We start from the raw sequence: 69,142 nt of genomic DNA on the forward strand, positions 1-69,142 counted from the left end.
CTGAGCCACTGCACCCAGCCACACAGTACCTGCTTTTAAGGAGTTCCCTGTCTAATCCAGCAAGCCAGAAATGCACACAGTAATACAGAGCAGAAATTGCAAAGGTCTGGGGATGGAGGTACTGGGGTCTGGTGGGAAAATGGCCTTTGTATCCTTTCCATTGCAAGTTGGAACACTGGGGTACTCATTTGTAAATCCCACCAAATTGCACATTTAAGGGTTGTGAGTTTTTTTGTATAAGGCTGAGAAGTGGTTGTGGGGGCGTGTGAGGAGTGGCAATTGGTTTCTGGTGGAGCTGTGTCTGATTCTCTGCCCTCCTCCCTGTTTTCCAGGACCTGGTGTACATGTTTGGGGATATGCTGAGCAACGTGGGAGCTGCTGAGAAAGTCTTTTCCTACCTGGACCGTCAGCCAAATCTGCCCTGCCCTGGGGAACTGGCCCCCACCACTCTGCAGGGGCTGGTGGAATTCCAGGATGTCTCCTTTGCATACCCCAACCGCCCTGACCAGCCTGTGCTCAAGGTGCCTGGAAGAGGCCACAGGGAGGGTCCTGGACCCCTTACTGTCTGATGCTTGTATGTGATCAGGCCACACAGCCTGTAGATCATTTGCCTTTCTTTCTTTTTTTTTTTTTTTTTTTGAGACAGAGTCTCAAGCTGTCACCCTGGGTAGAGTACTAGGTGTCATAGCTCACAGCAACCTCAAACTCTTGGGCTTAAGCAATTCTCTTGCCTCAGCCTCCCAAGTAGCTGGGACTACAGGCGCCTGCCACAACATCCGGCTATTTTTGTGTTGTAGTTGTCATTGTTGTTTGGCGGGCTTGGGCTGGATTTGAACCTGCCAGCTCTGGTCTATGTGGCTGGTGCCCTGGCTGCTTGAGCTACAGCCTCCGAGCCTCATTTGCCTTTCAGAAGCTGGTTTTGTTGCTGCAGGAGGCGAAAGGAATGGGTCCTGAGAAGAGGTGGGCCCCTAACTCTTCCCTGTTTTCTAGGGGCTGACATTCACCCTACCTCCTGGTGAGGTGACAGCTCTTGTGGGACCCAATGGGTCTGGGAAGAGCACGGTGGCTGCCCTGCTGCAGAATCTGTACCAGCCCACAGGGGGAAAGGTGCTGCTGGATGAGAAGCCCGTCTGGCAATATGAGCACAGCTACCTACACAGCCAGGTGGGTGGGGAGGAAGGAGAGGGGAACAGAGGAAGAGTAGGGGGAGGGGAGGGAGAGAGGAGCATGTGCAGAGAGAGAGCGGGGGGATAAGGGGGGAGAAGCACCAGGCACTTCCTGAGGGAGGCAGGCCAGGAAGGAAACAGGGTCCCTGTCACGGGGGTTTCCATACAGTCCTCTGCCACTGTCCCCTCTGCTCAGGTGGCTTCAGTTGGGCAGGAGCCTGTGTTGTTCTCTGGTTCTGTGAGGGACAACATTACTTATGGGCTGCAGAGCTGTGAGGATGATAAGGTGGTGGCCGCTGTCCAGGCTGCCCATGCAGATGACTTCATACAGGAAATGAAGGATGGAATATATACAGGTATCTTTTGCAAATAGGAAGCCTGCCCCCTCAGTACAGAGAGAAATGGAACTTATTCTTGGTGGTATGCGTGTGTCACTTCCTGTCCTCCCACCTGCCTTCCTTCAGCTTGTCTCATTCAGGAGTCCTTGTCCACACGAAGCAGTGCCACAGTAGCGCCCCCTCCAGGTGGGCGGCCCCGCTAGGTCCCGCCCTCTTAACACCCCCTACTGGCCCGTCCACCTTCCCGGATGGTCCCAGTGGAAATACCCGGTGTGCACTGGTGCTTCCTTGTGGGGGAGTTATCCTGGTCACAGGTCTGAGGAAGGAACTGCTCTGATTTCCTCAGACATAGGAGAGAGAGGGAGCCAGTTGGCCGCGGGGCAGAGACAACGTCTGGCCATTGCCCGGGCTCTCGTGCGGAACCCACGGGTGCTCATCCTGGACGAGGCCACCAGTGCCTTGGACGCGCAGTGTGAGCAGGCGGTGAGTGCCGCGGTGGGAGGGGCGGGGGCCGGTGGCCTGCGGGGTCACGAGTGGAGGCGCAGCTTGGGTAGAATGGGACAGGGCAGGACGAATGCCACTAGTGGAAGGACAGTCCGTGCCTTTCTGGGTTTGGGAAGTGGAGTGTGGAGTCCGGTGGCTTGGGGGCAGCCCCGGTCCCTCCCGTTCTGCCTTGCAGCCCTCCAGTTGCAGCAGTCTGACTGAGAGAGGACAGTGGGGACCGTCCTCTGCTGCCCTCTCCTACCTTCTCCTGAGTCACAAGAGAAGGTGCCTAGGGGGATGTGGTGTCCATCCCACTGTTCCCTCTCTGAGGCTCTGCGATCCTCCCCTTCAGCTGCAGGACTGGAACATTCTCGGGGACCGCACGGTGCTGCTGATCTCTCACCGGCGGGAGACTGTCCAGCGCGCCCACCGGATCCTGGTGCTCCATCAGGGCGAGCTGCGGGAGCTGGACCAGCTCAGGGAGGGGAAGGACCTCTATTCCCGCCTGGTGAGCCAGTGGCTGGAGGACTGAGGCCCCAGGACACTGGGCCTTCTGAGGGCCATCTCCAAGACCCAGAACAGCTCCTCCTTTCAGTCTCCCTGGGCTGAGCCCCTGGGTAGCTTCCTGAGCTGGAGGTGGAGATTTGGAGTACAAATGTCTCCTTTCCCCTCCTCTCCCCTTTCCTTCCCTTGTCGCACTCTGTCACTGTGGGTAGAGTGCCTGGTGTCATCATAGTTCACAGCAACCTCAAACCCTTGGGCTCAAGAGCTCCTCTTGCCTGAACTTCCCAACCTGTTGATTCTGCAGGCGCCCACCACAGCGCTTGGCTAGTTTTTCTATTTTTAGCAGAGACAGGTCTCATGCTTGCTCAGGCTGGTCTGGACCCCCTGAGCTCAGCCAATATACTTGCTTCTACCTCCCAGAGTGCTGTGGTTACAGGCAAGAGCCATGGCACTTGGTTCTACATATGTATGTGCTTCAGGTCTGGTGGAGTGGGGGATGCGGTGGATGCTGGGGGGAACCTTACTTCCTTGATGAATGAGTTTTGCCTGGCGCTGAACAGGCAAAGAACATGTCTTGTGGCATGATGAATGTATTTTAAATATTTTTCTTATAAACTCTGCATAGTCATATGAAAAATTTAGATGATGTAGAGAAGTAGAAAGAAGAAAAGTAAAACTATGCATTTTTTCATTTTCCAGAGATAACTGTACTTATTGTGTTGCTGGCTGTTCTCCCAGTCATTCATTCTTGGTGATACAGATTAACCAATATGACATAAATATTCATGAGGTTGCCTTTCTGTATCCTTCCCATTTGAACCAGTGTCTGATATTTTGGAGAAACTAGGTTATGGAGAGACAGAGAGCAGTTCCCTAATAAAAAAGTGTTTATATTAACATGATAATAGCTGGTATTTATAGAGTAATATGAGTGGGAGCTAAGCTAAGCATTTTTTTCTATTATCACTTTTAATCCTTATCTTTAATCCTATGAGGTTAGCTTTTATTATTATCCCCATTTAAGATGAGGAAACTGAGGCTCAAAGAGATTAAATGGCTTTCCCAAATTTGCACAGTGGTTGGAGTTTGAAACCAGGCCTGACTGCAGAGTTCACACTCTGAACCAATGAATTATATTGTATATTGTAATCTCTAATCCATAATCAGATAGAGCAAAGCTCTGTTGCTTCTAGCTCTGACTAGCTCCGAGTCAATTTTCTTCCCAAGTCCCATCATTACAGCCTTCATTCATAGTCTCAGATGATCTCATCTGCAGAGAAGTTTCTCTGCCATTAGTTCCCCTCTTCCAGCCATTTTTCACAAAGTCATTTTTCTTTCTGTAAGGCACATGGGATGAGGTGACTTCCACGGGACCCTTTGGGTGCTCTTACGCCCTTCTGCTGAGATCCTTTTCAGAGCAAAGGATGTCTTCCACCAGATCTGTGTAGCCCTTTCCTGTTGCATTTAGCTCCAGCCCCAGCAGACTTCCTGTCCTCCCCAGTACCTTTGTGTCTTTGCGTATGGTGTTTATCCATCCTCCTCTCCACCCTCCAAGAGTTCTCCCAAGATTTAAGTTGGGGTTCAAGTCTTCCAGGAAGCCTTCCTTATTTCCTCTGTCTGGAAAAAGTGCCCTTCCCATGTTCACCTATCACTCCGAGGGCTTACTTCTTTTGTAGCTTTTATTAAACTCTACCCCTTCTTTGTCCTTACTCTAGACCAGAGATTTTCATCTGGTGGACTGCAGCACACTGGTGTGTTGTGAGAAGATCTTAGGTGTGCTGTAACAATTTTTAAAAATCATTAATTAAATTACTTTTGAAAGAAGTTCAAAGCACAATAAGTGTACATTTCAACATTAAATCCTCTTTAAATTGATTATATGAGCATATCATTGTTATAATAAATAAACATTTTATTGTTATAATAAATAACACTGGCTTATTTCTAAAGTGGGTGGGGTATAGCCTTGAAAAATAAAGTTTTGCGCTATGTCCATAGATGGTGAGATTTGACAAGTATTTGCCAATGAACACTGGTACATGTGGAAATCATGGGAAGTGAACTAAGCCATATGACTCAGCAATCCCTGGTTGTGCCTGAAGTAGTAAGGAGGTGTAGATCATAATGAACGTGTTGTACAGCTCTGTCTAGATTTGAAATAGTTAAACACAATTACCTTACAAATCATAGTTTCGAAAAATGTTTAAGTCTGTTTAATTAATACCTGTATTTCTTTTTAAAAAGTACTGAGAGAGGAGACCCGGAAAAAGTAAGGTCAAAGAGAACAGAAGTATTTTCAAGGAGACCCCAAGAACATACTGGTGAGGTCCTCCCCGTGGTGACTCAGCTCTCAGGAATTTGTAAAAACTTAACTTTGTGGGAGTTGGAAGCTGATGCTTGCTTCAGCTTCTGTGAAAGCCTGTGATTCTGTAAAAGCTGGAGTGGGCTTCTCCAACTTGATTCAAACTGACCAATGAGAAAGGTACCCATGGGCCGGAGCTTTTTGACTAGGGATAAAAATGAGAAGATGGAGCCAGTTGGGGAGTATGGCCATTTTGAATTCTGTGCCTCGCTCTTCCAGCTGAAATAAAGCCCTTCCTCTTATAAACTCGGTGTTTGGGTGCTTGTTTTCTCTATTGGGCCTCGTCTTCTTGCAACAGTACAAGTTGTTTATTTACTTGCTTTTATTATTTTTATTTTTTATTTGGCATTTTAAAGACAAGGTTTTGGTAAAGAAACAAATTAGAAGACAATGCTAGTGGGCCAAATACTGCTTCATCCACTACATCGGCAATTAGATTAAAAACAATTAGTTGTCAATATAACAAAGATTATTTATCATTCAGTTTCATATGTAATAAAGGAAATCCACCATGTCCCACAGGCTTAATTTGTGGCAAAAACATTATCAAATGAAGCTATGGTTCCTAGCAAATTAAAGAAATATTTATGATATAGAAATTCCCACGTCTGAAAAGCTGGTGGGATATTCCAAATGGCTTGCACTCAGTAATTCTAAACAAGTAAAAATACGGACCAAATATGCAGTGATATCAGAGCACAAGAAGTGAGTCACTCAGTTGCAGAAATCATAGCTAGGAAAATGAAATCTCATACAATTTCAGAATCTGTTATTTTACCGCCTGTGGTGCAAGTGTAAAACCAATGTTTGGAGAAGAATATGAAAAGGAAATTTAAAAAATTCCACATTCAGATAATACAATTTCTCAGCATGTTAAGGATTTATCTGAAAATATAGAATTTTGAGTAATATCTCACCACCAAGAAGTAAACATGTTTGCAATTCATTTGGATGAATCTACTAATACCAATCGTAAACTCCAACTTTTAGCATTCAGTAGATTTGTCTATACAGATGAAATCATAGAACAATTTTTATTTTCTTTTTTTAAATTTTTTTTTTTTTTTTGTAGAGACAGAGTCTCACCTTACCGCCTTCAGGAGAGTGCCATGATGTACACAGGACTCACAGCAACCTCTAGCTCTTGGGCTTCGCGATTCTCCTGCCTCAGCTTCCCGAGCAGCTGGGATTACAGGCGCCTGCCACAACGCCCGGCTATTAATTTTTATTTTCTTGACCACTCCAAACAACAACAAAGGGCCAAGGCGTATTTTAGTTGATCGATAATTACTTTAATTCTAATAACTTGTCTTTAGTATGCCCTGGTGCTGGTAGTGGTGGGGTAAAGCATGCCTGTCCTTGGGCCCCAGTGCAGCATATGCTGTCACCATTGTTAACAGGTCCAGGCAGGCTGAATCTTGGGCCTCTAGGTGGCTTGCTTGGGTTTTTGGAGTGGCAGCAGGGCCAGGCAGGTGGGCAGGTTCACAAGTCCCTAGCTAGTGGATGATGTGGCATGAGTGATGACAGTAGCAATGGTGGGACAACCCTCTGGGATCGAAGCAGTCCCTTTGGTGTTGGCAATGGCTGCAGCAGGCTGGGTAGGCCAGTCTGTAGGTAGCATGTGTGGATGAGGGCCAGCTGTGTGGTGGCAGCAGGTTGAGTGGACCTGACCCCAGGACCCAGGAGCAGTTCTCAGGTGCCAACAGTTGGCACCTGGTTGGTGTGCTCTGGTACTGTGGGGGGAAGGGAGGAGCCAGCCTGGGCAGACCTGTCCTCAGGTTCCCTAGTGCCCAGTGTGTGTGGGCACTGGCAGTGGCAGTGGGGAGCAGGGTGATCCCCAGGCTGCTGGTGTAGTGCTCAGAAGGGGGCAGCAGTGGCTGCACTGTGGCCCAGGGACAAGGCAGGGTGGGTTTACTTTCAGTGAGAACAGCTGTAGTGCTGGGGGTCACACATTTTGCTCATACCTCAGCCTCATAGCAGCCTGCAGCAGCAATGGTTGAGAGCAGTGGAATTTGTCCTTGGGGTGTGTAAAAATATGTGACCACCCCTCTGTTGAAGGGGGCAGGGCCAACGTCCATGACTTCTGATTTCAGCCCCAGCAGTGAACGCTATGGGTGGGAAATGTAAGTGGGGCTCCAGGGATGTGGACATATAGAGGCTATTAAGCCCCAGCGCAGGACACAGCCCAGTGGAGGCCAGACTCTCAAAATGGCACTTCGCTTCTTAGGACTCAGGGGTATGGGGGACTAAGCATGAGTGCTTTCTCTGGGGCAAAGCCTTCCCATATCTCCAGGTGATCCTATGTTAGTCTCAGTGCCCATGAGGATTGAAGGGCTTTTCTGTGGCTAGGACTGTAGGAGTCTTGAACAGGTGTCCTCAAACTGCAGCCCGTGGGCCACATGAAGCGGTGTGAATTGTATTTGTTCCCATTTTGTTTTTTACTTCAAAATAAGATATGTGCAGTGTGCATAGGAATTTGTTCATAGTTTTTTATTTTAAACTATAGTCCGGCCCTCCAACGGTCTGAAGGACAGTGAATTGGCCCCCTGTTGAAAAAGTTTGAGGACGCCTGGTCTTGAAGGAGTGTGGGCCACTGGTGTTCTTTCACTTACCTTTCTCTGCATTAGGGAGCCTCTGCAGACTCCCAGCCAATTTCAACAGAACAGGCTGACTTGCTTCCCTCCTCTTCCTTACTCTTGGTGCTACTCATCATTTCTCTGTTGAATTCTAGTGTTCGATGTGTGATTATTTACTATTTTGATTCCATTCCATGGAAGAGGCAAGTACCAGATGCATCTAATTAATCACCTTATTTTTTAAAATATTTATTTATTTATTTATTTAGAGACAGAGTGTCACTCGGTTGCCCTGGTTAGAGTTTTGTGGCATCATAGGTCACAGCAACCTCAAACTCTTGGGGTCAAGAGATCCTTTTGTCTCAGCCTCCCAAGTAGCTGTGACTATAGGTACCACCATTAGCCACAATGCCTGGCTAATTTTTATTTTTTTAATATAGATGGGGTCTCACTTTTGCTCAGGTTGGTCTCGAACTCCTGAGCTCAAGCAATCCACCTGCCTCAGCCTCCCAAAGCTCTAGGTTTACAGGCATGATAGTTTAGCCATCTTAAAAAAGACTTGTAATTTTTTTTTATAAGTAGAAGGAATACACTCTAAAATAACAATAAACAGGCTTGTGGTGGCTTAAGCCTGTAGTTCTAGCACTTTGGGAGGTCAAGGCAGGAGGATCACTTGAGATTGAGACCAGCCTGGTCAACATAGTGAGAGCCTCCCAAATGGAAAACTTAGCCAGGTGTGGTGGCCCATGCCTATAGCCTCAGCTACTTAGGAGGGTAAGGCAGGAGTAGCACTTGAGTCTAGGAGACCAAGACTGCAGTGAGCTATAATGATGCCATTGCACTCTAGCTTGGGCTACAGAGTGAGAACTTGTCACTAAGAAAAAAAGAAAAAAGGTAAAGAACCCCCTAAACAGTATAGTATAGTAAATACATGAACCAGCAACCTAGTTGTTTGTTATCAAGTATTATGTAGTTTACAAAATTGTGTGAACTGTGTTTTCATATGACTGGCAGCACAGTAGGGTCTGCTTACACAAGCATCACTACAAACACCTGAGTAACCCATTGCACTACGACGTTATGACAGCTATGACATCACTGGGCAGTATGAAGTTTTTAGCTCCATTATAATCTCCTTCTCCTTTTCTTTCTCTTTCTTTTTTTGAGATAGAATCTTGTTCTATTGTCCCAGCTAGAGTGCAGTGGCATCATCATAGCTCATTGTAACCTGAAACTCCTGGGCTCAAGGGATCTTCCTTAGCCTCCTGAGTAGCTGGGACTAGAAGGATGTGCCATGCCTACCTCATTTTTAAATTTTTTGTAGAGATGGAGTCTCACTCTTGCTCAGGCTGGTCTTAACTCCTGATTTAAAGCAGTCCTTCTGCCTTGATCTTCCAAAGTGCTTATTACAGGCACGGGCCACTGGGCCCAGCCTCCATTACAATCCTATGGGACCACTATTGTGCTCAGGGACTGGGGGTGGGGATGATGTTGGGATGATTCAAGCACATTACATTTACCTCAGATCATCAGGCATTAGATCCCAAAAGGAGCACGCAGCCTCGATCCCTTGTATGTACAGTTTGCACTAGGGTTCTCTCTCCTGTGAGACTGTAATACAGCTGCTGATCTCACAGGAGGCAGAGTTGTGGCAGTGATGCCAGGGATGGGGAATGGCTGTTAATACAGATGAAGCTTCGCTGGCTTGCATGCCACTCACCTCCTGGTGTGTGGCCCAGTTCCTAATAGGCCACAGACTTGTACTGGTCTGCAGCTGTGGGGTTGGGGACTGCAGATACATGTGATCTGCAGCTCACTGCAACGTCGAATGTGGTGTCTGAGTGCCTAAAGAAATACACTGAAACGTGTTTATCTCATATCCTGTCAACTTGCTGAATTCCTTATTCTAGAAGTTTTTCTGTAGATTCCTTGTGATTTTCTGCATCAGTGGTTTTCAACCTTCCTAATGACACAGGCCTTTAATACAGTTCCTGTGGGTTGCAACCCATAGGTTGAGAACTGCTGTTCTACATAGACAATTATGTTATTGGCAAATGGAACAATTTGTTTCTTTCTTCACAATCTGTACGCCTTTCATTTCCTTTTTCATGCTTACTGTACTGACTAGAACTTCTAACACTAAGAATAAGAGTGGTAAAAATAATCCTTGTTCCTGATTTTAGGTGGGGTGTCTTTCACCACTAAGTCTAATGTTAGCCATACGATTTTGTAGATGTTCTTTGTGACACAGAGGAAGATTCCCTCTACAGGCAGTCCCCAAGTTACAAACATAAAACTTACATGTAACTTGCACTTATAAACGGAGGCTGTTACAGTAAGTCCTTGAGTTACAAATATGTGACTGACAAATGACTCACACTTTCAAAGGGAGTCTATTACAGGTAATAGGTAGACTTACCTGTTCCAACTTACACACAAATTCAGCTTAAGAACAGACCTGCAGAACTATCTCATTTGTAACATGGGCACTTCCTGTATTCCTATTTTTCTGCGATTAAAAAAATCATAAATTAGCATTAAATTAGGTCAAATGCTTTTTCTTCATCAATTTGTGTGAATGTGTGAATTTTCCTCTTTAGCCTATAATATGGTAACTCTCACTGGCATTGTGGCAGGTGCCTGTAGTCCCACCTACTTGGGAGGCCTAGGCAAGAGAATCGCTTAAGCCAAAGAATTTGAGGTTGCTGTAAGCTGTGATGCTAGGGCACTCTACTGAGGGCCACATAGTGAAACTCTGTTTCAAAACAAAACAAAATAAAACAAAGCCACAATGAGATACCATTCTACTCTAATCATAATGGCTCAAAAAACAATAGGGCTGGGCATGCAACTGCATGCCTGTCATCCCAGGTATTCAGGAGGCTAAAGCAGAAAGGTTTCTTGAAGCCAGGAGTTTGAGACTAGCCTGGGCAACAAAGTTAATTCCCACCTCATTTAAAAAAAAAACATAGACATTGGTGCAGATGTGGTGAAAAGGGAACACTTATATACTGTTGGTGGGAATGTAAATTAATAAACCTATAAGAACTAAAATATCTACCATTGAATCCAGCAATCCCATTACTGGGTACCTATCTAAAGGAAAATAAATACTTGCAAAAAGATACTTGCACTTGTATGTTTATTGTAGCACATTTCACAATTACAAGGATATAAAATCAACCAAAGTGCACAATTGACGACTAGATAAAAAAATGTGTACTATTCATTTATAAAAAAGAATGAAATAATGTCTTTTGCAGCAACTTGGATGGAATTGGAAGCCATTAATCTAAGTGAGGATGTGAGGAAGAGAAAAACCATTAAGTACTCTATGTTATAAGTGGGAGCTAAACTATAGCTATGCATAGTCATACCTAGTGACATAATGGACACAGAAAGGGGATGGTGGAAAGGGGATGAGGGATGAATAATTACCTATTGGATAAAACATACACTATTTGGATGACAGGTATGCCCAAAGCCCAGACTTCACTATTATACAACATATCCATGTAACACAATTCCACTTATACCAGCCAAACCTATTGTTATAAAAAAAAATTGGTGTTGGAATATTCACTCTACACTTGAAGAGGAAAGTGTTTTTTTCCCCCTTTATTGTAACCTGCCCAGATAGCAGAGGTTTCTTATCAGAATACTGTCACTCAATATCTTAATATTTTGTAGTGCTTTGTGCTAAGCACAACTGTGTATTATAACATAGTTGTCATGTTATTAAATTATGTTGAAACAAATAACAAAAACCTTTTGCTTCTGAGAGATTGCAAGTTTCTTATAATTACTATTATCTTTTCTATTTTAAAATGTCTTCTTGTCACTCTGGTTATTGAGCTACCAAAACTCAGGTACATGCACACTTATCCTAATTAAGTTACCAGTTTCTTCTGAAAAATCTTTTTTATTATTGCCTTTTTAAGCCCATGCCCTGAAAACAGATCACTAAAACAATTCAGTTATTTTTTTACATTCTAATGTTTGGTTTTTCTCACTGGGGAGCAACTACTCATTTTGCCACTAGGTGGCGCCAGAGGTTTAATCTTTTACCTTAAAAAAAATGAAGCTAGAAGTAATTATGTATATTTGGCATGCTTTATGCATTTCAAATTATTAATAACTGTACACCAGTAAAAGAACTATCTTGTGCAACAGTACCAGAATGTGGTAAAAGATGACAAATTTAAAAAGGAGCTCAACCTTTCCTACCTTAATTTTATACAGGTAAAGATATTAATATGTTTTACTGACTGCCTATGTTTCAGGTAAAAGCATACTCTTATTAATATTCCAAGTCTGGCATGGTACTGTTTTTATTTTTTTGCAGTTTCTGGCTGGGGCTGGGTTTGAACCCGCCACCTCCAGCATATGGGGCCAGCGCCCTACTCCTTTGAGCCACAGGCGCCACCCTGACATGGTACTGTTAACAGATTCATTTTTTAGAAGATTTTGTTTCTGGGTTTAAATACCTTTGTAAATTGGTAAGAATCCTTATACTTTATAGAATGCATAGGAAGACTATGCAAAGTGGTCAATGCTCTCACCGTCTAACATGTGCTCTTACTTCGGACTAATGAGTAACTCTTTGTGAAATAGTGAAATATGGAAGATTCTGCTTTTCTATTCTGATATTATTGGTTATGCTAGTAAATTAAATAGAGCCCTCTGGTCTTCGCTTTTCTTCCGCGTTGGGGAAAGACTCAGCTATAAGCCGATCATCAAAAAATTGAGTCTTTTGAGAGAAACAATAGTAAGGACAACTTAAGAGTCTCAGTAGAAATGATCCTAATAGATATCTTGGACTCTTGATATTCCAGAGAGTAGAATTCCAAGAATAAGTTTACCATTTCAAGCTCTGTTGCCACCCCTGGTCATATTGTACCAGGGGGCTTAAAAATTAAGGTTTACAGGGCTGTTCTAGCACAGAAGCAGATGAATTTATTAATGTAGTCTGATAGCCCAAGATCAATGGAACAAGAAATAAGACTGGATGGAATTGTGAACCAATATATAATTATGATTATTTATTTTGGAATATTGTAGATATTATTTTAAATGTTCTATTTTCTAATAGGCATATGAGAAAACCATTTTATTTTCTTCTTGATTTATCTATGACTCTCGATCTTAGCCTATGCTGTGGAAACTGGAACTAAACATTCTTTGAATGGTACAGTATTCCAGTGGAATCTCAGACTTCAGGGAAAATATCCTATAGTAAATCTTAATTACGAGCTATAAATACTTAGGAGAAATAAAGGATGGTGATGACTCTCTTAATTGGAATTCTGGCAAGTGCTTTTATAATATTTTAAGCTTAGAAACATCTCAACTATCCTTCGTTGAAGGACATTGAGTAAAATTTTGCTTTTTGTAACTCTCTTCCCTACATACATAATCAAATTATTTTTGTAGACAGATCACTGGTAGAATATGTGATAATTCTATAGAAAATTTGATATATATTTCTTTTCTACAAAGTAGGCAAGGTGTCTTTTATGGGTTGCTTTACATTTTTACAACAATGTAGTAATGTGCAATAGTTCAACAGTCCTTTTATTTACAAATTCGGAGTCATGATTATGCCAGAAATGTCACATCTAATGGAAAAATCTCATTTAATTGGGTATTAAATTATTAAAGAGACACAAGCATTGCAGTTCATCTGTGGAAACAAAGGTCTACGGTAGGACACTGTTTCATAGGTTATTGAGTCCCTACCTGACAGGCGGAAAACAATGTTACTACTGACAAGCAGGGATCACTGGAACTTTGGGAATCTCAGAGAAAGTGGGATTTCACCCACAGTTACAGGCACTGAAAGCAAAATTTTGAGGAGATGAGTCAAGGGAGAGTTCTCAGAATAAATGAATTGATGAATGTTCTTAGTTATGACAGAAGTGATTATAATGTGAACTCTCTAGCCTTAATATCATTAAGGCCTTTGTTTTGTTAAGTATACAACAAGGAGGTCTTTACATCTTAACTCTAAAACAAACTAAAAGAGACTGTCAAGTAAAACTAAATTAGAACATTTCTGAACAGTTTTACTTGGTCAGCTCTGTACCGAAGGTCAGGAATTGTGTAGGAAAAAATGTTTCCAAATTAGAAATAAGATAGAATTGTGCTTGCTTGATAATTTAATACCATACTTGACCATTTTTCAAAACACTGCCTGATCACAATCTGAGTATTTTGGAGATTGTAATTTGCCTAAAAACAACTCATCCAGCCTTGTGGATTAGAGGTTAATCTATAGAAAGCTGAAAAGATGAGAGGGCTTTTACTTTTTCTCTGGTAAAAAAGATAACAACAAGGTTATGATTTTATTGCCTGTAGTACATTAACCATTCTGAATCTCTACCTAGCAATTTTTCCTGTCAGAGACGTACATCTCTATTCTTCAAATATTCTTTGAATCGAGTCTCTTGTATTCTTCCTGCTTCCCTCATTAATAAGGGAAACAGATTTCTCCAGAATCAGCCTTTTAGAGTGGAAATACAAGAACCACAGAGGAGAGGCTCACGTCGTGTAAAGGCCCACACTACGCTGAGAACGGGTCTGCTAACACCTCACTGCTGCTGCCCCGCGGCTTCCAGACGCTGCTGTTTGTAGCGTTGTTAGGACCTGGACTTGGCTGCAGCCACCACCGAAGACCTCCTAAACCACTTCTGCTTCAGGGAGTTCGCTTTTTTTTTTTAACCACTGCTTCCCCAAAAGCCAGTTGCTTCTCCTTTACCAGAGAAATTAATACAGTACAAGGGAGAGCCCAGTGTCCTCCTGCTGCTTACTTTTGAACTGAAGTCTCAGCTGGATGAATTTGACTGGAGGGATTAGGTCTCGTATTTGTGCCTGAGCTTCCAAGAGGGCCAGGGGAAGTGAGTTTTCTGATTTCTGCTACAGGGAGGCAGGACTCACAAGGGAGGGGAAGTTTCACAATAGTGTACAGGTGCTCACTTCTGCCACGCAGCCGGAACACAGCCAATGTCCACACACTGGGCACCGCGAGGGGCTGTGGGAGCAGCTGCCGGGAACACGTGCTTTAGTTCATGGCTTTCTCCGTGCTTTTTAAAGCCCAGTTAACTCACAGACTGACAAAGATTAAAATAATAATAATTATTATTTTTGTTTGAAGTCATTGGAGGCAGACCACTGCACAGCAGTAGACAACTGAAACACGCAGTATGCACTTCCGTGAGTGTTCGGCTTCTCCACTCAATGTTGTTTGCGTGTGAGGTTCATCTTGTTGCATCATCAGTGGTTCATTAATCTTCACGGCTTCCATAGTGTTCTGATGTACGAATAGACTACATTTCATTTATTCATTTACTGTTGAACTGTTTTGTTAAAACATCTGAATGTAATCTGGGGACATGTCACTTCATCCCTAAATATTTTGCCATGTACTTTTTAAGCGCAAAGACCATGATACCATCATCACCCTCAAGACATTTAACAGATACAGTACTATCAAATAACAGTCTAGGCTCGGCACCTGCAGCTCAGTGGTTAGGGCAACGGCCACATACACTGGGGCTGGCAGGTTTGAACCTGGCGAGTTCATATTAAAATTGAATCTCCATGTATTTATTTTTTGAGACAGTCTTACTTTGTCACCCTCAGTAGAGTGCTGTGGCATCATAGCTCATAGCAACCTCAAACTCTTGGGCTCAAGAGATCCTCTTGCCTCAGCCTTCCAAGTAGGCGCCTGCAACAATGCCGGCTATTTTTTAGGGATGGGATCTCACTCAGGCTGTTCTCAAATTTGTGAGCTCAAGCAATCCACCCACCTTGGCCTCCCAGAGTGCTAGGATTACAGGTATGAGCCACCGTGCCGGCCTTGAATCTTCATATATTATCTCTTAGTTTTTGAATGCATAAATTCTGTATCACACATATTTAAATACTATACATGAAACTCCCTAATAAAGAGTGCTGGATACTATTGAATATTACTGAACCAATTTCCAATGCTTCAGAATAAGTTTAATGAAGTTAAAACATTTTTCCTCTTACACTGCATGCCCATAGCCAGCAGAGTTAAGAATTTTGTAAAGCGGACCAAAGATAATCCATATATCCTATTTGTTATATAAAATAGAACATGTTTATTAGATTCTAAGAGATTTGTAATAAAAATACCTGTTCATTGGGGAAAGAGGCTGCAAATTAGGGAGGAAGCTATGTATTATTCTTAATTTTTATCCTCCCTTTCTAAATCCTAATCTTCAATTGATGTCTTTAATTATATTTTTTATTTTGTAGAATGGAAAAAATGGGGAATTATCTAATACTCGTCATGGAAATATATAAGAAAAATTACTCTCAGAAATATGATTTTCTTTAAATCATTGACCTTTTTGTACCTCAAATACAAATGATGGAGTTAATGGTATTCTTCTGTGTGTGGTACAGGGTCATCGTTGGTCCAGTGCTATGTTACTACTAATTACGGTGGGCATTCTGGTCTTGTGTACCTGAGATTTTTCCATGAGGTATACTGCTAATTACACCTTTTGGAGAATAATCTATGCCAAAATAAAGTTTATGCCTTAACTGTTTTTCAAAAATCATAAATGGATCCACTTTATGAAATGTCTTTTATTAATCAATTGAGAAAAACAAATGACTTTTATTTTTTAGTTTGTGAATGTGGTAGATTATAGCAGTATTATTTTATTAGATTGAGCCATCCTTGAAATCCAAAGATTTCCCATTTGATCTTGATATATTATTATTTTTACTACTATTGAATTCAGTGCATAAATATTTAGTTTTTTCCATTTATGTTCATGGTGTAACGAATCTATCATTTACTTTCCTTGAGTTTCCCATATCTCAATTTAGGATCAAGATTATATTAGCGTGATAAAATTATCTAGGCTGCTTTAATCTCTTTTCTATTTTCTGGAAAAAGTACATAAGATAGGAGTTGCATGTTCCTTGAATGTTTAATGAAACTCATCTATGAAACTACCTAAACTTTTTTTTTAAAAAGTATTTTTATCAGAGGCCATTGACAATTTTTCTTTTCTTTTCTTCTTCTTTGAGACGGAGTCTCACTCTGTTGCCCAGGCTAGAGTGCTGTGGGGCATTATAGCTTGCTGCAACCTCAAACTCCTCAACTCAAGCGATGCTCCTGCCTCAGCCTTCTGAGTAGCTGGGATACAGGTGTGCATCACCATGCCTGGCTACTTTTCTGTTTTTTTGTAGAGACAGATCTCGATCTTGCTCAGGCTGGTCTTGAACTCCTGGCCTCAAGTGTTCCTTTGACTTGGCCTTCCAAAGTGTGAGGATTACAGGCATGAGCTACCACACAGGGCCTAGTTTTTTCACTCCAAGTTGTGTAGTTCTTCTTGTGCTAACTTAAATAGATTAAATTTTTCTAAGAATTTACCTATCTCATCTAGGTTTTGAAATTTATTAGCATGTTCTTGTTCATAATACTCTTTATTATGCTTTGTATCTCTGTTGTATCTGTAGCTATTTTCTGTTTTTCATTCTGTATTTGTTCATTTGTTTTTTCTCTCTTTAGCCAAGATCAGCCTTCTTCTAAAGGTGAACACATAAATATTTTTTAATAAGCGGCTTCTGGAATCAAAATTACTGTGAATCGTCACTAGCTAGTTTTTGTTCTCTGTTTCTGTTTCATTGCTTTCCATTCTTACCTTCCCAATTTCTTTTTTTTATTTCTTTAGGTCTGCTGAATTATTATTTTCTCAAATTTTTTGAGGAGAATTTTTATGTCATTTATTTTAACCTCTCTTATTCTCACAAATGTCTTTGAAGCCATAACATTCTTTCTAAGTACTGCTTTAGCCGAATCCCACAATATTTTATATGTAACCTTTTTAGCAACCTGGTTCTAAGTGACATAGTTTCTTTTGTGACTGCCTTTTAAATTCATGTTACTGATCAACATTTTGTTCATTTACAAACCATGAGAATTTCTGTATCCTCTGTAATTTTACTACAGTATGGGTGCAGTTTCTAAGATGTTGACACTTGGGAATTGCCTGGCATTTCCTTTACAGAGTAATGCATATTCTATCTCAGTAACTGTCCTGTGTAACTTGAACTACCATGTATATTTTTTGGGCTCTTTGAAGGCTTTTAAAAAAATGAATCTTGCAAATCCTGTACCTAATTTTATTTCCTTCTTTGCTTTCATTACCCTGTTAAACCAGATCTCTGGGGGAAAACCAAGAAGTTCTGATTTGTAGCATTGCTGATGTCTGTAGTATAAATGCCTCCATCATGGTCAATGTCAAGTTATCAGTAATTAACAACTGCCTAGCAAAATTCCTGAATATTTTACAATCTGCTTTTGCTAGCCAGTATAAAACAGTTCCAACACATTACCCTTCTTTTTTCTTTTTTTAAAGATATTCATGTTGTGTATTAGATTTATCCCCTTGACTTCACTTATATTCTTAATCTTACCTTCCCTTTGCTCTAATTTCTTCTTCTTTTAAAAATTATTTTAAAATTGTCTCTGTAAGCTGCTACAAACCTTTTGTTGGAATGACAAAGGCATAAGAATACAGTTATTTGGCCAATAAGGAAAGGCTAAGCCTTCTAATTTTAAAGAAGTTTAAATCTTCAGGAGGAACTTTGCTGTACTGCTTAGGGTGTGTCCCAGGCATGTGTACCTCTCTCTTTCAATATTTGCATTTTTCTTCTCCAGAACCCCCCTTCCCACGTTTACAGCATTGCTAGTTGTTGGCGTAACTGTGCCTTCTTTTTAGCTTCCAGATCTATTTATTAGAGTTTATTTTGCTCTCTACTAACCTAAGAACTTTTTCATTAACATAACCTTTACTAAAATGAATAATTAAAATATGGGAGTTTCTTCCAGTGACTAAGACTTTGAGGTTAATTCTTTTACTCTCTTAACATTTATACTTTTATACTTGCCAGATTGCAGACTTAGAATTAGGAAATCTCGTCTCGTGTTCATTTTGGAGATTCCCCTACACTCTCTACCCACAGGGGCCCCTTTTCTTGGTTCCTCTGCTAGAAAGCTAGTGTTTCTCTTGGAGACTTAGTGCTTGTGCTACTGTGTGGTCAGCTCTGCACCTGCGGCCTCACTTCAGGGCAAAGCTGGAAGAGCAAAGGGGAAACAAATAGAAAACTCACCCAAAGGAGGGTCTCTTCTCCAAATCCCAACTCTCTTTGCAATCCATTCACTTTTGTTTATTTCTTAGCTCTGTACTTGCTTTTTGTTTGTTTGTTGTTTTTGTTTTGAGACAGATCTCACTATGTTGTCCTTGGTAGAGTGCTGTGGCATCACAGCTCACAGCAACCTTAAAACTCTTGGGCTTAAGCGATTCTCTTGCCTTAGTCTCCCGGGTAGCTGGGACTACAGGCCCCCGCCACAATGCCTGGCTATTTTTTGTTTGCAGTTGTAGTTGTTGTTTAGAAGGCCCGGGCCAGGCTCAAACCCACCAGCATTGGTGTATGTGGCTGGTGGCGCCCTACTCACTGAGCTATGGGAGCCGAGCCTATATTTGCTTTTTGTATACCTCTCAGAGTTTCTAGTTGTGACCAGTGGGAGAAATGGACTCTTAAACTATTGCTTTAAAATTGAAAAGAAATGATCATGGCTAAAAAAATCATGGGCTCTCATAATTTTGCATTTTCTCCACATTCCCAGGGACTATGATTGCTTTAGAGTATTTTAAATCTGTGTATTTAGCCTGAGATCCTACTGCTAGTTCTGTTGCAAACGGCATTGACAGAGCTGTAAACTACCTTAGAAACCATTCAACGCTTTCTTTCTTTGTTTTTTTTTTTTTTTTTCATTCAACACTTTCCTTTGACAGAAAAGGAAATGAGGGCTCATGCAGGGGAGTAATTATTCCTGTCACTCAGGAAGTGCATGGAAAAGATAGGAGGGAGCTCAGCTTTGTTCAGTATGGTTCCTCAGGCATCTGGTAACAAATGCTTAAGTGCCACTGCACACACATCCTTGGCTGATTATTACAGATTTCAAGGAGAGGATATATATGGGGCTTGAGGGAATGGAAAGCTTTATTTAGTGGTAGAAGAAAGGCATATGATAAAACTAAATCCCAGACTCAGCTTCTGAACTTGCTGTGTGACCTTGATCAAGTGACTAGATCTTTCTAACACTTTATTTGTCACAGTAACTAAATACGTTTTTTTTTTGTTTGTTTGTTTGTTTGTTTTGTGTGTGGTTTGGATTCTAAGAGACATTTATAGAACATTTAGCCAATGCGTGGCTCCATAGATGTAGCTTTTTAAAGTTATTGTTATTATTCTCTGAAATTCAAAGTGCCCCCTCCAACATTTCAGCATTTTTCATGTATCCATCTTTAACGTGAATAAATGCATTATAATGGAATTCTTTTACGTGTGAGTTTGCCAATGCTCTCAGCTAATTCTTGTGTGCAGCTGTCAGTCTTAGCCTTAAATGGTGAGACCAACCCCTCACTTGCACCCTCATTCCTTGGACATCCGAATGAGTTTTTATTGTTTGTAAAACTTGCAATCACTCACTACATAATGACCTGCCATGTGTAGGGTCATTATATTCTAGAATATTCCCCTTCCGTTGTCTAGGAAAGACATTTTAGACCTGGGACAAAAGAATGAAAAGGATATGTTGACATCTGGGAAGGAAGAAGCCTTATCCCCTAAGCTCCTACATCTTCCTGAGTTCCCATGTCCCACTGACCATACCAGGTTCTGATCCTAGAACATTTATTATAAAATAAGAGAGGGACGTCTGAGGAAGATTCACTCATCATAGAATTTTGGCAGCTCATTGCCCAAGATGACTCGATGGTCCACACCAGCAGCTGTAATGGTGACCAGGTAGATGACACCTCCGCTAGAACCATCCCGGCTCATGGCCAGAGCAATAGCTGCAGAGGGTTTCAGGATAGAGAGAGAGAAAATGGCTTAGCTTCAAAACTCCTTTCCTCCACTACCTACTACCTACCAATTTCACCTCAAAACCTACCTATTAGGGAGGTATATTTAGTGGTGTGCTAGTAAACTGGCTTAAAAAAAAAAGCCTTCATATGTAGCACCTGCTGATGTCCATGGTATAAATAATTCCACTATGACCAATATTAAGTTACATATAACAAGCTGCTCACAAATACTTGGCTATTTAGCTCTCATGAGCTGGCCTCCATCAGCCCCAACACACTACTGTTCTTTTCTTATTTTATTTTATTTTTTTTTGAGACAGAGTCTCACTTCGTATACCCCTGGGCAGAGTGCCATCATGTCATAACTCACAGCAACCTCAAACTCCTGGGCTCAAGGGATTTTCTTGCTTCAGCCTCTTGAGTAGCTGGGACTACAAGCTCTGCCACAACACTCGGCTGTTTTTTTAGAGACAGGGTCTCGCTCTTGCTCAGGCTGGTCTCAAAGTCCTGAGCTCAGGCAATCCACCCACCTTAGCCTCTCAGAGTGCTAGGATTACAGGCACAAGCCACTGTTCTTATGGTGACTGTCTTTCCTAACTTGGTTTACTCAGAACAGTACTGACTTACCCCATTGCCCCAAAGTCCCATCCGGTTGTGCATTTGTCCTGCCTCTTTTCACTTTTAAGAGTATATCATTTTGGACATTCAATGAAAGGATCACCCATGCATTCCTCTTCCTGTTCCTCACAATCCACTTCATCCCCATGTTTAAAAACCCTCTGCAGATACCCTTCCGCTTGGTTAGTTACCGTCTGTAGTGAAGCGCCTGCACTCCTCAGGGGACATGCCTGGTTTATATGCTGCGTCCACATAACCGTAGATATAGGTGCTGCCGGAGCCACCAATGGCAAAGGGCTGTCGGGTCAGCATTCCTCCCAGGGTTCCATATACCTGAGGGAAGGCATCCTCAGGTCACACTAAAGAATCACGAAGCCTGTACTTCCCACTGAGACAAGCGGGTGGTCTCTGCACCTTACAATGAAGTCCCAGTATCTCATATCCCAACAGTTATGAGACCGTATTATGCTTTCAGAGGTAGTGTCTTTGGAACTCACTGCTAGAATGACATATGACCTCCATCTCCCTCTGTAGGGGAGTGGGGAACCTCAAAAGAGGAGGGAAGAGGTGTTTTGGGAGGCACTCACCTGGCCCCCTTCACGCTCGTCCCAGCCAGCTACCATGAGATGTGCAGACAAGTCTTCCCGGTATTTGTAGGTGATGTTTCTCACCACTGTTGCAGCAGCCAGAACAAGCGGGGCTTCTTCCAGTTCCAGCCTGAAGGAAATGTTAGGAATAAAGGTCAATATAGTTTTCTTAAGTCCCACTCTCCTAGGCCATTACCCTGGACCCTGCCAAGTGACACCTGAAACCTAGAGCTGCAATAGTTCAAACTCCAGCTTCCCTCCCATGTGTCAAGGGGAACAGAGTCCCACACCACCAACTGGCAAGAAGCTCTCAATTGTTCACCCTATTTTACTCAGCCCCATCCCCCCAACTCCCAGTGATATAACTCTCTTTTGGCTGTAAAGGCCCTGCCCTTATGATTAAAAGCTGATAAGTTTACTTCCCTCCCAATGACGTTGATTTCTCATATGGCCACTGCCTGATATTATGGTGAGCCACGTCATCATTTTCTTCCTGATTATTTGTATTAGGATGGTGATTTACAATTTTCAAACTGCTTTCACATATATCATTTGGTTGCCCAAATAGTTACCTGGTAAGGTACTATCACCTCCACTTTACAGGTGCAGAAATTGGCCTAGAGAGATTCAGGTGCTAGCAGGAGCTAAAGGGAGAATTTTTCATTTCCCAATGCCATGCTCTTAGACCAGGACGCTGTTTAGGGGTTCACAGGTTGGGGAAGCTTCAGGGGGTGTGGAGGCAGGACCCCAGCTCTTCATACCCATGGAGCTCCAGCTGGTAGGCGGCCATGTCGGCCACGGCTTGGGCATCAGCTGCTGAACCAGAGAGTGCACAGAAGATGCGCTGGTGGAGAGGGGACAGCTTGTCAAACACTCGGTTCACCACCGCCTCTCTGTCAGGAAGAAGTCAGTGTTGGAGTTTGGGAATTTTTGACGTTGATTATTCCGTGTTTCTCAAATTTACTCGACAAGAGAATAGCATGACATTTAACGTTTGGATTAAGCAGGATAGTCATCTCAGATAAACTCATCACTGTGAGCATTAAAGTCAAAGTTGGACTTATTAGGCTTGGATTTTATAGTGACACAAACATAATAAGTTACGAAAAATATGGCTCTCGTCAATTTATCTTTGCTATTAACAATCTTGACGGAATGTAATATAAATAATATTGATCTAATCTCATATATTCCTTTTGCATGTGAGGAAATTGGTTAGGAGGGGAGAAGAGAGAAAATATTTTAATACATGATAAATGAGAAACCAGGTATCTGCTTGACAGAACCATCCTTTTTCTCCCTAAGCATATGGAAGGAGGCCAGGCCCCTCAAAAATGTCTCTCCTTGGAGATGCCTGTGGCTCAAAGGAGTGGTGTGCTGGCCCCATATGCCGGAGGTGGCGGGTTCAAACCCAGCCCCTGCCGGATACTGCAAAAAAAAAAAAAAAAAAAAAGTCTCTCATGTGCCCCTGTCAGATCCTGTTCCTTTACTCTCATCTCTGTATACTACAGGAAGGGTCACAGAAGCATTCAGACCCCAGATCCTCCTCCATGAATTCAGAGACCCAAACACCCACCAAATGGCTCTGTTATAGTGTTTTTTTCAGGAAGGTCAACTCTACTTCTTCAAACTCCAGTCCACCAGTCCTTTCAAGAGTCCACCAGTCCTTTCAAACTCCAGTCCACCAGTCCTTTCAAGTGTATTTGCATAGCATTAGCTTCATTCCAAATGCATACACCCTCGCTTTACTCACCCTGCAGACACCCGGGAGTCAGAGCCCATCACTACACCTCCGTCAAACTCCACTGCCATGATGGTCGTCTGCAGACAGAGTATGGAATATCAGAGGGGTAGAGCCTTCATCCTCTCATGTTACGGAAGAGGAAGCATTCCCAGAGAAGGGACATGACTGGCTCAAGGTCATACAGTAAGTCAGGCCAGGGCTGACTCCCATACAAGTTCCCTCCACCCCATCTGCCCACTTTCTCTGTTGATCCATCTGGCTGCAGGGGATACACAGAAAGAACCATATCCTAAGCCCCAACATAAGTGGGATCCTTCCCACTTCTAAAGAGAGAACTGGGAATGGGCCTCTTAAAAGCAGAAGTGCTTCCTCTGAGGGGAGCACCACAAGCAGATCATCTCCATCGCACACGTGTGGACAGACCCAACACAGCACTGGACTGTGAACTGGGAAACAAGGGCGAGTATTTTGGGGTCCAGAATCCTCTCCCCCATTCCCACTTAACCAGAAACAAGCTCTGTCAGTTTACTGAACAATGGAAAACATCGAGGGGATAGTGGTTAGCATGGCCAGGGGTCAAGGCAGGAGGGGACCAGCAAGGAACACACAGATGGTTTAAAATAAGAAAGTTTTCCTTAAGGTATTTCTGATCAAGAAGTCAGTCAGTATCTCAGTAGCCAGGGAAAGCGACCTATACCAAGAGAGGATCTGAATGGGGAATTTAAGCTGACCTTTCCAGGTCAAGAAATGAATTAAGAAATGAGAGAGGATAAAACTACACTTTTTCTACAACTGTTTAGTTGAAAGGAGCCTTAAAGATCCTCCTTTCAAATGAAGGAACTGAGGCAGAGAAGAGACCAATGACTTACCCAAGGTCACACAGAATGTACAGCAGACCTGGGACTAAAACCCAGGTCTAACTCCTGGGTTTGACTTCTATTTCCTACTTGCCACTGCTCACTTGGCAATAGGAGGAGATTTTCCAATTTATAAAGTTTTACTGTTCCCTTTCTCACGGTGAGGTAAGTTACCCTGGCCCCTGGGACACTGCCCTGAGTATGCTTTCTGACATACTGCCCACCAGTAGAAGGCCAGAGAACAGAGGTAACACCATCCCAGAGGCTGTTCCTCTATAACAGAGCTGCCCTGGGGTCAAGGTGGTGGCAGCAGTCTGAGAGCAGAAGCCAGCCAGCCTTGGGCCTGCCATCCGCCCCAGGCGCCCATCCTGAGCAAAGTTCCCGGTGGGCCCTTGGGGGTGGGCAAGGAAGACACAGGAAGGGAGCGGGCAGCACCTGGGCCAAGGAGGAGCCTTCCTGGGTCAAGCTGGGGAAGGGGATCCCTGGAATCCATTATCAGTGTTTGGGCTGAGAGTTACCCAGGGCGATTTTATCAGAGGTCTGTGTGATGAGTTGGTCCTTCTCAATACGTGCCCGCATTCCCTTTTCTCAAGTACGGTCCTACTTCACGCCAGGCACCATTTCCTCATCTCTTTGCACAGTCCCCAACTCCCCCTTTTCATTTAACCAGCCCACACTGTCCAGACCAGAGTGAAAGCGAAAGCGCATTGGAGCCGCTTCCCCTTGACGCTTCCAACTGAGAGTCAAAGCACCCCCTTCTCCACCAGCTTCGCATGCCCGTCCCATCGCCGACCCCTCCACGACCCCCTTCAGAACAGAAATACCCTCTGGTCGGTGAGGGAGGGGGGACAATCACTGGCTGCTACAAGCTACCGTCCTACACTCCTGTTAGTCTCCGCATTCACTTTTCAATGCTTCCAGGGTCTCCTCACCTGCTGCTTCTCCCCCAACCCCCTGCCAACCCTCAAGCCCGGACCCATTACCCCGGTGTGGACTTCTGCCCAGGGTAAGTCCCCGGTTGGTGCTCCCGCCCGCAGCATCCCTGCCAGGCGATGCGCTTCTCGCTGCCTGCGGCTCTGGTTTCCGACCTGGGACAGCGCGCGGCGCGCAGCCTATAGCCCCGCCCCGTCACTACTCCCGCCAGGGGGCGCCGGAGTCTTCTCGGTGAGGTTCGCGCCTGGTGCCAACCCGTGCAGGGCACATCTGCCTGGAGACAGGTGACGAAAGAGCCCAGCCCTGAGGCCGGGAAGAGAAGATTCGCGCAAGTGGATCCAGAGGAGGCCGGGGGAGGAGGGAAGGGTGTGTGCGTGATGGAGAAAATGGGACACTAGGGCAGCGCCCCAGAATCTTAGATCCAACTTAACCTTCTACTCCCAGAATAGTCTGGGCGGGCCGCTGTAAGAAGTGGGCGGATCTAGGGAGCGGGCGGCAGCTTTCGATTTTCCTTTCCGGGAAACCACTGCGCTTCTCAGCAGGACCAGGACTGGCTGGTTCCCGGGACTTTCAAAGAGCCCCGCCCCCGCCCGCCCTACTCGGTCCCCCAGCTGCGCGTCCCTGCGGACTCGATTGCACCCAGAGACTCCCGCCCAGCGGGCGACAGCTGGGAGTTTCAGGCCAGGACAGGAACAGCCACACCCTCGAGCCAATGGCCAGTTCAGGGTCCCCCGCTCCTTGCGGGTGCCCCTGCCTCTTCCGAGCTTCTCTCCCGTGGTCCGGGACAATGCTGCTGCTTCTCGCCGACTGGGTGCTGCTGCGGCCCGCGCTGCCCCGCCTGTTCTCTCGGCTGGCGCCCGCGGCGCTGCCGCTGCTCCGGCTCTGGGCGGTGGGGCTGAGCCGCTGGGCCCTGCTGTGGCTGGGGGCGCGCGGGGTCCTCAAGGCAACGGCTGGCTCCATGTACGCAAGCGTAGGAGCCCAGGGCTGGCTGGCTGCTTTGGAGCCATTGGCAGCGGCGCTGGGCTTAGCCCTGCCGGGACTTGCCCTGTTCCGAGACCTGCGCTCGTGGGGAGTCCCCGGGGCCGCTGACAGCACCAGGCTACTTCACTGGGGAAGTCACCTCGACGCCTTCGTCCTCAGCTATGCAGCGGCACTGCCCGCAGCCGCCCTGTGGCACAAACTCGGGAGCCTCCGGGTGCCTCGCTCTGTGCGTCGGCTTCTAGGCTGCCTGAGCTCGGAGATAGGCCGATTCCCGCTGATTCTGGTCCTGCTGGTCCTCTCCTGTCTTGGTAAGAGGGACTCAGGGCGAGAGGGGAGGACACAGGGGGACTGTGCAGGAATGGTCAGTGTAGTGTGGGGTCTGGCAAATGCAGATCCTGAGGAGATCACGCAGTGTGGAGGAGAGAGCACTGCACTGGTGGGATCCTGGGCTCCAGCCCTGGGCCACGGTGGGCAGGTCCTTTCCGCCGCCCAGCCTCATCTCTAAGAGCAGGGCATTCTACTTCATACTTTCTAGCCTTCTTAATTAAACCGCTGAAAGGTCGGGGGTGCGGGGCAGCAGCAGGGTAGCCAGCTCCAGGACAGCCTATTCAGGTTCAGGATTGTGACCCCCTTTCTGCTGCTGCCCTCTGGGATAACGGTGAGGGACAGAGGGGCAGAGGGTGCGGTCTGATTGGAGCTGACCTGCTTAGATTTAGTATTTGTGACTGACTCTCCTCTCTCTTCCCAGGGGAAATGGCCATTCCATTCTTCACTGGACGCCTCACTGACTGGATTCTACAGGATGGGACAGCTGCTACCTTCACTCGAAACATAGCTCTCATGTCTGTTCTTACCATAGCCAGGTCTGTGGGCTGATAATGGGAAACCTGGAAAAGAGGGAGTTGGCAGTTAGGACTGCTGCCCAAAGTGCACTTCTGTGGGGATACCTGGGACCTCTGTGTCTCATGAACACACCAACCCTCCTTTTCCTGGTCTCTCTCTAGTGCAGTGCTGGAGTTCCTGGGTGATGGCGTCTACAACAGCACCATGGGCCGCGTGCACAGCTCCCTGCAGGGAGAGGTGTTCCAGGCGGTCATGCGCCAGGAGACAGAGTTTTTCCACCAGAACCAAACAGGTTTCTCATGAAATTCTTTCATTATACACTTGTGAACTGTTTATATCCCCATCTACCTGCTTTTACTTATAACCTTCATATCTCTCTCTCTCTCTCTCACACACACACACACACACTTTATTTCTTATTCCTGATATTCCTCAGGAGCAAAATATTGTGCTCTTTACCTTAAGAAAAACCTAAAATTTTCCTCTAGGATTTTTCCATAGATCTATCCCTATGTCTCTTTATAATTTCAAATTCAGTTAATGGAGTCCAACCACCTCATTTTACAGGGAAGGAAATGCTAAATGCTGAGGCCTAAATCCCAAATGCTGAAACTTGCACAGTCACACATGGCTGGAGATAAACTTGGGGTTAGAACCCCAGTCTCTGGGTTTCCAGCATGGTGCTCGTTAAACTCCAGCATGATTTCTAGCAGACCTCCCACTCTTGGTTCCCAGTGTCAAACTCCAGCGTGATTTCTAGCAGATCTCCCAGTCTTGGTTCCCAGTGTTAAACTCCAGCATGATTTCTAGCAACACCTCCTACACTTGGTTCCCAGTGTTAAACTCCAGCGTGATTTCTAGCAGACCTCCCAGTCTTGGTTCCCAGTGTTAAACTCCAGCGTGATTTCTAGCAGACCTCCCACACTTGGTTCCCAGTGTTAAACTCCAGCGTGATTTCTAGCAACACCTCCCACACTTGGTTCCCAGTGTTAAACTCCAGCGTGATTTCTAGCAGCACCTCCCTCTCCTCCACCTCTGCTATGGGACCAGGTTAAGCTCTTCCTGCCTGGGTGTATACTGTGGAATTTATGGGTCTTCAGGGAACTGAAAGCTTTCAGAGAAATGGACATTTATATGCACATCACTTTCTTTTTTTTTTTTTTGTAGAGACAGAGTCTCACTTTATGGCCCTCGGTAGAGTGCCGTGGCCTCACACGGCTCACAGCAACCTCCAACTCCTGGGCTTCAGCGATTCTCTTGCCTCAGCCTCCCGAGTAGCTGGGACTACAGGCGCCCGCCACAATGCCCGGCTATTTTTTGGTTGCAGTTCAGCTGGGGGCCGGGTTTGAACCCGCCACCCTCGGTATATGGGGCCAGCACCTTACCGACTGAGCCACAGGCGCCGCCCTGCACATCACTTTCTTTATAATTAAAGTGAAGGTCTAAACTCATTCTCCCTGCACTGAGATTCCAAGACCACCCAAACCCCTTAACCTGGCTTACTCCAGCCTCCTTAGAACCCCACCTTGGCCTCCTTAGAGCAACATGTAGACACTACTGCTGGCACCCTGGCTCATCATCAGTTGGAAACTCCTCGCCTGGAAACTGCTTCATTCACTTTACTTTCTTCTCCCCAACCTTGACAGGTGCCATCACATCTCGGGTAACAGAGGACACGTCCACCCTAAGTGAGTCTCTGAGTGAGAAGCTGAGCCTACTGCTGTGGTACCTGGTGCGAGGACTGTGTCTCCTGATGTTCATGCTCTGGGGGTCACTGTCCCTCACCATGGTTACCCTGGTCGCCCTGCCTCTGCTCTTCCTTCTACCTAAGAGGCTGGGAAAATGGTACCAGGTATGTCCAGGGAGTGGCTCAACCCATACAGACCCTCATTTCCCAGACTTGGCAGACTCCATTCCTCTCAGATTGTTCACAGAATCTTCACTGATTCTCCATTTTCATGGAACTAACTGCCCTGTGTTCCATGTTCCCAGATTGCTCAACACTGATTTTCATAGTCTCTGTGTCTTCTCTTCTAACGTTTGCCTACAATCTGTCTTTAAGAATATGATCCCCAACCCATTTTCCTCTTCTTTGTATTTCTTTAGAATCCAGTGGGCATAGCTGTTTCTCTATGGTAGTGGTTCTCAACCTGTGGGTTGCGATCCCTTTTAACTGTATTAAAGGGTTGTGGCATTAGGAAGGTTGAGAACCACTGCTCTTTGGTATTTCTGCCTCTTCTCACCCTTAATTTCAAACCAGGTAACTGGGGTACTGTCCCTTATGGTTTGCCAGCCCAGTGTGACATCTCTTGTCCATGTTTCCACAGTCACTGGCGGTGCAGGTGCAGCAATCTCTGGCAGAGTCCAGCCAGGTGGCCATTGAGGCTCTGTCAGCCATGCCCACAGTCCGGAGCTTTGCCAATGAGGAGGGCGAGGCCCAGAAGTTTAGGCAAAAGCTGCAAGAAGTAAAGATGCTCAACCAGAAGCAGGCCCTGGCCTATGCAGTCAATCTCTGGACCACCAGTGTGAGCACATTCCCTTGTCCCCAAGATGCTAAGACTCCATTCCCTTTCCTGTGATCTTGTTCCCACTCCTCCTCCAATAGGAAATGGTTGGTTCAGTGTTTTCATCCCAGCAACCTGAGGCTAATGACTCTAGTGTCCCTCTTAGTGTCCCTAACCCCCTCCCTCCTTTTAGGAATGCTACCTGGCTTCCTTTTGCTAAGATACACAAAATCCACACACCTTGGGGAGACATGCTATGTCTTCTAGTCCAAGGGCTTTCCTTTGTCTCTCATGGGAAGCTCAGGGAGCCTTAAATTCCCATATCTCGGTCTGCTTCATGCTGGTAGTATGTGGATGTGTTAGAGGGAACCATGGTACAGTGGATCCCAGGGATGAGGGGGATCCGTGATGCAATGGAAAGAGAACCAGAAACTGACCAGCAGTCAGATGTGCCTGGCTTGATACCCCCATTTACTAACTCTGTGACCATAGACAAGTACCTTTCTTTCACTGAGATCGTTTTCTCATTTTAAAAAATGGGAGTGAGTGATATAATCTTCCTTACAGGGCAGTTGATAGGAGTATTAGCCAACATTGCATTCATAACAGCCTTTTGCAAAGAGTAAAGTGCTCCCCAATCAAGGTGATAATGGAGGTGGTGATGAAGCTGATGATAACTTGGGGTCTTTGTGAGACCTTTCTACCTATTTAGCTTGCTGATGTTACCTGGGGGACAGGGACTTTGTATCTTTTTTTTTTTTTTTTTTTCTGTAGAGACAGAGTCTCACTTTACTGCCATGGCGTCATACGGCTCACAGCAACCTCCAGCTCTTGGGCTTATGTGATTCTCTTGCCTCAGCCTCCCGAGCAGCTGGGACTACAGGCGCCTGCCACAACGCCCGGCTATTTTTTTGTTGTTGCAGTTTGGCCGGGGCTGGGTTTGAACCCACCACCCTCGGCATATGGGGCCGGCGCCCTACTCACTGAGCCACAGGCGCCGCCCTGTATCTTTTATATTAATGACTTTGCTTCTTTGTGTCCCTTAAAAATTTCCCTGCCACAATCCATTTTTTATGTGGTCTCTCTATAGATTTCAGGGATGCTGCTGAAAGTGGGAATCCTATACATCGGTGGGCAGCTGGTGACCAGTGGGGCTGTAAGCAGTGGGAACCTTGTCACATTTGTTCTGTACCAGATCCAGTTCACCTCAGCTGTTGAGGTGAGGTCCCCTAGTGTCTCCCACTCCCTCTTCCCAGTCACTATTCCTTCCCCTGGCCCAGCACCATGTGTGTCTTTCTTCCCTTCTTTACGCTTCTCACCTAACATAATCCTGGCAAACAGATTAGGTCGCCCTACTTCCCTCTCACTATTCATACCTCCCTGCAGGCATTGCTCTCCACCTATCCCTATGTACAGAAGGCTGTGGGCTCCTCAGAGAAAATATTTGAATATCTAGACCGCACACCTCGCTGCCCACCTAGTGGTCTGTTGACTTCCTTAAACCTGGAGGGCCGTGTCCAGTTCCAAGATGTCTCCTTCGCTTACCATAATCGTCCAGATGTCTCAGTGCTGCAGGTATGTGCTATAACCTACCAATCCCTGTGTTCCATCAGCCCCAACTGCAATTCTGCTGTCCTAAGTTTTCTTCCTGCTTTCTGCCTGCTTGACACCAAGCACAGATCCTTCCTCACCCTTTAAAGGCAGTGATAGCATCATCTGTTCGATAAATCTTCCCCATACTCAAGAACCTATTTGGTCTTCCAAGAAGAATGAAGGAAGAGGTTTCAAATAGAAGACTCCCGTTCCAAGGAATTGTCACAGCAAAATCTGTGTCTTTAGCCTTCCATCTTTCCTTTTTCTTTCCATTTGTGATTTGGAATGTGATTTCTTTTCTGTTTCTTGGTGGTATCTGGTATCAAGTGTGTGGCATAGTGGTACTTGGTCTTTGCCCTTGCCTTTGTCTCATCTTCTGTCTCTACTCCTTGGGGAGGCATCTTCCAGAAATCTGTGCATGTGGGAGGGTAGGAGTTATTATATTTCCCATTTTTCTTCTGGGGTAAATCATACTATGTAGCATGACAATGATAGTCTTGAAGTTAGGGGCCTCTTAGGGTACTCAGTCCGTCTCTTATTGTGTGGACTCCAGGGGCTAACATTCACCCTACGTCCTGGTGAGGTGACAGCGCTGGTGGGACCCAATGGGTCTGGGAAGAGCACAGTGGCTGCCCTGCTGCAGAATCTGTACCAGCCCACAGGGGGAAAGGTGCTGCTGGATGAGAAGCCCGTCTGGCAATATGAGCACCGCTACCTACACAGCCAGGTGTGTAAGAAGGTGGCGTGAGGGAGGGCGGGGAGCATTACAAAGAAGAGTGTTCTCTCTGAGCACTCTGAAAGGAGGGTTAGGGAAGGATAAGAGACCGTGGGTGGAGATGGGAATGTGGTCAAGAGAGGGCATGTAATTTTGTGATATGCTCTTCTGAGAGCATATCAATGTCTAGGTAAACACACGCCTGTGTTCCTTGTTTCGTGATTCATCATATCTCATCTCAGGTGGCTGCAGTAGGACAAGAGCCACAGTTATTTGGAAGAAGTCTTCATGAAAATATTGCCTATGGCCTGACCCAGAAGCCAACTATGGAGGAAATCAAAGCTGCTGCAATGGAGTCTGGAGCCCATAGTTTCATCTCTAGGCTCCCTCAGGGCTATGACACCGGTACTCTGTCCACTCACCTCACCACCCCACACACCTTTGCCTTTATGAAACCCCAATAGTATTGCTTTTTTCTGCAGTGCCTCCTGCCCCACAGACACCAGTTTGAAGCTGCTATGATCTTGCTCCCCTGGCTTCTTTATTCTCACCTCCTCATAACTCCATTCATCTTCCCAGAATCTCCACTATCCAGCTGCATCTGCCAGTTCCTGGTGTGTGTGTGTGTGTGTGTCTGCACAGATGCATACATATGTGGCTGTCTAGTTCTCATCTTGGCTCTTGTCTTTGCAGAAGCAGGTGAGGCTGGGAGCCAACTGTCAGGAGGTCAGCGACAGGCTGTGGCCTTGGCCAGAGCGTTGATTCGGAAACCATGTGTACTTATCCTGGATGATGCTACCAGTGCCCTGGATGCAGACAGCCAGTTACGGGTGAGTCATCTTCTTAATGTCAATATCCCACCCAATCTTGCTTCCTTTATTCATCCCATATTAGTTCTACTAACATCGTAATTATACAATCCAGTCCTTGTAATTCTCAGTTCCCATTAGTGTCTCAAGACACTTTGAATCAGTTAAAGGAGACTATCTCCAGACTCTGAATCTCTAAAGCCAAACATAAAGAAAAGGCTGTGCTAATAATATTATGTAATTGTATTGTGTTAGATGTGCTACTAGGCCAGTTACATGTACTGTCTCATTTATTTATTGTGAATCCTTGGAGGCTAAGAGAGGCTGAATAACCTCATGTAGAGGTCATATAGATGTTGAGTAGCGTAGCCTGGATCCAAATTTAGGTCCTCCTGACTGGAATGTTCATTTTTTTTTTTTTTGAGATAGAGTCTTACTTTGTCCCCTTGGGAGAGTGCCGTGGCATTATAGCTCATAGCAACCTCAAACTCCTGGGCTCAACAGATTCTTCTGCCTCAGCCTCCCAAGTAGCCAGGACTACAGGTGCCTGTCACAATGCTAGCTAGGTTTTAGAGATGAGAGTCTCGCTCTTGCTCAGGCTGGTCTTAAACTTGTGAGCTCAAGCAGTCCACCTGCCTCAGCCTCCCAGAATGCTGGGATTACAGGTGTGAGCCACCACTCCTGGCTGATGTTCTTTACTACAACAGTGTATTTCCTTAACATCTAATACAAAAATTCCCAGTCCCTTGGTAGAGAGGAGAAGTCTGTTCAAAACCCTTTTTACTCTTCTCTCACAAGTTTCACCGTAGGACTCTGGCTTTTATCCCACTTTTGTGCCCTCAAGTAAAGAGTCCTTAAAAACAAAGGTTTGGTGCTTGCTTCAGCAGCACATATACTAAAATTGGAACCATACAGAGATTAGCATGGCCCCCTGCACAAGGATGACACGCAAATTCATGAAGCGTTCCATATTTAAAAAAAAAAAAAAGGTTTGGCAGAGAAGCACTCAAAACAGGCATCTTTGGTGTCCTTGGGGGTATAGGTAGAGTCAACAGTGATTCTGTGAGGTCTGTCCCAGCCCTGGAAGTACAGGTGTGTCCCTGAGCTGGGGCTGGCCCCTGCACTGACAGAGCCTATGTCTTTTCTCAGGTGGAGCAGCTCCTATATAAAAGTCCCAAGCGGGGTTTTCGCTCTGTGCTTCTCATCACCCAGAACCTCAGCCTGGTGGAGAAGGCTGCTCAGGTGCTCTTTCTGAAAGGAGGCACCATCTGTGAGGCCGGAACCCACCAGCAGCTCATGCAGAAAAGGGGACACTATTGGGACATGGTGCAGGCTCCTGCAGGTGCTCCAGAATGAAAAACTCTCAGACTCCGTCTCCCTCTTTTCTTCTCTATGGTGGAGGGTTTGGGAGCAAAGACCTTACCAGAACTGCAGAGCAGGTAGCTGCTTCTAGGAGGAGTTGGCGGAAATTTACATGAGCTTTACTTTCTCTCCACAGGATTTGCAACTCCTTAAGTGCTAAGGTTTAGAGCCAGGGTCAGTGCTTTGTGTGAATAGCACTCTGAAAATGAGGGGGAATATTCAGAACATACACAGAGAAGGGAAAACCAGCCACGTTCAATATGGCCAAAGGCATAAGCTGGTCCATAAATAGTCTGTGGATTCTTGATATTTATAATAAAATAGGTATTTTGTACTGTGGTTTCTTGTGTTTCTGGGACACGGAATGGCTCTTTTGCAGCACACTTTTCAACAGGCAAGTGTCTCCCCTTTAGCGTCTGCAAAGTCTTACAGCCCTAAGTGCACATCTTCACCTTTAAGTTTTCTATTTCCTATGATTTCCCCTCCACTTCCCCGTGCCCCCACGCTCGCCCCCAAGGATGAGCATGAACCCCGCCACAGACCCCAATAGGCACCGGCAGCTGCCGCTCAGAGCCAGGGCCTTCCTGAGGTGAAGATGGATGGCGGGCGCGGATAGAGCGAGTGTGAGTGCGTGAACCGAGGGGCTGAGAGCGCCACACACTAGGCCACCTCGGGTTTTTCCGGGCTCACCGGCTCGGCGGCTGCACCTGCGGGGGAAATCTCAGAACGGCGGGCGGGATTATCTAGTAAATCCCTCCCATTCGGGGAGGGCCAGCTGTGTGACGTTGACTGTTGCTGGGCAGATGAGGCCGACGCAGGTTGTAAGGAGAGGAGGGGTTTAGAGCAATAAAGGTTGCTCAGCGAAGCTAGGAACATTGCTGGCAGAGGGGTGTGGGCAGAAAGGACACGTCTTCGAGGTGGCTACGGGTTAGAGAGACCGTTGAACCGGAGGTGCCCTAGGAGGGACCACGTCGAAATATTCAGAGACTCCGCCCTCTCCTTGGCGACCCCTTCCACCACACGCCCGGGCGCATTCTGTGTGGCTGCCCAAGGACCTATTCTCAAGACTCGGTGGCCCTCGTACTCCTTCTAGCCAATGTTTTTATACAATTATGCTCATATGAACGCCCTTCCTCACCGTGAAACGGCTCCCAGCCTCTCGTTGACCTTGCCCTTCCTGGCTGAGGCTACGCCTTTAGATGATGCGCCCCTGCCCGCTCCTGTTTAACTGCCCGGGCCTCCGGGTGTCTCTCACTGTGATCCGTCGCCGTCGGGGCTTTCGAGGGCGCTCCCTCCCTTTCTTGCCTTCTTCTGACAGTTTTCCTGACCTCTGTAGAGGCAGAGCAGAGAAGCGGGTGCCCAGGGTGATACTCCTGGTTCAGACACTCATTGTCCTTTTCTTGGAAAGGGCAGGGGGATGTGGAAAAAATTCTGGTTCCCTCCCCCTTCGCGCTGTGGCTTTCGCTTTCACTTCCTCCTGGAGAGAAAGCCGAGACTTCTGCGAGTGGCGAGGCGGTCATGGCTCTACTGGATGTGTGCGGAGCCCCCAGAGGGCAGAGGCCCGACTGGGCTTTTCCAGCTGCTGGAAGCAGGCATTGCTCGGACCCAGGACACTACAGTTTCTCTATGCGATCTCCGGAGCTCGCCCTCCCTCGGGGAATGCAGGTCAGGCTGTAAGGGAATCCCGAGGGATGTGTGGAGGCGGCGCCTTGGCGTGGAGGGTCTGCGTGAGATGCCGGGAGGTAGGGGAACGCGGAGGGGGCGGCCTTCATTCCCGGAGGGCGCGGTCCGGGGAAGCGGCCACGTGGGGATGGAGCCCGAGGGGTGGGAAGTGCAGATTAGGGCCAAAGAGTTAGAGGCGAGATGCGTGCTCCCAACTGAAGACAGGTGAGTCTTCCTGCCCTTTGCTGACCACACACAAATCGTGCAGCCTTTTCTATGGGGTTATCATATGACATAGGGGCTGTGTAGTCGGAAAACCTACAACTTTGGCACCTAGCTTTACCTCAGCAACTTGTTGCTGAGGGACTTGGAGATCTCAAGCAAGCCCCTTTTCTGTAAAACGAAGATACTGTTAATAAAACGTGTTTTATGAGGGTTGAATAACCTATGAATGGAGAAAACCCTTAAAGTCACCCTTCATATTTTTAGTTATGACAACGGATTTGTTCTCTTTTCTATTGTGCTAGAAAATGGAAAAGGTTGATGTCCCATGCCTCTTCTTTTCCTTCTCCCAAGCCATTTCCTTCTAGAGCTCGGTTGTTAAGTGTCCCATTTTATTTATTTATTTATTTATGACAGAGTCTCACTCTGTCACCCTGGTTAGAGTGCCCTGGTGTCAGAACTCACAGCAACCTCAAACTCTTGGGCTCAAGCAGTTCTCTTGCCTCAGCCTCTCAAGTAGCAGGGACTACAGGCACTAACCACAATGCCTGCTGCTTTTTTAATTTTTAGTATAGACAGGTCTCACTCTTGCTCAAGCTGATCTGGAACTCCTAAGCTCAGGTGATCCACCCACCTCAGCCTCCAAGAGTGCTAGGATCATAGGCTTGAGCCACCTTCCCTGTCCTGTTACAGAAGTTTTTATTGCCCCTCTCTCTACATCTTCTCTCTCATTAGCCCACTGAATTCTTCCAGTCCCTGGGTGGGGACAGAGAAAGGAATGTTCAGATTGAGATGGCCCATGGCACCACCACATTGGCCTTCAAATTCCAGCATGGAGTGATTGTGGCAGTGGACTCTAGGGCCTCGGCTGGGAATTACATTGGTGAGTGTGTGTGCTTCAGCAGGCAGGATCTGGGGAGCTGAGCCCTCCTCTTCATAGCTTTGCACCAAAGCTGAAGGATGTGTTGATTTAGGACGCTCAAGGAGAACTGTACGTTTATCCTTTCTCTCTTAAAACTCCATCTTTTCCCAGCCACCCTGCGGGTGAACAAGGTGATTGAGATTAACCCTTACCTGCTTGGCACCATGTCTGGCTGTGCAGCGGACTGTCAGTACTGGGAGCGTCTACTGGCCAAGGAGTGCAGGTAAGAGAGGCCCTTCATCTCCTCCCTCCCTAGTGGCAGGAGGCCGCTCATCCTTCCCTTAGCCAGGGATTGTGGATCCCTTGATCTCTGAGATCACTGCTCCTTACCCCTTGCCCCATCTTAGTGCTGAGAGACTATTTCACAAAACAGCCTTTTTGTGATAAATACCTTCTCCCAAATCTTAGCCTATGCTCCTGCCCATGAGCCAATTTGTCAATTTAGCACTGACTCTGTCAACCCTGGTGGGATAGTATCATTTACTAGGTGCTCTTTATATATTAAAAATACTTACATTCAAAATCTTTCTCTGATTCTTAGATCCTGCAAAATAATTCCTTTCAAATTCTTACCTCTTCAGTCATTTCCTGCACCATCAAGTGGGAGAGAGCTAACCTGTCACCTCTAATTCCCTCCTCCTCCTCATGTCCTCACCCAGGCTGTACTATCTGCGGAATGGGGAGCGCATCTCCGTCTCAGCAGCCTCCAAGCTACTCTCCAACATGATGTGCCAGTACCGGGGCATGGGCCTCTCCATGGGCAGTATGATCTGTGGCTGGGACAAGAAGGTGGGTGCTGTCCAGCACACTGCTCCCCACCATGGATGAAAGCTCTGTTTTCCCACTGCATACTTCCTCTCCCTCCTCTACAAGATATATGACATATAGAGCACTCACCTGGTTATAAACCTGTTCCGGTATGTAGTGTTTCCTTTGTTTAGATATGGACCACTGTATATATTTTATAAGCTCCCTGTTTTGGTAAACTAGTTGATTTCAAGCTTGTTTTTCTTTTTGATTTCTGAAGTTCTATGATTTTACAGAAGTGCTATCCTAATTCACATGATCCTGTGGTAATATTCTTTTGTCCACTTTTTATGACTCTTACTCAAATCTTTGTTACCAGTGACTCCCTCTCCAATTCAACCTGGAACTGTCTTTTGTCTTATAGGGTCCTGGACTCTACTATGTAGATGAAAATGGAACTCGGCTCTCAGGAAATATGTTCTCCACTGGTAGTGGGAACACTTACGCCTATGGGGTCATGGACAGTGGCTATCGGCTCAATCTTACCCCCCAAGAGGCCTATGACCTTGGCCGCAGGGCTATTGCTCATGCCACCCACAGAGACAGCTATTCTGGAGGCGTTGTCAATAGTAAGAGACCAGTGCTACCACTACCACCATCACCACACTACCACCACCACCACTACCCACCCACCCATCATGACCATCACTACATCTGAGAGGGGACAGGGAGGATGATTTAAGATTGAGAGACTCAGGGGAGGCAGAGTGGCAGAGAGGAGGTTTTCAGAGTCAGCAAGGCATTGAAGTCTCAGTGGCTTGGGTTTTAAGCATGTGCCAGAGTGTCGTCGGTGTCTTTAACATAATACCATTAACAGAACTAACTAAGGTAAAAAGTAACTCCATACTCTTTTCCCATTGGCCCGCAGTGTACCACATGAAGGAAGACGGCTGGGTGAAAGTGGAAAGTACAGACGTCAGTGACCTGCTGCACCAGTACCGGGAGGCCAAGCAGTGATGGGGATGGTGGCTGGGCAGCCACCTCTGGGAGAGTCTGACCAACTCAAGGACCTGAGACAGAAGAAGCCCCTGGAGAATGAGAGCCTTAACCTGCACCAGAGATAGAGAATGGGCTTATTGGTCAGTAGGGCTAGAGGGATTCATCCTTTTGTACTGTTTCATGAGTATTTCTCTCAAAAAACTTCTGGGTCTCACTAAGTACAATAAAGGAAAACGGTTATAAATGTCTCTGTGTTGTGGCTGAATGGGGTTTGGACTGTGGTGGTTGGGGGAGGGGGCAGGAAAGAAAGAAGGGCTTTTCCAGGGGAAGAGTCTCTCCCCCACCTCACAAATCATTTCTTTCTGAGTTTTTCTTCTACACTCATCCCTCCAGTGTCTGTGGACACTTATTTGCAGTTTGGTTTAGGCTAGAGCCCTTTCTACAGATTCACACCTGGAGACTCCTGTGTGCTCCGTTGTTAATGGTTTGGGTGACTGGGACTAGGCCACCTAGGACAACTGTTTTGAACTCTGTAGAGTGAGAAGGAAAAGCTCCACCTCACCCGGATGTGGCAGTTGCAGACACCACACCATTCACCCCAAATAACACTCAGAGATACTGGATATTGAATGTCAAAACAGACATTAGGGGTCCAATTTCAGGATGTGTCATGTTGGATAGTGAGATAACAGGATTATGCTGAAGAGGAAGTGGAGAGAAGCAGGACTCATGAAGTGAGGAATATGAGGAAAAGGTAAAAGATTCAGGGTAGAAGAAAGAGGCAGACATCACAAGATTCTTCTGAACTGTGCTGAAACTATGGATCCTTTCACCCCACCCCCAGAGAAGAGTTAGTTGAAGAAAGCAAGTGCTTGAAAGTAGGAAGCAGCTGAGCATGGAGCTTTTTTCATTAGGGAGAGATCCTTCAAGTCTCATAATAGATACGGTGGAAAAATTTTAGTAATTCATTACTTCAACCACCCCCCCACACTTCAAGCGACTCTTTGGCAGTAGGTAATGACACCAATAACATGTCAAAAGGGTGATTTAGAATCCAAGTGATCCTCCCCGTGGAGGGATTTTATTTTATTTTACTTTATATTTTAAGTTTGGGAGGGAGTTTCAACCTGAAGAGTAGTTTCTGGAATAAACAAACCTCCTTGTTCCAGAAGTAGGCTCTGAGAGCGTGGGAAGGCCCCTTAGAAACCTGAATACTCTTCCACTCAGGGTTAAAATATACCAAGAAACAAAGCTCAGTACCATGGCATTTCCCTCCTAAGCTGAAGGCCCTCCCCACATAATTTGCAGTACAAATTAGCCCCCCCCCCCCGAGCCCCCCCCCGGGGTTAGAGGAATCTGAACTGGTGCCCTGCTTCACGTGCTTTTTGAGAAGGACAGAAGAAGATAGAGAGTCTGGGCTTCCTAAATTCAAAATCTGTTAGTAGACACCCGCCTTTGCCCTGAGAGTGGCTGCATCTGGCTCTTTTTTCACGCCAAGACCCTACAACTGGAGCTTGCATGGGACAAGAGGAGCACTTCTTAAAATAAGTTTAGATCGTGAGGAAGTAATTTTGAGACAATCCATTGATTCTCCAATTACAAATAATCTCAATACTTGAAACATCTTTATTTTACTTAATGACAATTAAAAATGTTTACAGTTTTCAGTCACAGTGTAACCGCCTTCAAGGGAGAGCCAGGCAATGCGATCCCTAGTGTGGGGCAGGTTCGGTCACCTGCAGGCCTCGCGCGCCCCCTGCCGGCCGCTCTGCCCTGAGCCAGGGCCAGGCGGGGGAAGCGAAAGCGAAAGCGGCAGGAATCTCCAGGGCCTCAAATGAGATCTGGGCACCGAGAGCTGAAGGGGCCAGGAAGTTGAGAGAGAGGGGGCTTAGTCCTTGGTGCTTAAGCGAAAGCCCCCGGAGCTGCAGTCCCGCCGCCGCGGCTGGTGAGTTCCTGCGATGGGGACCTGGAGCGCCAGCGGGGACGCAGCCCGACCCACCCACCTCCCAGGGTCTGGACCCCGGGGGTGGAAGGGCGCGGAGCCGGGACTGCACCGCTCTCCGGAGCTCCGCGGCGGCAGGCCAGGGTGGAGGAGGGAGGTCAGGGGAATTTTGTTTTGTTTTAGTTTTTTTTAAAGCCTGTGGCTCGGGATGGTCATGCTCCCTAGCTCTCTAGGACAGGCAGAAAGCCGTCCGTCGCAGGAGCGTTGTATTGATGACCGTGGTGTACCCAGGGGGTCTTTCAGGATAGGGTGGGATAGAATGAGAAGCTGATGGACAGGTTGGGCGGAGCGGGGGTAGCTGGATGTGTTCAAGGATTGGGACTCCACCTCCGTAATTTCTCAACTTCTGCCCACAGACGGCGCCATGCGGCTCCCTGACCTGACACCCTGGGCCTCCCTGGTGCTGGTGGACTTGGCCTTCCTCTGGTTACTTCAGGGAACTCTGGGGTCCCTGCTTCCCCGGGGGCTTCCAGGACTATGGCTGGAGGGGACTCTGCGACTTGGAGGGCTGTGGGGGCTGCTGAAGCTGGGCGGAGTGCTGGGATATGTGGGGACACTGCTGCCCCCGCTCTGCCTGGTGACTCCCGTGTTTCTCTCCCTGAGAGCCCTGGTCGCAGGGGCCTTGAGTGCTCCCCCCGTCAGGGTGGCTTCAGCCCCTTGGAGCTGGCTGCTGGTGGGGTACGGGGCTGCAGGGCTAAGCTGGGCTGTGTGGGCGGTGCTGAGCCCTGCTGGAGCCCAGGGGAAGGAGCAGGGCCAGGAGAAGAGCAAAGGCTTGATGTGGAGGTTGCTGCAGCTCTCCAGGCCAGATGTGCCCTTCCTGGCTGCCGCCTTCTTCTTCCTTGCTGTTGCTGTTTTGGGTGAGTTGGGAGAAGCTACTGGTAGTTGGAGGTGGGAAAAGGGCCTTGGCACCAGCACATCATCTGTTAACTTTCCTACCTCTTTCAGGTGAGACATTAATTCCTCACTATTCTGGTCGTGTGATTGACATCCTGGGAGGTGATTTTGACCCTGATGCCTTTGCCAGTGCCATCTTTTTCATGTGCCTCTTCTCCTTTGGGAGGTAGGTGATGGGCAGTCGTGTCTGTTTGCCAGACCTCTTGACTGGGGCCTTCATGGTCCTGATTCCACTTTCAGACACTTACCCTGCACAAAGCACAAAATACTTAAACTAAAACATGGTTAATGTATTCACCATTCTGTTTCATCCATTCATTCCTGTCTTCCTTTTTTTCCTATTTGCACATCTTCCAAGTTTATATTTAATTATGATAGGTACAAGTATGAGGGGATGCAGTACAAAAGCACCTTATGTGTCCAAAGGACTGTCTCTCGGTTACCTCTCAACTTTTCTGGCTCCATGCAGAAAAGTTTCTCCTTTCTCCTTTCTGCCTTCCACCTCCCACCACTATGTGGTTCTCCAGAGTATCTCTCCAGGGTGATCCTCTTGTCAGAGTGAGCATGTTTCTGCCTCTTGACTCTTCTTTCCTAACTCATCTTGCCAGATCCAAAAGGTCTTACTGGGAGAATTGTCAGCTTTCCTTACAGCTTCTTTACTCTTCCTCTTCATTTGCTTTCCCTCACCCGAAACAAAGAAAGGAACTGCTTGGCAGGGCCAGGATGAGGGAAGTAGGATGAGGCAGGATGAGGGAAGTAGGATGAGGGTGAAAAATTTAAGGAAGTGCCCACTCACCTTATCCCAATTGCAGTGCAGCTTGATGCTGCTCCAGTTTTATGGCCATCCTTCATTTAGAAGACCCTCGAAGCCAGTTCTTCACCATGCCCTCGTCCCATACTTGCTTCTTTCTTCACTACAGTCATGTGCTGCATGACGGCATTTCAGTCAACAATGGACTGCCTGTGGATGGTGGTCCTGTAGGGTTGTAACATGGTACTTTTCCTATACCTTTCCCTGGTGTTTAGATGTGTTTCAGTACATAAATACTTGCCATTGTGTTAGTTGCCTGCAGTATTCAGTACAGTGACATGCTGCTCAGGTTTGTTTCCAGGAGCAATAACTGAACCTCACAGCCTGGGTGCGTGGTAGCTGTGCCATCTAGGTCTCTGTAAATTCCTGGGATGTTCATAGGACAATGAAACCGTCTGGTGACACATTTCTCAGAATATTTCCCTGTTTTTAAACAACACATGACTATGCACAAATGTGTACTTATTATTGATCAATCCACTGCTTAAAAAAAAAATCAGCACAATTATATGAGGGACATTATCTAACAAATGTAATCCGTGTAACCTAATTCTTTGTACTCTTGATGAATCCCAAACAATAAAAAAATAAAAAATAAAAAAGTCAATTAAAAAATCAGTCTCGGGCAGCGCCTGTGGCTCAAGGAGTAGGGTGCTGGCCCCATATGCCGGAGGTGGTATGCCAAAAACCGCAAAATAAATAAATAAATAAATAAATAAAAATAAAAAATCAGTCTCCAATTACTTGTGGCTCCTCTGTAGTATTTGGCAGTGGTATAATCTCTTAGTATTGATCTCTTTATGCAGTTAGCTTCTCTTTTCTACTTGCTAATCCAGTCTGTCTCCTTTGGAGAACTTTTCTCCTCTGGACCCTTAAATATGGCCTTTCCTCAGGCCTTAGTTCTTTGATCCTTAAAAACACTTTTCCTCTGGAGCTAATTCAGTTCCTGTCTGCAGGTGATCCCCACATCCATATGTCCGTGCTGTGCCCTAGTCTTGTAAACCTGGTGTCCGCCGTCACCCCTCCCCTCCCCATTGGATAGCCCTGTCTCATTTCACACTCCACAGACCCAGAATTCCCAATGAATCATACTCACCCCTGTCTTCATGAAAGTGGCTCCTCCTTCTTACTACCATTCATGAAGCCACCGTGTCCTGGGTTTTAAGCATCAGCATCATTATTGGCTTCTTCAAGTTCAGACACTAGTTCTGTTGTTTTCTACTGTCACAATGTTTCTCCTGTAGCTCCTTTCTTTCCAATCACACTGCCATCACCAAAGCCAAATTCTCATTATTTCATGTCTGACTATTCCAACAGCCTCTTCAATATGCTAACTAAATTTGTATTAGAAACCCATATTTTGTGAAAAACCTGTTTTTGTGCTTTCTTTTCCCTTTAAAATGTATTATAGAAATTTTGTTGGTCTGAAGGAATTTTCTAACTTCAAGGATGAAGGATGGGGACAGCATGACTCTGGGGCTCTGGAGAATAGGGGGCCAGGAGTTCATGCCTGCAGCTCCCTTCATGGAGTATCTGTCCTCACAAGGAGGGGCTTTGATTGTGGAGAAGGAAGGGGACCAAGACAGAGGAGATGCTTGGAGGGACAGCGCTGAGGAAGGCCGGGACCTCCGTTGTAGTCTCCCTTGTGTCTAGCACAGAGTGCCCTCTGGGGATAATCGTGAATTGGGGCATGTTGTGGTTTTGTTCTCATATCTGGCTCACCACGTCTCCCCTTTCTTCTTCCTCTGTTTATTCCTATGCCTCTTCTCACTGTCCCACCCCTCTGCCCCCGTGTCTCCCCCATTTCTTTCTTTTTCCTCTCATGGTGGCTCTCCCCACTTTTGCCTTCCTCTTCCCTCTGGGCGTCTCCTCTGCCTCTCTCCCCCACTGCTCCTTCCTGCCTCTCCCTTCCCCCATCCTCCTACTGGCTCCTCCCACCCCACAGCTCGCTGTCTGCAGGCTGCCGAGGAGGCTCCTTCACCTACATCATGTCCAGAATCAACTTGCGGATCCGGGAACAGCTTTTCTCCTCCCTGCTACGCCAGGACCTCAGTTTCTTCCAGGAGACTAAGACAGGTGGGGCCTGTGTTCAGGGACTGGGATTCCCCTGCGGTATTCCTTGCTTCTCAGCAACCTTCTACCCGAACCACTCCTGCTGCCTTCACCCATGCGCTGGGGTCTGAGCCTGCTTTCCTCTCTTTTGGGACAGAGTAGAGATGCAGCCTCCTCCACCCATCTCTCTGCAAGTGAGGGAGGATGTTTAGAGGAGGGGCCTGTGTCCGAGGGGACACTCAGGAGGCGTTCTGGGGCCTCTGCAGTGTGCATGGTTTCCTCACTTGCTCCATCCTTCTCAGGGGAGCTGAACTCACGGCTGAGCTCGGACACCAACCTGATGAGTTCCTGGCTTCCTTTTAATGCCAATGTACTCTTGCGAAGCCTGGTGAAAGTGGTGGGGCTTTATGCCTTCATGTTCAACGTATCGCCTCGACTCACCCTCCTCTCTCTGCTCAATGTGCCATTCAGAGTAGCAGCCGAGAAGGTGTATAATGCCCGCCATCAGGTACGTGTAGGTGTTAGGGAGCCCTGAGGGGAGAATACAGCTTAGAGGTGAGGAGGATTCCACTTTTATAGCTAGTGGGTCTCCCAGAGAAAGATTTTCTCTTCTCAGCCCTTAATGTGGAAGGTACATTGTATGTATATATCATATTTTGCTTATCTAGTCATCCATCAATGGACATTTGAGTTCAGAAGGCCCCTGACCCCCTAGAATTGTAAGCAAACATGTATGTGTGTGTGTGAGAGGGAGTGGGGTGGCATTTTTCAGGGGAGATGATAACTATTCATCAGCTTCTCAATGTAGTCTACATAGAAGATTAAAAATGATACTGGGTGGAGCCTGTAGCTCAAAAGAGTAGGGTGCCAGTCCCATATGCCAGAGGTGGCGGGTTCAAACCCAGCCCTGGACAAAAACTGCAAAACAAACAAACAAACAAAAAAAGACAAAAACCCCAAAAATGATACCTTAGAAGGTTGAGGTAGAGAGGTTTTTTTCCCTTTAAAATCATCAGAAGGAATTTGGATGGAGTGTAGGGAACGAAGGTTGTGCAGCCAGGAGGTCCTGAGTCTGAATGTCAGCACCACCTTCTCTTTTTCTTTTATTGTGGTAAAACATACCATCAGATTTGCCATCTTGAACATTTTAGGTGTACAGTTCACTGGCATTAAGGACACTCAGATTGTTGGGCTACCATTGTCCCCATCCAGCTCCAGAACTTTTTTCATCTTCCTAGAATAAACTCTGCACTCATTAAACCCTCCTCATTTCCCCCGACCCTCAGCCCTGACGACCACCATTCTAGTTTCTGCCTCCATGAATTTGATGACTCCAGGTACCACATATAAATAGAATCAAACAGTATTTATCTTTTTGTGACGGGCTTATTCACTCACCATAATGTCTTTAAGTTTCTTCTATGTTGTAACCTGTGCCGGAATCGCCTTCCTTTGAAGGCTGCATGATATCCCACTGGGTGTATATACCACATTTAGCTTATCTAGTCTTCAGGTGATGGACATTTGAGTTGTTTCCACCTTGTGGCTATTGTGAATAAAGCCGCTGTGAACATGAGTGTACAAATATCTGCTCAAGGCTGTGCTTTCCATTCTTTCCAATATATCCCCACAAGTGGAGCCACTGGATCCTATGGTAATTCTATTTTTAATTTAAAAAAAAATTACCACACTGTTTTTCATACCAGCTGCAGCATTGTACATTTCTTCACTGCCATTGAATAAGGTTTCTAATCTCCCCGCTTCCTTGTCAACACTTATTATTATATTTTGTTATTGACAGTTTTTAAATTATAGCCATTCTAAAGATTTTGACTCACATTTCCTTAATGATTAATGATGTTGAGCATTTTTCATGTGCTTACTGGCCATTTTTTAATCTTTGGAGGGTTGTCTTTTCAAGTCCTTTGCCCTATTTTTAATAGTTTGGGTTTTTTTTGGTCATTGTTGAGTTGTAGGAATTCCTTATACATTTTGGATGTTAATCCCTTAACAGATACATGATTTGCAAATATTTTCTTGAATTTTGTGGTTACCTTTACACTCTGTTGATAGTTCTTTGATACACAGAAGTTTTTAATTTCATCTAATTGGTTGCTGCCTGTGTTTTTGGAGTTACATCCAAGAAATCATTGTGGAATCTAGTGTCATAAAGATTTTCTCCCACATTTTCCTAAGAGTTTTATAGTTTCAGCTCCTATATTTAGATCTTTGATCCATTTCGAATTATATGTCCACCTTTCTTAACGATCTGTGGCTCCTTACATGTCTATGGGGTGGCAGAACAACCTCACATGAAGGGTAACTCAATGGCAGGTGTCTCCTGCACGACCTAACACTGAGAGCTCAGTATGTTTTGTTCCCTCACTCCTTCACTCTTACTCCTTCTGGAAAGAAGAGCAAGGAACAAGGAAACAGAAGAGTTTGGTGTTTTTAGGTGGATGGGAAGACCCCACAGGTGGAATGAGACATGGGGGCCTGCTGTCTTCTTCCGTATCAACCTCCTGTGTTCACTGTCCCCCTTTCCAGGCAGTGCTTCGGGAGATCCAGGATGCAGTGGCCAAGGCGGGGCAGGTGGTGCGGGAGGCTGTCGGAGGGCTGCAGACGGTGCGCAGTTTTGGGGCTGAGGAGCATGAGGTCTGGCGCTATAAGGAGGCCCTGGAACGATGCCGGCAGCTGTGGTGGCAACGAGACCTGGAGCGAGCCCTGTATGGGCTCTTAAGTCGGGTGAGATGGCTGAGTGGCAGGGGGAAGGATCAGGAAGGGTGAGCTAATGGGATGGGGAACCCATGGCTGGTTCTCGGGTCTCATGTGGCTCAATCTCTTAGGGGCAGTAAAGGGAAAGAAGAGGGAAGACTCTTTCTCAGCCCTGTGTCTTTCCTTTCTCCTCCCAGCTGTTGCACTTGGGCATGCAGGTGCTGATGCTGAGCTGTGGGTTGCAGGAGATCCTGGCCCGGGAGATGACCCAGGGCGGGCTGCTCTCCTTCCTCATCTACCAGGCGGAAGTGGAGAAATACGTGCATGTGAGTGAACAGCCCCATGGTGCCCTTTCCCCCCTCTTTTTCCTCTGGCTTTCTGGGCATGGGCTTTATTTGTTCCCCTTCACCAAACAAAACAAAACAACAAATAACTTTGTTATGGATAATTTCAAACGTACACCAATAAAAAAAAAGACAAAATATTACAAACCCACACATACCTATCACCTGCTTTAGCAGCTATTATCAACTCATGACTGTCTTGTTTGATCTGTATCCTGACCCATGTCCCCCATCCCTATTGTGAAGCAAAACCAAGATATTGTATCATTTCATCTGCATATATTTCAGTATGTATCTCCAGTGACATAAACATCTTAAAAAGTGTATAACAACAAATCTGTTACCACACCAAAAAATTAACAGTAATTCTTAAAATCTATTAAATACAGTAATGATCAAATTTCCACTTATATGTTGAAATAGGTGTGTGTGTGTAAATACTTGAATCAGGATCCACTGTGATTTATTGATATATCTTTTATTTTTTTGTAGATATATCTTTTAATTATCTATATATCTATCTATCTGTCTGTCTCTAAAATTTTCCCTTTGCGGTTTATTTGTTGAAGAAATGGGTTTGTTTGTCCTTTAGAGTTTTTGTGGTCTAGATTTTGTTAACTGAATCCCTGTGGTCTTATTTTAATATGTTCTTTTGCCTCTGTATTTCCTGTCAGTTGCTAGATAAACACAGAAGCTTTTGGGATTCTGTTTTTGTCTCTTGTTTAGACATGAGTATTTCCTAGGTGCTTTGTTCCTATTTCAGGAGACACACACTATGTAGTTGTCTTTCTGTGGTGGCATCAGCCACTGAAGCATGGTGCCCAGGTCCATTAAGTGAGCAGGGCTGCAGACTGGTGACCCCCCCACCCTCTGTCCTTCCTCCATTAGTTGCCTGGAACACATCTAGGAGAGGGAGCTCCTCTCAGCCACTATTTGGTATCCAGGAGTATAGATTGATTAGGAGAGGCAGAGAGAGCATTTCATTCTTTTCCAGTGTTTACTGGTTTTCAAAAGTAATTCAGCCAAGACTTTATTTTAAAGTCTTCCTAGATAATTTATAAACAGCTTTAAGTGTGGAGAACTGTGCTACAGAGATGAGTTTAGCACAGTGCCTGCTTTGGAGGAGTTCCCTGTCTAATCAAGCAAGGCAGAAGTGTGCACAGTAATACAGAACAGAAAGTGCAAAGGTCTGAGGATGCAGGTACTGGTGTCTGGTGGGAAAATGGCCTTTGTATCCTTTACATTGCAAGTTGGAACATGGGGTACTTATTTGTAAATCCCACCAAATTGCACATTTAAGGGTTGTGAGTCTTTGTGGATAAGGCTGAGAAGTATGGTTGTGGGGGCGTGTGAGGAGTGGCAGTTGGTTTCTGGTGGAGCTGTGTCTGATTCTCTGCCCTCCTCCCTGTTTTCCAGACGCTGGTGTACATGTTTGGGGATATGCTGAGCAACGTGGGAGCTGCTGAGAAGGTCTTTTCCTACCTGGACCGCCAGCCAAATCTGCCCTGCCCTGGGGAACTGGCCCCCACCACTCTGCAGGGGCTGGTGGAATTCCAGGATGTCTCCTTTGCATACCCCAACTGCCCTGACCAGCCTGTGCTCAAGGTGCCTGAAAGAGGCCACAGGGAGGGTCCTGGACCCCTTACTGTCTGATGCTTGTGTGTGATCAGGCCGCACAGCCTGTAGATCATTTGCCTTTCAGAAGCTGGTTTTGCTGCTGCAGGAAGCGAAAGGGAGGGGTCCTAAGGAGAAGAGGTGGGCCCCTAACTCTTCCCTGGTTTTCTAGGGGCTGACATTCACCCTACGTCCTGGTGAGGTGACAGCGCTGGTGGGACCCAATGGGTCTGGGAAGAGCACGGTGGCTGCCCTGCTGCAGAATCTGTACCAGCCCACTGGGGGACAGGTGCTGCTGGATGAGAAGCCTGTCTGGCAATATGAGCACCGCTATCTACACAGACAGGTGAGTGGGGAGGAAGGAGAGGGGGGAGGGGAGGGAGAGAGGAGCACCACGTACAGAGAGAGCGGGAGATAAGGGGGAGGAAGCACCAGGGACATCCTGGGGGAAGCAGGCCAGGAGGGAAGCAGGGTCCCTGTCACGGGGGTTTCCATACAGTCCTCTGCCACTGTCCCCTCTGCACAGGTGGTTTCAGTTGGGCAGGAGCCTGTGTTGTTCTCTGGTTCTGTGAGGGACAACATTACTTATGGGCTGCAGAGCTGTGAGGATGATAAGGTGGTGGCCGCTGTCCAGGCTGCCCATGCAGATGACTTCATACAGGAAATGAAGGATGGAATATATACAGGTATCTTTTGCAAATAGGAAGCCTGCTCCCTCAGTACAGAGAGAAATGGAACTTATTCTTGGTGGTATGCGTGTGTCACTTCCTGTCCTCCCACCTGCCTTCCTTCAGCCTGTCTCATTCAGGAGTCTTTGTCCACAGGAAGCAGTGCCACAGTAGCGCCCCCTCCAGGTGGGCGGCCCTGCTATGCCCCGCCCCCTTAACACCCCCTATAGGCCCGCCCACCTTCCCGGATGGTCCCAGTGGAAATACCTGCTGTGCACCTGTCCTTCCTTGTGGGGGAGTTATCCTGGTCTGAGGAAGGAATTGCTCTGATTTCCTCAGACATAGGGGAGAAAGGGAACCAGCTGGCCGTGGGGCAGAGACAACGTCTGGCCATTGCCCGGGCTCTCGTGCGGAACCCACGGGTGCTCATCCTGGACGAGGCCACCAGTGCCTTGGACGCGCAGTGTGAGCAGGCGGTGAGTGCCGCGGTGGGAGGGGCGGGGGCGGTGGCCTGCGGGGTCACCAGGGGAGGCGCAGCCTGGGTAGAATGGGACCGGGCAGGACGAATGCCACTAGTTGAAGGACAGTCCGTGCCTTCCTGGGTTTGGGAAGTGGAGTGTAGAGTCCAGTGGCGTGGGGGCAGCCCCAGTCCCCCTCCCCGGCTGCCTCGCAGCCCTCCAGTTGCAGCAGTCCGACTGAGAGAGGACAGTGGGGACCGTCATCTGCTGCCCTCTCCTACCTTCTCTGTTCCAAGCCTTCCTTGCCCCGAGTCACAAGAGAAGGTGCCCAGGGGGATGTGGTGTCCATCCCACTGTTCCCTCTCTGAGGCTCTGCGATCCTCCCTTCAGCTGCAGGACTGGAACAGTCTCGGGGACCGCACGGTGCTGCTGATCTCTCACCGGCGGGAGACTGTCCAGCGCGCCCACCGGATCCTGGTGCTCCATCAGGGCGAGCTGCGGGAGCTGGACCAGCTCAGGGTGGGGAAGGACCTCTATTCCCGCCTGGTGAGCCAGTTGCTGGAGGACTGAGGCCCCAGGACACTGAGCCTTCTGAGGACCATCTCCAGGACCCAGGAGCAACTGCTCCTTTCAGTCTCCCTGGGCTGTGCCCTTGTGTAGTTAATTGTCCTGAGCTGGAAGCGTGATGGAGATTTGGAGTACAAATGTGCTTTAGATGGGTGGATGGGGGCTGGGGCGGTGCTATGTCCAGGAACCTTATTTCCTAGGTGAATGAGCTTTGCCTGGTGCTGAGCAGTGCCTTGTTGCATGATGAATGTATTTAAAATATTTTCCTTACTATGTAAACAGTGGCACATTTATGTGAAAAATTTAGGCAATGTAGAGAAGTACAAAGAAGAAATGTAAAACTACCTAGTTTTTTATTCCCTGGTGATGACTGTAGTTCCTTTTTGCTGGAGGACGTAACTATTCACGAGGTTGCCTTTCTGTATCCTTCCCAGTTCTCACCAGTGTCTGACATTTGGGGAATCTAGGGTGTGCACCGATGGAGAACAGTTCCTTAATAAAAAGCCAGAATAGAGTTTTAATATGAGTAAGAACTAAGCCAGCGTTTTTTGTTGATCACTTTTATTTTTTTTTAATTGTTAAATCATAGCTGTGTACATTAGTGCAACCAAGGGTTACAATGTGCTGGTTTCATATACAATCCGAAGTATACTCATCAAACTGTTCAACGCAGCCTTCGTGGCATTTTCCTCGTGATTGTATGTAGACATTTGTATTCTGCATTTACTAAGTTTTGCCATTCTAAGATGCACCGTAGGTGTGGCCCCAGGCATTACCCTCCCTCCACCATAACCTCCCCCCTCCCTTCCCCTTCCTTGGCCCTTTCCCCATAGTCTTGTACTATAGTTGGGTTATAGCCTTCATGTGAAAGCTATAATTTAGCTTCATAGTAGGGCTGAGTACATTGGATACTTTTTCTTCCATTCCTGAGATACTTTGCTAAGAAGAATATGTTCCAGCTCCATCCATGTAAACATGAAAGGGGTAAAGTCTCGGTCTTTCTTTAAGGCTACATAATATTCCATGGTGTACATGTACCATAATTTGCTAGTCCATTCATGGGTCCAGGGCACTTGGGCTTCTTCCATGACTTAGCAATTATGAATTGGGCTGCAATAAACATTCTGGTACAGATGTCTTTGTTATATTGTGATTTTTGGTCTTCCGGGTATAAACCTAGTAAAGGAATTATAGGATCGAATGGCAGGTCTATTTTTAGGTCTCTAATTATTCTCCAAACATCCTTCCAGAAGGAATGTATTAGTGTGCATTCCCACCAGCAGTGTAGAAGTGTGCTCTTTTCTCCACATCCACGCCAACATCTCTGGTTTTGGGATTTTGTTATGTGGGCTACTCTTACTGGGGTTAGGTGATATCTCAAAGTAGTTCTGACTTGCATTTCTCTGATGATTAAGGATGATGAGTTTTTTTTCATGTGTTTGTAGATCATGCATCTGTCTTCTTTAGACAAGTTTCTCTTCAAGTCCCATACCCACCCTGAGATGGGATCACTTGTTCTTTTCTTGCTAATACGTTTGAGTTCTCTGTGGATTCTAGTTATTAGACCTTTATCAGATGTATAACCTGCAAATATTTTCTCCCATTTTGAGGGCTGTCTGCTTGCTTTACTTACTATGTTCTTGGCTGTGCAGAAGCTTTTCAGTTTGATCAGGTCCCAGTAGTGTATTTTTGATACTGCTTCAATTGCCTGGGGAGTCCTCCTCATAAAATATTCACCCAGGCCGATTCCTTCAAGAGATTTCCCTGCAATTTCTTTAAGTATTTTTATAGTTTCATGTCTTTTTTTTTTAATTAAATCATAGCTGTGTACATTAATGCGATCATGGGGCACCATACACTGGTTTTATAGACCGTTTGGCACATTTTCATCACACTGGTTAACATAGCCTTCCTGGCATTTTCTTAGTTATTGTATTAAGACATTTACATTCTACATTTACTAAGTTTCACATATACCCTTGTAAGATGCACCGCAGGTGTATCCCACCAATCACCCTCCCTCCGCCCACCTCCACCATCCCTCTCCTCCCTGTCTCCCTACCCCCTATTCTTGGGTTATAACTGGGTTATAGCTTTCATGTGAAAGCCATAAATTAGTTTCATAGTAGGGCTGAGTACATTGGATACTTTTCCTTCCATTCTTGAGGTACTTTATAAGAAGAATATTTTCCAGCTCCATCCATGTAAACATGAAAGAGGTAAAGTCTCCATCTTTCTTTAAGGCTGCATAATATTCCATGGTGTACATATACCACAATTTAATCCATTCATGGATCGATGGGCACTTGGGCTTTTTCCATGACTTAGCAATTATGAATAGGGCTGCAATAAACATTCTGGTACAAATATCTTTGTTATAATGTTTTTGGTCTTCTGGGTATATACCTAGTAGAGGAATTACAGGATTGAATGGCAGATCTATTTTTAGATCTCTAAGTGTTCTCCAAACATCTTTACAAAAGGAATGTATTAAGTTACATTCCCACCAGGAGTGTAGAAGTGTTCCCTTTTCTCCACATCCACGCCAACATCTCTGGTCCTGGGATTTTGTGATATAGCTTAGTCTTACTGGAGTTAGATGATATTTCAAAGTAGTTTTTATTTGCATTTCTCTCATGATTAAAGATGATGAGCATTTTTTTCATATGTCTGTAGGCCGTGCGCCTGTCTTCTTCAGAGAAGTTTCTCTTCAAGTCCCTTGCCCAGCCTGCAATGGGATCATTAGTTCTTTTCTTGCTTATATGTTTGAGTTCTCTGTGAATTCTGGTTATTAAACCTTTGTCAGAGACATAACCTACAAATATCTTCTCCCATTCTGAGGGCTGTTTGCTTGCTTTACTTACTGTGTTCTTGGCTGTGCAGAAGATTTTTAGTTTGATCAGGTCCCAGTAGTGTATTTTTGAAGCTGCTTCAATTGCCCGGGGGTCCTCCTCATAAAATACTTGCCCAGACCGATTTCTTCAAGGGTTTTCCCTGCACTCTCCTCTAGTATATTTATAGTTTCATTTCTTAAGTTTAAATATTTGATCCAGTGAGAGTCTATCTTAGTTAATGGTGAAAGGTGTGGGTCCAGTTTCAGTCTTCTACGGGTTGCCAGCCAGTTCACTCAGCACCATTTGTTAAATAGGGAATCTTTTCCCCACTGAATGTTTTTAATTGGCTTGTCAAAGATCAAATAATGGTAAGTAGCTGGATTCATCTCTTGGTTCTCTATTCTGCTCCAGACATCTACTTCTCTGTTTTTGTGCCAGTACCATGCTGTTTTGATCACTGTCGATTTGTAGTATAGTCTGAGGTCTGGTAGCGTGATTCCTCCTGCTTTGTCTTTATTTCTGAGTAATGTCTTGGCTATTTGAGTTTTTTTCTGATTCCATATAAAATGAAGTATTGTTTTTTCAAGATCTTTAAATCTTGACAGTGAAGCTTTAATAGGGATTGCATTAAAATTGTATATTGCTTTGGGTAGTATGGACATTTTAACAATGTTGATTCTTCCCAGCCATGAGCATGGTATGTTTTTCCATTTGTTAACATTTTCACCTATTTCTTTTCTTAGAGTTTCATAGTTCTCTTTATAGAGATCTTTCACGTCCTTTGTTAGATAAACTCCCAAATATTTCATCTTCTTTGGCACTACTGTGAATGGAATAGTGTCCTTAACTATTTTTTCAGCTTCACTATTGTTGGTATTATAAAGACTACCAATTCATGAATGTTGATTTTGTATTCTGAGACGCTGATGTATTCCTTGATAACTTCGAAGAGTTTTGTAGTAGAATCCCTGGTGTTTTCCAGATACACAATCATGTCATCTGCGAATAGCAAAAGTTTGATCTCTAACCCTATTTGGATACCCTTGATCACCTTTTCTTCCCTAATTGTGGTGGCTAAAACTTCCATTACAATGTTAAAGAGCAGTGGAGACAATGGGCAGCCTTGTCTGGTTCCTGATCTGAGTGGAAATGATTTCAATTTAACTCCATTCAATACAATATTGGTTGTGGATTTGCTGTAGATGGCCTCTATGAGTTTAAGAAATGTCCCTTCTATACCAATTTTCTTAAGTATTCTGATCATGAAGCTTTTTCTGCATCAATTGAGAATCATATGGTCTTTGTTTTTTAATTTGTTTATGTGCTGAATTATACTTATAGATTTACGTATATTGAACCAGCCTTGAGATGCTGGGATAAAACCCACTTGGTCATGATGTATAATTTGTTTGATGTGTTGCTGGATTCTGTTTGTTAGGATCTTGTTGAATATTTTTGCATCTATATTCATTAGTGATATTGGTCTATAATTTTCTTTTTTTGTTGGGTCTTTTCCTGGTTTTGGGATCAGGGTGATGTTTGCTTCACAGAACATGTTGGGTAGTCTTCCTTCTTTTTCTACATTTTGGAACAGGTTGAGTAATATAGGTACTAATTCCTCTTTAAAGATTTGGTAGAATTCTGACATGAAGCCATCTGGTCCGGGGCTTTTCTTTTTAGGGAGGTTTTGTATGGTTGATACTATTTCAGAACTTGATATGGGCCTGTTCAACATTTCCACTTGATTCTGGCTAAGTCTTGGAAGGTGATGTGCTTCCAAGTATCGGTCAATTTCCTTCAGATTTTTATATTTCTGAGAATAAAGTTTCTTGTAATATTCATTAAGTATTTTTTGAATTTCTGAGCAGTCTTGTTATTTTGTGTTTGTCGTTTCTGATTGATGAAATTAGAGATTTTACTCTTTTTTTTCCTAGTTAGGTTAGCCAAAAGTTTATCTATTTTATTGACCTTTTCACAAAACCAACTTTTAGATTTATTGACCTGTTGTATAATTCTTTTGTTTTCAATTTCATTTAATTCTGCTCTAATTTTGGTTATTTCTTTTCTTCTATTGGGTTTGTGGTTGGAATGTTCTTCCTTTTGCAGTTGCTTGAGATGTCCCATTAAGTTGTTAACTTCCTCTCTTTCCGTTCTCTTGAGGAAGGCTTGCAGTGCTATAAATTTCCTTCTTAGGCCTGCCTTTGCGGTATCTCAGAGGTTCTGATAATTTGTGTCTTCATTGTCATTTTGTTCCAGAAATTTGGCAATTTCCTTCTTAATCTAATCTCTGTCCCAGCTATCATTCAGCATAAGGTTATTTAACTTCCATGTTTTTGTATGGGTATGCAGATTCCTGTTGTTACTGAATTCAACTTTTATTCCATGGTGGTCCAAGAAGATGCAAGGAATAATTTTTATTCTTTTAAATTTACTGAGGTAAGACCTGTGACCTAGGATGTGATTGATTTTGGAGTATGTTCTGTGGGTTGATGAGAAGTACGTGTATTCAGTTTTGTTGGGATGAAGTGTTCTGTAGATGTCTGCTAAATCCAAATGTTAGATAGTTAGGTTTAAATCTAAAATTTCTTTGCTCAGCTTCTTATTGGAGGATCAGTCCAACACTGCCAAAGGAGTGTTGAAATCTCCAACTATTATGGAGCTGTAGGAAATCAAGTTGCTCATGTCTGTTAGAGTTTCTCTTATAAATTGAGGTGCATTCTTGTTGGGTGCATAGATATTAATAATTGAAATCTCATCATATTGAGTATTACCCTTAACAAATATGAAGTGACCATTCTTATCCTTCCTTACTTTTGTTGGTTTAAAGCCTATTGTATCTGCAAATAAAATTGCAACACCTGCTTTTTTCTGATTACCATTTGCCTGAAATATGGATGATCATCCTTTCACCCTGATTCTATATTTTTCTTTTAAGGTAAGATGTGACTCTTGTGTGGAGCAAATATCCAGCTGAGTTTTTGTATACAGTCAGCTAACCTGTGCCTCTTTGGAGGACAATTTAAGCTGTTCACATTAATGGAGAATATTGATAAGTCTGGTAAAATTTTGGGTATCGAGTTTTTTGAAAGTCCAGTGGACATTTTTAATCCTTTTGCCACTGTGGAAGTTGTAGTTTGCTCAAAAGTTTCTGAGTGAGTTTACTTTTGTGCTAGAGAATTGGGCTGGTCATTATGGAGGATAGGTATGAGAATATCCTGAAGAGCTGGTTTGGTCATGGGAAATTTCTTCAACATATGAATGTCATTAAAGTATTTAATTTCTCCATCATAAATAAAACTCAGTTTAGCTGAATACAGGATCTGGGGTTGAAAGTTATTTTGCTATAGGAGATTAAAAGTCAATGACCACCATCTTCTGGCTTGAAATGTTTCAGCAGAGAGATCTGCAATCATTCTAATATTCTTCCCTTTGTAAGTAATGGATTTCTTACATCTGGCTGCTTTCAGAATTTTCTCCTTCATATTAACTTTAGTGAAGTTAATTATGATATGCCTGGGGGATGTCTTATTGGGATTGAGTCGTGCTGGGGTTCTGAAACTGTCTGCTATCTGAATTTCAGAATCTCTTGGCATATCTGGAAAAGTCTCTTTCATAATTTCATGGAGAAGGTCCTCTATGCCCAGCAAGGCCACTTCATCAGTTTCAGGGATTCCAATGAGGTGGATATTACCCTTCTTCAAATTATCCCAGAGCTCTCTGAGAGAATGATTCATTTTTGCTCTCCATATCTCTTCCTCTTTGAACGTTTGGGAGCAGTGAAAGGCTTTGTCTTCAATGTCAGAAATCCTTTCTTCTGCTTGCTCCACTCTGTTACTGAGGAATTCTACTGTATTTTTCAGATCTTTGAGGGCTGTAAATTTTTGTGTCAGTGTGTCTAAATCTTCAGTGGTTTTGTCTTTAAATTTGTCAAATTCCTGGGACAAGTTTTGAATTTCTCCTCAAATTTCTAATTCCAAATTTTCCTCCATTTTATTAATCTTGTTTGCAATCCAAATTCTGAATTCGATTTCTGACATCTTGTCCAGCTGTTTATGAATGGAATCTTCAGTTACATTTGCCATATCTTTCCTTTGGGGGTGGGGGTGGATTGATCTATTCTGGTTATTCATGTTACCAGAGTTTTTCTGCTGATTCTGCTCCATGATTGTTTTACACCATTTGATTTTTCCCCTGGAGCTTTGTCGAGGACCCATACAGTGCTACGGCCTGAGAAAATGGGGCCCTGTTTTGTGTGGTGGGGCTCAGTGGTTCTGTCTTGTTTTCAGCTGGTTTCTGTTCAACCCTAGTGAAACAGTTACTCTGGGTTGAAGTCTCAACTGTGGAGAAATACCAGCAATTAAGTCACCACCACCACCTCCCAACCCCCTCGCCACAGGCAACAATTGGAAAAGGAAAATCAAACCTTCCTACAACCACACACCCAAGGCACCACCTGAATAGTCCTCGGGCGATTGGCTCAGTTTAAAAGGTCTAAATCAATTGTCTCAGTCAGCACCTGTCTCAGGTGGGAGAGTTTAAAATGTCTCTGGCAACTGGATCACAGGGGTCTTGTGACTACTCTGATATGTCTTGCTCCAGTGCTGCATGGAGTTAGGAGGAGCCACCCAGCAAATGGATCAGTCTGGGAAGGTTGATGCCTCCTTCCCCACCTTGCACCTCTGTCATACCGAGTCACTGATAGCCCCACAGTTGGCTGACCCAGTTGCCTGTAGTGAACAGATACTCCAGGGGTTTGCACCTGTCTGAATCAGAAGGAAATCTAATTTTGCCTAGCCAGGCTGCTGTGCTGTGCCTCTATCTAGCAGGGGGAGGTGAGGCCTGACAACCTCAGACACTTGATGGAGGGTTGGGGGTGTTCACTCAGTTCCAGCCCCACCCCTGATTGCTGTTACTGACAGAACAGAACAGAATAACTTTGCGGGAATTTGTTTCTGTCCCTGCTAAATTATCCTGTTTTGAGTTCCCAGAGCCTGCGCCTCAGGCCCTGTCTTCGCTCCTGCAGGTTTGTATTCAGTTACCTGTCAGTTCTAGCCTCCTGTCTTCCTTTGTCTATAGGCTGATGATCCCCTGCGGGCTGGGTGTGTCTTAGGCTCAGTAAAGTGGTCCTCTGGATCAGCCCCACCCTGGAAAATTCCTGGGTCTGCGAGTCCATTTCTAGTCCCTGTGCTCCACACAGGTCGGTACCACCTCAGGCAAACCCTTTATTCACGGGACCTGCATTTCCGTCTCAGATCTGTTCCATGGTGGTTGCCACCTGAGTAGATACCTGGCCTCTTCTGGTTGCCCGGGGAGACAGGGGGTGTGGCTTCTGAATATCCGGGACTGAGCCCTATTGTTGCTAAAAGACGGCTGCTGCTCTGCGCCTCAGGGCACTGCTGCTCCTGTGTGGTACCCTCTCAGCCGACCGTCCTCTCCTCACTCCCGTGTGCCAGAGTCAGCACTGACCCGCTGCAGTTTAGGCACTCCTGGAGAAATTGCCCAAGAATCTGGACTCCTGGGGGACAGGCCTCCAGACCTCAGAGTGACAGTGGAGGGGAGTGCCATGAGCTCAGAGTTGCAGGCAGAGAATACACACAGTTTTATACAGTTTGATGCCTGGCCGGAGAATGCTGTGGTACCCTAGTAGGGGAGGTAGGTCCAGTTTTTAGATGGTCTCTCCCGTGGAATGTAGTGGGAGGATCTTTGAACTCTACTTATTTATTTGTGGGGCACTCTGAGCTGTTCTCATGGGGGAGGAGCCTCCCATCTGTTTGGTGATTGATTTTGTACATTTTGTTTGTATCCTTGGGGTCGCAGCTTGCCTCAGCGGGGTTGATGTGCATTCTTCAACCTTCTCTCTTGTTGCAGCTCAAATCCACCAGGTTACTTGCTATATTTCTGTCCTTTAACTCTCCTTCTGAACAGGACCCTCTGTGGAAAGCTGGCTTCAGTCAGCCATCTTGTTTCCAGCCCTCTGGGGTGGTTTTTGGTACACAGAGTCTGTACTTTTAAAAGGAGGAATTATATGGAATTATTTCCAGAGAATTATTCATGTTTTGCTGCTCTTGGGAATACTCAGAGGATTCTGGAAGCATTGATGAGACAGCAGGCAACTGGAGTGGAGTTGTGAGAGAGTTGGAGTGGCTTAGCCCTGGTTTCTCCTGCTCAAAACAACTTAGCTGTAGGGACACAGAATACACCCCTAAACCTGTGGAACAGCTCTGAAGAGAACCAAGATCTGGACCTTCCCAAGAAAAGATGGCAAGAATCTAGAGTTCGTTTCATGTCTTAAGTTTAAATCTTTTATCCAGTGAGAGTCTATCTTAGTTAGTGGTGAAAGGTGTGGGCCCAGTTTCAATCTTCTACAGGTTGCCGGCCAGTTCACCCAGCACCATTTGTTAAACAGGGAATCTTTTCCCCACTAAATGTTTTTAATTGGCTTGTCAAAGATCAAATAACAGTAAGTAGCTGATTTCATCTCTTGGTTCTCTATTCTGTTCCAGATATCTACTTCTCTGTTTTTGTCCCAGTACCATGCTGTTTTGATCACTATCGATTTATAGTACAGTCTCAGGTCTGGTAGCGTGATTCCTCCTGCAGTGTTTTTATTTCTGAGTATTGCTTTGGCTATTCGAGGTTTTTTCTGATTCCATATAAAACGAAGTACTATTTTTTCAAGATCTTTAAAGTATGACAATGGAGCTTTAATAGAAATTGCATTAAAATTATATATTGCTTTGGGTAGTATAGACATTATAATAATGTTGATTCTTCCCAGCCATGAGCATGGTATGTTTTTCCAATTGTTAACATCTTCCGCTGTTTCTTTTCTTAAAGTTTCATAGTTCTCTTTGTAGAGATCTTTTACATCCTCTGTTAGGTATACTCCCAAGTATTTCATCTTCTTTGGCACTACTGTGAAAGGAATAGAGTCCTTGCCTGTTTTTTTGGCTTGGTTATTGTTGGTATATATGAAGGCTACAGATTTATGGGTTTTGATTTTGTAGCCTGAGATATTGCTGTATTCCTCACTTCTAAAAGTTTTGTAGCAGAATCCCTAGTGTTTTCCAGATATACGATCATATCATCTGCGAAGAGTGAACGTTTGATTTCTTCTGACCCTATGTGGATACCCTTGATCAACTTTTCTTCCCTAATTGCAATGGCTAAAACTTCCATGACAATGTTAAAGGGCAATGGAGACAATGGGCAACCTTGCTTGGTTCCTGATCTAAGTGGAAATGATTTCAATTTAACTCCATTCAATACGACATTGGCTGTGGGTTGGCTGTAGATGGTCTCAATTAGTTTAAGAAATGTCCCTTCTATACCAATTTTCTTAAGTGCTCTGATCATGAAGGGATGCTGGATATTATCAAAAGCTTTTTCTGCATCAATTGAAAGAATCATATGATCCTTACTTTTTAGTTTGTTTATGTGCTGAATTACATTTATAGATTTACGTATATTGAACCAGCCTTGAGACCCTGGGATAAATCCCACTTGGTCATGGTGTATAATTTGTTTGATGTGTTGTTGGATTCTGTTTGTTAGGATCTTATTGAGTATTTTAGCATCAATATTCATTAGTGATATTGGTCTATAATTTTCTTTTCTTGTTGGGTCTTTCCCTGGTTTGGGGATCAAGGTGATGTTTGCTTCGTAGAATGTGTTGGGTAATATTCCTTCTTTTTCTATATTTTGGAAGAGGTTTAGTAATATAGGTACTAGTTCTTCTTTAAAGGTTTGGTAGAACTCTGATGTAAAGCCATCTGGTCCTGGGCTATTCTTTTTAGGGAGACTTTGTATAGTTGATGCTATTTCAGAACTTGATATAGGCCTGTTCAATATTTCCACTTCATCCTGGCTAAGTCTTGGTAGGTGGTGTACTTCTTGTAGTATTCGTTAAGGATTTTTTTAATTTCTGAGGGGTCTGTTGTTATTTCATCATTACCATTTCTGATTAATGAAATTAGAGATTTTACTCTTTTTTTCTGGTTAGGTTGGCCAAAGGTTTATCTATTTTATTGATCTTTTCAAAAAACCAACTTTTGGGTTTATTAACCTGTTGCATAATTCTTTTGTTTTCAATTTCATTTAATTCTGCTCTGATTTTGGTTATTTATTTTCTTCTGCTGGGTTTGGGGTTGGAGTGTTCTTCCTTCTCCAGTTGCTTGAGATGTCCCATTAAGTTATTAACTTCCTCTCTTTCTGTTTTCTTGAGGAAGGCTTGCAGTGCTATAAATTTCCTTCTTGGGACTTCCTTTGCAGTATCCCATAGGTGCTGATCATTCATGTCTTGATTATTGTTTTGTTCCAAAAATTTGGTGATTTCCTTCTTAATCTCGTCTATATCCCATCTATCCTTCAGCATAAGATTGTTTAGCTTCCATGTTTTTGTATGGGTATGCAGGTTCCTGTTGTTATTGAGTTCAACTTTTATTCCATGATGGTCTGAGAAGATGCAAGGAATAATTTCTATTTTTTAAAATTTGCTGAGGTTACATTTGTGACCTAGGATGTGGCCTTGGAGTATGTTCTGTGGGCTGATGAGAAGAATGTGTATTCAGTTTTGTTGGAAAGAAATGTTCTGTAGATGTTTGTTAAGTCCAGATGTTGAATGGTTAAGTTTCAATCTAAAATTTCTTTGCTTAGCTTCTTTTTGGAGCATCTATCCAGCACTGGTAAAGGAATGTTAAAATCTCCAACTAGTATAGAAGTGGAGGAAATCAAGTTGCTCATGTCTGTTAGAGTTTCTCTTATAAATTGAGGTGTGTTCTGGTAGGGTGCATAAATATTAATAATTGAAATCTTATTATATTGAGTATTACCTTTAACAAATATGAAGTGTCCATCCTTATCCTTCCTTATTTTGGTTGGTTTAAAGCCTATTGTATCTGTGAATAGGATTGCAATGCCTGCTTTTTTCTGCTTTCCATTTGCCTGGTGTATAGATGACCATCCCTTCACCTTGAGTCTATATTTGTCTTTTAGTGTAAAACGCAATACTTGTATGCAGCAGATATCTGGCTTGAGTTTTTGTATCTAGTAGCCAACCTGCGCCTCTTTAGAGGCCAATTTAAACCATTCACATGGAGAATATTGATAAGCCTTTCGAGAGTCTGGTGGACATTTTTAATCCTTTTGTGACTGGGGAAGTTGAAATTTGATCCAAATTTTCTGGGTGAGTTTACTTTTGTGGTGGAGGATTACTCTGGTCTTTATGGATGATAGGTCTGAGAATACCCTGGGGAACTGGTTTAGTTATGGTAAATTTCTTCAACATGTGAATGTCATTGAAGTATTTAATTTCTCTGTCATAAATGAAACTCAGTTTAGCTGGGTACAGGATCCTGGGTTGAAAGTTATTTTGTTCTAGGAGATTAAAAGTCGATGACCATCCTCTTCTAGCTTGAAAGGTTTCAGCAGAGAGATGTGCAGTTATTCTAATATTCTTGCCCTTGTAGGTGATGGGTTTCTTTCATCTGGCTGCTTTCAGAATTTTCTCCTTCATATTAACTTCAGTGAAATTGATTATGATGTGTCAGGGGGATGTCTTATTTGGGTTGAATCGTGCTGGAGTTCTGAAACTGTCTGCTATCTGAATTTCAGAATCTCTTGGCATGTCTGGAACGTTCTCTTTCATAATCTCATTCAGAAGAGACTCTGTGCCTTGTGAAGCCACTTCGTCGCTTTTGGGGATTTCTATAAGACAAATATTGATTTTCTTCAAATTATCCCAGAGCTCTCTGAGAGAGTGATCTGTTTTTGCTCTCCATTTCTCTTCCTCTTTGAGAGTTTGGGAATGTTCGAAAGCTTTGTCTTCAATGTCAGAAATCCTTTCTTCTGCTTGCTCCATTCTGTTACTGAGGGATTCTACTGTGTTTCTCAGATCTTTGAGGGCTGCAACTTCTTGTCTCAATGTGTCAAAATCTTTGGTCATTTGGTCTTTGAATTCATTGAATTTTTGAGATACCTTTTGGGTTACTGCTTGGAATTCTAATTCGATCTTATTTGCTATGCAGATTCTGAATTTGATTTCTGACATCTCAGCTATTTGTTTGGGCATGGGATCTTGTGCTGTGTCTGCCCCATTGATCCTTGGGGGAGTTGATCTACTCTGATTATTCATATTGCCAGAGTTTTTCCATTGATTTCACCTCATGATTGTTTTTCACTGTTGCCTCTGGCCGTCCTCAGAGTTGGGGAGGTGTCTCTCCACGATTAGACTGCAGCGGCTCACTCTATTATTGCTGGATCTTTGTAGGGAGTCACCCTGTGTAGTTCTTCTGGTGCTGCCCCAGCCTGGGAGTTCTGGTTGTGGAAGCAGCTCTGTAGTGTGACACACCCGGATCCAGCAACAGGGCGGGAGGTGGTGCGCACAGTTCTGGGAGTGCCTGGCACCTGGTGACTTTGTCCCAGAGAGCCCAAGGCTCCAGCAGTCTCTGACCAGGAGAAGGGCTTTGTGCAGAGGCAGGGAGGGCTCCGGAGGGCATGCAGCTACCAGAGTCCCTGGCCAGATGAGCAGGCCGGTGTTGAGGTAGGGAGGGTACAGGAGGGAGGATGTGGGGTTGCGTGGCTTCCACAGTTCCTGGTCAGGGCAAGTGGAGGCCCGGTGGGCACAGGTCGTGGCACCAAGCCCAGGAGTTTGAGCTTGCTATGAGCTGTGATGCCATGGCACTCTACCCAGGGCAACAGCCTGAGGCTCTAGCATGCCAAAACCAGTCTCACTCTGCCCCTGAGGGTTAAGGCTATAAGGCAGCTCAGTCCCCACCTTTAGGCTTCTCAGTCACTAGGTTTCTACCTCCCACCCAATCCTTGCTCTGCAACCCTGAGAGTGGAGCTTGCCGGGGTAGTTCTCTCACAATGGCATCCTGCGGCCCAGAGCCGAACACTATTACCTCTGTCGGGCTCAGTGGCTCAGTCTGGGGCCCTAGATAATGCCCAAAGTTCTCCACACTCCTGGTCAAGCTCTCCCCAAGGCAGTTCAACTGAATGCCAAGTCCCAAAACACCGAAACAGTTCATAGGTAAGGCTTTTCTGGTTTGCAGTCTCACTGTTGCTTGTACTTACGGCTGCCGGTGGGATTAAGTCGATCGAACACATGCAACCACTTGCCAGTTTTCCACGTTTTTTGTCTTCCTGTTGGGGTCGAGAAGTCCCTTGCTGACTCCCTGTATCTTCAAAGCGATGATTATAGGCAGATCCCACCAGCCAGAGATGCCTGGAGTCTTATCTCCCCAGACTCACTATGCCCAGTTGCAGGGAAGCTATTACTCGGCCGCCATCTTCTGTTAATCACTTTTAATTCTTATCTCTAAACCTATGAGGCTAATTATTATTGCTGTTTTACAGATGAGGAAATTGAGGCTCAAAGAGATTAAGTGACTTTCCCAAGTTTTCATAGTGGTGGATTTGGAGTTTGAATCCAGGCCTGATCCCAGTCTACACTTTGAGCTAATGAATTATATTTGCTAATCCATAATTGCTAATCCATAATCAGATAAGAGCAAAGTTCTCTTGCTTCTAGCTCTGCACAGCTCCAAGTCCCATCACAACAGCCTTCATTCATAGTGTCAGATGATCTCATCGGCAGAGAAATTTCTCTGCCATTAGCTCCCCTCTTCCAGTCATTCTTCACAAAGTCATTTTTCTTTCTGTAAGCACATGGGGTGATGTGACTTCCACAAGACCCTTCAGGTGGTCTTACACCCTTCTGCTGAGATCCTTTTCAGAGCAGAGGAGGTCTTCCACCTGATCTGTGTAGCCCTTTCCTGTTGCACTTAACTCCAGCCCAGCAGACTTCCTGCCCTCCCCAGGACCTTTTTGTCTTTGCATATGGTATTTTCTTACCCATTCCTCTCTGCACCCTCTCCTGATTTCTGAGTTTTCTCAGAAATTTAACTTGGGATTCAGTTCTTCCAGTAAACCTTCCTTGTCTCCTCTATCTGGAGAAAGTGCTCTTCCCATGTGCTCCTGTCACTTCAGGAGCTTACTTCTCCATAGCCCTTAGTAAAATCTATCTGTCCTTTGTTCTTACTCTAGATCAGTGATTTTTCTTTTTTTTTTTTTTTTTTTTTGAGACAGAGTCTCACTATATTGCCCTCAGTAGAGTGCTATGGCATCACAGCTCACAGCAACCTCAAATTCTTGGGCTTAAGCAATTCTCTCGCCTCAGCCTCCCAAGTAGCTGGGACTACAGGCGCCCACCACAATGCCTAGCTATTTTTTGGTTGTAGTTGTCATTGTTGTTTGGCAGGTTTGGGCTGGTTTTGAACCCACCAGCCTTGGTGTATGTGGCTGATGCCATAACCACTGTGCTAAGGGCACTGAGCCTAGATCAGTGATTTTTCAACCAGTGTGCTATGGCACAATTTTTAAAGATCATTATTTAAATTGTTTTTGGCAGAAGTTTGAAGCACATTAAGTATAATTTTCTTTTTGACTCTTTTGTTTTGATCAACATAAGTGTGCTGTGAAAGTTTTAACTATAGTTCATGCGTCTTGTGAGATAAAAAAAGATTGAAAAACACCGCTGTCAGCCATGAGTACATTTGGGGAAGGCCATGTATCTTATTAAGCTTTGTATTTGCTACCTAGCACAGGGCCAGATTCATAGTAGATAATAAATCAAAAGTCTGTTGAATAAAGAGTAAATATCTCCTTCACTGTCCTAATTCTCAATCCTCCCTACCTGTGCTCACCACTGAAAATTCAACATTGTCCACATCACTGGTTGCTGGGAGGGACTTACCTTGGAAATCTCCTCTTCTAGGAAAGAGAAACTTTCATATTCCTGGAAATAGCAAGTACTTTCCAGGGCTGGTAATGAATTCACCAGAGCTGGTGCTTTGGAATTTTTTTGTGTGGCAGCTGTTGGTAGCAGGGTGGGTGAGAGTGGGGGATTATTTTGCAAATCCACCTTGGCTTCATGCTGGGGCTACCCTGCTGCTCCACACCATCCACCTCCAGAATTTCTCAGAGGGTACAATAGGCATGGAGAGAGAGGAAAGCCTGGCCTGATTCCTTCCCCTCACTACAAAATGTCCTTTCTTTGTTGACAAAATGGGAAGAATAATTCCTGCATCTGCCAAGTTCATGGAAGCCAAAGTCCTCATGGAAGAAGATGATCTGTGAAAAATCTGTGATATCCTCAGTACAATTACACCCAAGGTCATAATGCCTTAACCGTGGAAGATAACTTAAATGCAATGTAGCAGTTATACCTTACTCTACAGGCAGAGACACTGTCCTGAACTACACTGCTAATCAGGATAGAGCTGCGAGGAAAACTTAGGTATCTTGTTGGGCAAAACAGGAGGATGTAGTAGACCTTAAGATGTTCCTCAAATTTTTTATCTTAGAGGAAGCTCTCAGGTAAGCTTTATGTCAAATACAGAAAATGTTCCCTGGAAATCAAAGTATTCAACCCTGACAAAATTTCCCACATGTGTACACTGTTTGGTAACCATGACTACAAAGTATTAGCAGTTCTGATTTACCCCCAAAGTTCTTTTCATTCACTACTCCTACCCCATCACCATTTGATTTCTTTGCTGTATAATTCCCCCCCTTGCCACTTACCTTCAGTGTCTTTCTCACTCTTACTTTGGAAAGGGGAAACTTAGGAAGTCTCATTTTTTTTGACCCACAAAGAACCCCCTCTTCCCTGTCCTATACTAAAAGACCTATTATTCAATCAAGCAATTCCACTACTGTGTATTTACCCAAAGGATAAAAGGACATTTTATCATAAAGACACTTGTTATGGAATGTTTGTAGTAGCACAATTCACAATTGCAAGGATGTGGAAATGTTGCAGGACCAGTGAATCAAAACCAACAGACTGTCACCCCAGGACTAAGGAATTTTATTAGCTGGGGACTTAGCAGGCCATGAGCCTTAAAGTGCTGAGCCGCCCCCCTACCCCTGTAGTCGCAGCTTGAGCCCAAGAGTTTGAGGTTGCTGTGAGCTATGAGGCCACAGCACTCTACCACTCTACCAAGGGCAACAAAGTAAGACTCTGATCTCCAAAAAACAAACAACCCCCCCCCAAAAAAACCCCTAGAAACCAAAATGTGTGTAGCCTTGTAATGTTCTGAAAATAAGAACAAGAACAACAACAAAACAAAGTTCCTCCTTGTTTTCTGGTGCTGTGAGCTGGAGGAGCGCCTGTTTAAGCCTGATGCCAGCTAGTGGTCCTAGGAAATACCTGCTTTTAAAGCTAGAGTTTCATGGAATCTTATGAATTCTAGTAATCTAAGTTGCTGTGTTTTTTCTTTTTGTTGTTGTTGTTGAGACAGAGTCTCACTCTGCGCCCTAAGCAAAGTGCAGTGGCATCATCACAGTTCACTGCAACCTCGGACTCAGACTATGGGCATCCTGCCGCCTCAGCCTCCTGAGTTGCTGAGATTAGAGGCACATGCCATGGAGCCTGGGTGGGTTTTTTATTTTTTGTGGAGTTGAGAGTCTCAGTCTCACTTGGACAAGTCTTGAATTCCGAAGCTCAAGCAATCCTTCTGTCTTGGTCTCCCACAGTGCTAGGATTATAGGCTTGAGCCACGGTGCCCAGTGAATTCTAATAATTCTAATAATAATAATTCCCTGGATGCTTGCTATGTGCTGTTTCTACCCGCAGTGGCTGACATATATCCTTTTACTTTATTGTCAAGATAATCTTATATGGGAACTATTTGTATACCAATTCTAAGAATGAGAAAATGGAGTTTTAGAAACTTGCTTGAGTCACATATCAAAAACTAATAGAAGATTGCTTCTGTAGTTACAGAAATATCTAAAATTATAATCTAAAACCAAAAGCAGCAGGAACAAAGATGATCATTACATAATAATAACAAGAAGTAATCAGAAAATTATGCTAAAACTGAATTAATCTGCACCAAGCAACAAAGGTATAAAATCTGTAAGAAATGAATCAGAGTTATGAGACAAAATTAATTGACAAATTAGAAGACTTTTTCAATAATTACAGAATGAGTGGAAAAATGGATATAAGGATATGCAGAATAAACTTGCTGTTGGCAGTGTCTATAATATCTAAGAGTGAAGGTAGCTTTTAAAACTGAGAAATAAAATCAAGTTCTTCTGCTAACTATACACAAACACACACACAAAAGGAAGAGGAGGGGAGAGCATAAAAACTAGTTTTACGATTGTTCATAGTAGAAAACAAATAACTAAGAAAGGGAACTAAGTGTATTATATAAAAATAAAATTATCAAGGCAATCTCAAAACACGCACCTTCCTTAATATCTGAAAAGCTAAAATTTTTAAAACACAAAAAAGAAACAGTGAACGACTTTTAAGAAGAAATGCTCATATAAACAGTACTTTTAACAGAAAAAATAAACTTCAAATTAGACTGAATCTATTTGTTATGTTAATCATTGTAAGTGGGCTTAACTATATAAATAAAAATGTTTTTAGATTAAATGTGAAGAAAAACTTTTGTTTGCAACATACAAAGATACACCTAAAATAAAGTGAATCAAAGATTTAATTATTTCAATAAATAAGATGATGGGCAAGAGCATTAGAGGAGAATGCAAACAAAAAGGAGGTGGGGGTCACATTGTTACTATCAAACAAAGTGAAATTCAGACCATCAAAAAAAATTGAGTGTGACAAGCAGGACCCTTAATAATGTAAACTCAAAATTCATATGCAAACGTAAGAGACATATTTAAGTTCTAAACAGCAAATAAGCAATTCTCC

The 69,142-nt window shown here is 44.8% G+C and overlaps 5 protein-coding genes and 1 non-coding gene across 7 annotated transcripts in view; 5 read left to right on the plus strand and 1 right to left on the minus strand.

The window, feature by feature from the left end:
* LOC128593170 (antigen peptide transporter 2-like) overlaps positions 1 to 4,412 on the plus strand; it is a 13,979-nt gene extending 9,567 nt beyond the window's left edge. Inside the window, 6 exon segments of the mRNA XM_053600954.1 lie at positions 333 to 521; positions 991 to 1,164; positions 1,363 to 1,522; positions 1,851 to 1,987; positions 2,340 to 2,502; positions 2,505 to 4,412. Coding sequence (XP_053456929.1) covers positions 333 to 521; positions 991 to 1,164; positions 1,363 to 1,522; positions 1,851 to 1,987; positions 2,340 to 2,502; positions 2,505 to 2,596 — 915 coding nt within the window. The 3' untranslated portion in view covers positions 2,597 to 4,412.
* Positions 4,413 to 20,156: 15,744 nt separating this feature from the next.
* Positions 20,157 to 25,302, minus strand: PSMB9 (proteasome 20S subunit beta 9). Its single transcript, XM_053600962.1, has 6 exons — positions 25,139 to 25,302; positions 23,308 to 23,375; positions 22,316 to 22,447; positions 21,555 to 21,684; positions 21,159 to 21,300; positions 20,157 to 20,337 (listed from the first exon to the last, which is right to left on the minus strand). The coding sequence occupies exons 1-6, from the start codon at positions 25,193 to 25,195 to the stop codon at positions 20,210 to 20,212; spliced, it is 657 nt and encodes a 218-aa protein (XP_053456937.1). The 5' UTR covers positions 25,196 to 25,302; the 3' UTR covers positions 20,157 to 20,209.
* Positions 25,303 to 25,540: 238 nt separating this feature from the next.
* TAP1 (transporter 1, ATP binding cassette subfamily B member) lies at positions 25,541 to 34,234 on the plus strand. The gene is made up of 11 exons (XM_053600956.1): positions 25,541 to 26,377; positions 26,818 to 26,932; positions 27,074 to 27,204; positions 28,559 to 28,764; positions 29,240 to 29,437; positions 30,507 to 30,635; positions 30,803 to 30,991; positions 31,563 to 31,736; positions 31,967 to 32,129; positions 32,418 to 32,554; positions 33,683 to 34,234. Exons 1-11 carry the CDS (start codon positions 25,801 to 25,803, stop codon positions 33,887 to 33,889), a joined length of 2,226 nt encoding a protein of 741 aa, XP_053456931.1. The 5' UTR covers positions 25,541 to 25,800; the 3' UTR covers positions 33,890 to 34,234.
* LOC128595068 (U6 spliceosomal RNA) lies at positions 33,405 to 33,509 on the plus strand. Its single transcript, XR_008382757.1, has one exon. It is a non-coding gene; the product is annotated as a U6 spliceosomal RNA (small nuclear RNA).
* Positions 34,235 to 34,810: 576 nt separating the features above from the next.
* PSMB8 (proteasome 20S subunit beta 8) lies at positions 34,811 to 38,695 on the plus strand. Of its 2 annotated transcripts, none has more exons than XM_053600960.1 (6): positions 34,811 to 35,560; positions 36,515 to 36,662; positions 36,813 to 36,924; positions 37,361 to 37,490; positions 37,873 to 38,077; positions 38,377 to 38,695. In XM_053600960.1, exons 1-6 carry the CDS (start codon positions 35,414 to 35,416, stop codon positions 38,463 to 38,465), a joined length of 831 nt encoding a protein of 276 aa, XP_053456935.1. In that variant the 5' UTR covers positions 34,811 to 35,413; the 3' UTR covers positions 38,466 to 38,695. The 2 variants fall into 2 exon arrangements, with proteins under 2 accessions (XP_053456935.1, XP_053456936.1); XM_053600961.1 differs by lacking the exon at positions 34,811 to 35,560 and adding an exon at positions 35,629 to 35,782.
* A 1,543-nt stretch (positions 38,696 to 40,238) lies between these two features.
* Positions 40,239 to 51,706, plus strand: TAP2 (transporter 2, ATP binding cassette subfamily B member). Its single transcript, XM_053600955.1, has 12 exons — positions 40,239 to 40,392; positions 40,806 to 41,306; positions 41,395 to 41,509; positions 44,100 to 44,230; positions 44,509 to 44,714; positions 46,754 to 46,951; positions 47,119 to 47,247; positions 48,682 to 48,870; positions 49,052 to 49,225; positions 49,406 to 49,565; positions 49,887 to 50,023; positions 50,396 to 51,706. The coding sequence occupies exons 2-12, from the start codon at positions 40,814 to 40,816 to the stop codon at positions 50,573 to 50,575; spliced, it is 2,112 nt and encodes a 703-aa protein (XP_053456930.1). The 5' UTR covers positions 40,239 to 40,392; positions 40,806 to 40,813; the 3' UTR covers positions 50,576 to 51,706.
* Positions 51,707 to 69,142: the final 17,436 nt, after the last annotated feature.

Source organism: Nycticebus coucang, chromosome 9 (genome assembly GCF_027406575.1).
Source record: "Nycticebus coucang isolate mNycCou1 chromosome 9, mNycCou1.pri, whole genome shotgun sequence".
In the NCBI taxonomy this organism is placed as follows: domain Eukaryota; kingdom Metazoa; phylum Chordata; class Mammalia; order Primates; family Lorisidae; genus Nycticebus; species Nycticebus coucang.

Coding starts and splice junctions, on each gene's coding strand:
- PSMB9 (XM_053600962.1), bottom strand. CDS start 25,195: ATGCTGCGGGCGGGAGCACCAACCGGGGACTTACCCTGGGCAGAAGTC. Junction 23,376..25,138: donor GGGCAGAAGTCCACACCGGG/GTAATGGGTCCG, acceptor CTCTGTCTGCAG/ACGACCATCATGGCAGTGGA. Junction 21,301..21,554: donor ACGAGCGTGAAGGGGGCCAG/GTGAGTGCCTCC, acceptor GCCTTCCCTCAG/GTATATGGAACCCTGGGAGG.
- TAP1 (XM_053600956.1), top strand. CDS start 25,801: ATGGCCAGTTCAGGGTCCCCCGCTCCTTGCGGGTGCCCCTGCCTCTTC. Junction 28,765..29,239: donor GGCTGGGAAAATGGTACCAG/GTATGTCCAGGG, acceptor ATGTTTCCACAG/TCACTGGCGGTGCAGGTGCA. Junction 30,992..31,562: donor CAGATGTCTCAGTGCTGCAG/GTATGTGCTATA, acceptor TGTGGACTCCAG/GGGCTAACATTCACCCTACG.
- TAP2 (XM_053600955.1), top strand. CDS start 40,814: ATGCGGCTCCCTGACCTGACACCCTGGGCCTCCCTGGTGCTGGTGGAC. Junction 44,231..44,508: donor CTTCCAGGAGACTAAGACAG/GTGGGGCCTGTG, acceptor CATCCTTCTCAG/GGGAGCTGAACTCACGGCTG. Junction 49,566..49,886: donor GAAGGATGGAATATATACAG/GTATCTTTTGCA, acceptor TGATTTCCTCAG/ACATAGGGGAGAAAGGGAAC.
- PSMB8 (XM_053600960.1), top strand. CDS start 35,414: ATGGCTCTACTGGATGTGTGCGGAGCCCCCAGAGGGCAGAGGCCCGAC. Junction 35,561..36,514: donor CCCTCCCTCGGGGAATGCAG/GTCAGGCTGTAA, acceptor CTCTCTCATTAG/CCCACTGAATTCTTCCAGTC. Junction 37,491..37,872: donor TCTGTGGCTGGGACAAGAAG/GTGGGTGCTGTC, acceptor TTTGTCTTATAG/GGTCCTGGACTCTACTATGT.